The following is a 72,089-nucleotide window of genomic DNA, read 5'->3' on the forward strand; positions in this document are numbered from 1 at the left end:
AAGTCAATGTGCGGGGGTACAGGTTAGTCAAGGTAATTTGTACATGTAGGTAGGGATAAAGTGACTATGCATAGATTATGAACTGTGAGTCATCAAAGACCTACCAAAGAACAAGAGGATGACCTGTATTTTCTCTGCCTGTCAGGATTTGTCACAGCAGATCAGTAACTCTGCCCAGAGGAATAATCTGAAACATTGCATCTGGTATTACAATGTTCAGTTCTTACTAGAAGTAAGGCAAGTGTACTGTAGTATACAGTGTTACTGCATTCCAAGTGTAGAAAACCACATGAGATCAGCCACACAGGAGTCTCCAATAACTGTGGTCACCATCACCACACATGTCAATCTGTCCAATGGTCCTCAACAGCTACAAGTGTACACCATCTGTAAGTTCAATGGCAGATGGATTCAATCAATGTGCAGGTTGCGCAATGACATACCACCCAAAAATCACTGGCTGACTTTGTTTGAATTTATTTGAGCCATATGTGTATCTGAAAACATTTGCATTCTTGAAATAAGTTGAGGTTTTATGTGGTGTACTTTATTGATTTTGTGATAGAAAGGATGTACTGAATGTTGAATGGTGGTCTAAGTGATACATTTCTACCAGTTTCCCTTAAGGTGATTGTTTCTAATGAAACTATTTCTGGTTCAAGATACTGTTGGTGAATTTGTGTGAAAATGTCAACGAATGTTGAAAGCTTAACCTTCTGTAACCAGACCTTGATGCCACAGAGTTAACGAGAAGTTATGCTCCCTCATTAGTCTACCACATTAACCACACATGCCCAATTGGACTAGAAATGGGTGTCAGTGTTGGAAAACTCTGGGTAAGGGGTTGGAAAACTCAAGTTATGAAAACAAAATCAGGACATCTCATACAAGTTATTTGTTTTTGGTGTCACATGTGGTTCCACCGTTTGGACATGTTAATAGTTGCCAACCAGATATATATGTTTTCCTTTACTATAATGACTGGGCTAAAACAGTGTGCTTTAAACAATTAAGAGATGTCTGACATTCAAGCCAACACTTTGATTGCATAAAAAACGGACTTCTCCTTTATGGACAGCAGATCCATGTGAAATGTGGCAAAATAAAATAATATAATTCTCTTTTTTCCTCAAATAAGTAGTTTCAATGGAAAAGTGTTTTCTTGAATCTTATTTTCTTTGGTCTACTGCTGAGATGCCAACCACAGTAGCTTTAATATCGGCAGTTCTCTCTCTTTATGTAACACATCCCATGTTTTCTAATTCTCACAGCTGCTGGATCCAATTAGGTTATGGCTGCTTCTATAAGTGCCAGCTTGTTTCAACAAACATTTCCCAGTTACTGGAACAGAATATGATTGATTTGTAACATTGAAGAAATATGATGGATAGATACTACCAGTACTTTTATCACTACTGTTACACCAATCCCTGTACTACTACAGAAACAGCTTCTATAATAAAAAGACAGACCAACTGCATTTCAAACAGACAGCACTGAAGATTATGTTTCACAAGGGTAAAAGCAGGGCTAAAAGCACACAGGGCATGTCCTCATTTTATCTCCAATCAGTGCACTCTGCCTGCTCCTGCTGAACCGTTTCAAGTGGAGGTTGAGGTGACAATTGATGAGAGGGTGTCAAAGAACCGAGACCTTTAACATAGTCATCCCCATCCAGCAGCCAATCATATCATATACAGAGCCAGTCATCCACAACCGTCAGCCAATCATTGTCCACCAACAGACCCTCTTCTGATCACACCCCACCTTATTGGTTCAACAGTATGCACATCCACTGTACCCACTCAGCTTGAGTAATCTTCTATCTGGACACATTGTCCTACATCTGCACCAAGGGAACAAGTGCAGGCATAGGGACCTTTTATTTTTTGTGCATAGCGCCCTACCTACTTTGCTCAAGTGTTTATTTTAGCTAAGATCAGAGGGAGGAGGGTGCTTACCTGACGGCTTGTCTGACACTGCCAAATACAATACAGAGTAGAGTTATAAACCTTGGCTGTGAAATAAATTATTATAATTGAAATGCAGTAGCTAAGGCATAATTTTCTGGAATTTTCCAAGCTGTTTAAAGGCACAGTCAACTTAGTGTATGTATACTTCTGACCCACTGGAATTGTGATACAGTGAATTATAAGTGAAATAATCTGTCTGTAAACAATTGTTGAAAAAATGACTTGTGTCATGCACAAAGTAGATGTCCTAACCGAGTTGCCAAAACTATAGTTTGTTAACAAGAAATTTATGGAGTGGTTGAAAAACGAGTTTTAATGACTCCAACCTAAGTGTATGTTAACTTCCGAGTTCAACTGTATATTTCACTGGTCATCCCCGAAGCCAACACCCCCTTTGGCCGCCTTTCCTTCCAGTTCTCTGCTGCCAATGACTGGAACGAATTGCAAAAATCACTGAAGTTGGAGACTTATATCTCCCTCACTAACTTTAAGCATCAGCTGTCAGAGCAGGTTACCGATCACTGCAGCTGTACACAGCCCATCTGTAAATAGCCCATCTAACCAACCTCATCACATATTTGTTTTTGTTTTTCTGCTCTTTTGCACACCAGTATTTCTACTTGCACATCCTCATCTGCACATCTATCACTCCAGTGTTAATTGCTAAATTGTAATTACTTCGCCACTCTGGTCTATTTATTGCCTTACCCCCTTACTTCATTTGCACACACTGTGTACAGATTTTTCTATTGTGTTATTGACTGTACGTTTGTTTATCCATTGTGTGTTTATTTGCATACACTGTGTACAGATTTTTCTATTGTGTTATTGACTGTACGTTTGTTTATCCACTCTGTGTTGTTGTTTTTGTCGCACTGCTTTGCTTTATCTTGGCCAGGTCGCAGTTGTAAGTTAGAACTTGTTCTCAAATAGCCTACCTGGTTAAATACATTTTAATAATTATAATAATAAAAAAATTATAACAATTTGTAAACTGTCATGGTCAAAAGATATTGATGCAGTAGCAGCTAAGATGGGGAGAAGTCTGTCTACAATACAGCGACGCTCTGCCTTCTTAACAACACTATCAACAAGGCAGGTCCTACAGGCCCTAGTTTTGTCGCACCTTGACTACTGTTCAGTCGTGTGGTCAGGTGCCACAAAAAAGGACTTAGGAAAATTGCAATTGGCTCAGAACAGGGCAGCACGGCTGGCCCTTGGATGTACACAGAGAGCTAATATTAATAATATGCATGTCAATCTCTCCTGGATGAAAGTGGAGGAGAGATTGACTTCATCACTACTTTTTTTATGAGAGGTATTGACATATTAAATGCACCGAGCTGTCTGTCTAAACAACTGGCACACAGCTCGGACATCCATGCATACCCCACAAGACATGCCACACGAGGTCTCTTCACAGTCCCCAAGTCCAGAACAGACTATTGGAGGCACACAGTACTACATAGGTCCATGACTACATGGACTCTATTCCACATCAAGTAACTGACGCAAGCAGTAAAATTAGATTTAAAAAACAGATTAAAAAAACACCTTATGGAATAGCAGGGACTGTGAAGCAACACAAACATTGGCACAGACACATGAATACACACACACACACACACACATACGATAACATACGCACCATACATACACATGGATTTAGTAATGTAGATATGTGGTAGTGGTGGAGTAGGGGCCTAATGGCACACAGTGTGTTGTGAAATCTGTGAATGTATTGTAATGTTTTAAAATTGTATAAACTGCCTTAATTTTGCTGGACCCCAGGAAGAGTAGCTGCTGCCAAAGCAGCAAAGCAAATGGGGATCCATGCTGCCAAAGCAAATGGGGATCCATGATAAATACAAATACAAGTACAAATGCATCTGACGAGCATCGGAGCTGGTGTAGTACGATTCGATCTTAGTCCTGTATTGGCGCTTTGCCTGTTTGATCGTTCGTCGGAAGGCATAGGGGGATTCCTAATTAACTTCCGGGTTAGAGTCCCGCTCCTTGAAAGCGGCAACTCTAGCCTTTAGCTCAGTGCAGATGTTGCCTGTAATCCATGGCTTCTGGTTGGGGTATGTACGTACAGTCACTGTGGGGACGACGTCATCGATGCACTTATTGATGAAGCCAATGACTGATGTGGTGTACTCCTCAATGTCATCTGAAGAATCCCAGAACATATTCCAGTCTGTGCTAGCAAACAGTCCTGTAGCTTAGCATCTGCTTCATCTGACCACTTTCTTATTGACCGAGTCACTGGTGCTTCCTGCTTTCGTTTTTTTCTTGTAAGCAGGAATCCGGAGGATAGAATTATGGTCAGATTTGCCAAATGGAGGGCGAGGGAGAGCTTTGTACATGTCTCTGTGTGTGGAGTAAAGGTGGTCTAGAGTTTTTTTTCCCCTCTGGTTGCACATTTAACTTGCTGATAGAAATTTGGTAAAACTGATTTAAGTTTCCCTGCATTAAAGTCCCCGGCCACTAGGAGTGTCGCCTCTGGATGAGCGTTTTCCTGTTTGCTCATGGCGGAATACAGCTCATTGAGTGCAGTCTTAGTGCCAGCATCGGTCTGTGGTGGTTTATAGACAGCTAAGAAAAATAGAGAGGAAAACTCTCTAGGTAGATAATGTGGTCTACAGCTTATCATGAGATACTCTACATCAGGTGAGCCAAACCTAGAGACTTCCTACTTTTCTATTCTCATAGTTCCTACAGATTGTAAATTAAAGAGAATCATTTTTGCTAAAAGTATTATTATATTATTGATCAATTGACTGTGACTTTTCAAATCCCGCAGTAGTGCTATCTGCAGAGTTAGCTCCAGGTAAATGCTACATATGGACAGTACCAAAACAAATGATCGAATGAGTCGGTCTCTTTGCAGAAATACCTTTTCAATTGTATACTTTAATATTTTTGTCATCTATCATTTGGTATAAGGAAAAGCTTGGAATAATCATCTTTGTTGGTTTTCCACGCTAGATGGGCTGTTTTTGACATTTGCTCTTTCAACATGTTTACTTCCACATCCTTCCCAGCCAGGTGTCCATCATGCAGTGTACTACTTAGTATGCTAACACAATTCAAATGTCACTTTATGTGAGCCAAAGTGTCCTTAATACTGAAAGGTCCTTCTCAGAATAATCTTACAGAGAAAGCATTTTTAGATACATTGTACATATAACAATATACAACATTGCCATTGCTGTTCATTGAATTGAGACCTATTCAGAATATTTTGATACCTCAATGCCTTTTCAGTGGACAATATGACCTACCCTAGAATCTATACAGTTGCCCCAGATATGCACTGATTATATAAAAGCAGTTGTCATGAAGCAGCTATATGGGTGTACACACCGGACAGGAAACCACATGAATAGCACTCCTTCTCTCACATTCACTTTTCAGTTCCTGCCCTCACTGAAAACATTATTTACCAAGAGGAGAGTTGTTTTAGCAAACAAAGTGATCACTACTGCTGTCCATTCTTTTAGACCACACCCACCACCCTTCCTAAACATATCGTTGTATCTATTGGAAACCAAAAAGGAAAACAGTGCTTTGATTTTTCCTTTTAAGCGCTGTAATCCCAAACAAGTACAAGTATTGTGAAAGTCATTGAACTCATGCCAAAAGCTGCACCTGGAAATTTACCAAATGTCTCCCATTGGAGGGAAGCTTTCGACAAAACCCTATCATTGATTGTTTTCAAATCCACATGTCCATAAACTAAGAAAATGTCTCTCCTTAGAGAGTGGCTCCACGGCAGGAATGTGTGTATGTAAATACTGCTGAAGGTCAAATATGATGTTTATCAGCATGATCTAAACTGGGTATTGATGTGGTAATGTGCGATTAAACTAGAGTTATGGGTTGTTAGGGGTTGGGCTTAAAATGGCCATTAAATGTATATAAATGAATAGAGTATCACTGAAACAACACTCCTATGCTATAGGTGGGGCCTGGGCTTATTGGCTCTTTGTTTTGTACTGGAGTTTTTGGGCTGGTCAAAAGCCGGTAGAAGGTAAACGGGTGTAAGGTAATCAGATCCCTAAACATCTGTAGGTATTTGTCAGGTCTTGCTATGTGTATGTATGTGTTTATGTATGTTAAGCACCCCACCCTGGAAGCATTAGAAATGTACCTCCCAAAACCAACTCCTTTTGCACTGTTCTTGTCAGGATATTTACATTCAGCATAATGGACTTTTTGCCCACCTGATGTTGAGTAACAGATTGGACCTTCGGTAACTAGGCTGAAAAACGTAGACAAATTGTATAACCTATAGATGAAAAGACTGATGGATCATTCTATTTAATGAATAAATCATCAGACCAGCCCTCAGCACACAGGATATAAAGGATTGAATCATGTCACTTACTCTTTTGGCTCTGCTAATGTAAATGTACATACATAATGCATCTTTATCCTTTGTGCAGAGGTCAGTGCAGACTGTGACACGAGCATACGCACACACACACGTGAATCAACTGCAGTCCCGAGATATTCTAAGCCAGCCTCCTTTGATTAGACTTGAGTCTGCCAATGGTGTGTGTGAATGTGTCTGAGTGCGTGTGTGTATTTGAATGTATTTATGTCTTAAAGGGGAGGGGAGGAAACGAGGAGGCGGAGAAAGGGGGCGAAAGAGTGATGAAGCTATTCAATCCCTCACCCCCTTCTTCCACTTAGCTCCCCCCTCTGTCCATCCTGTGCTCCCATCCCTCCGTACCTTAGCAGTGTAAAGCTGGGCTCTCTGACACAAGCTGGCTTAAGCAAAGCAGAATAGTCTACTACACTACACTGTACACCAACAGAAGAGGATACTTTGAATTTGCAGAAGGAACATTATTTCAGTGTCTGCCTGTTTCTCTTTCTCTGTGGATGACAGGTAGCAGCTGCCCTGCTTACAATCAGCGGTGCTCCTACTTAGTATCTCTGAAACTTCCATCGCTGGAGCATCGGGATTCGCAAATTATTGTGTAACTTAGAATAAAGCTGGAGTCACTCTCTCTCTTTCTCTCACTCTGTGAGGACAGAGCTGTAATTAACTCGCATTGAAGGAATCTGTGGGGTGAATAGCTCACTCTTGGAACGTCTCGTCTTGTTCAGAGAGTGTTGTGTTCTAAACGCAGGGAAATGGACAGACTGATCGAACTCATCTGGATCTTGGAGTTTAAAAAGTACTCTCAGGAGATTTTAAAATATTTCAGTACTGCGTAAATAACATTCCATTTATTCAACAACGCACTGCAGGAGATTTCTAGACAATTTATGTTGTTTTACAAATTGTTAAGCTGTGGGCTGATTGTTTATTGCCATTAGAGTTGCTGGATTTCTAGGGCAGATTCTCTCTCTGAAAGTCTGGCAGGTCTCCTTCAGCATACCTGGCAGTCTGGCTGTGTGTGAAGGAGGTAGAATCATCTGGAGGAAACAACTCTACACTACTAACAGACATCGTGTTTCATAGCCTTACTAAAAAAGCCCTGTATCTGCCCTAACACGTGGGCTTTGATAAGTCACTCTGAACACCTGAAGTTAAGACTATGGGGACTCTGGGCATCTTCCTCCACCAGCGGAACCTCTTGGCGTGTGACAATGGTCTTCAGCAGATGCACAGACGCGGCAGCAGCAGCCTGGTAGTCCTGAAGGCTAACGCCGCTACTTTCTGACTGCTTTATTACTGGACTAAAGGGAGAGCTGATACACCTCTCTCCTCTACTCTGCCTCGCCTGAGCGGAAAACGGAGGAGCATTGCCCATATTGATCCCATGCAGTTCTCACCTGGAAGTCAAGCGAAAAGTTAGACACACAGACGAGTCTGGATAAGCCGGGCGAACGGTAAGGACACCTGGTATCCTCTTGTCAGTGTAAACTGGGGGCTTATGTGGGAGGATGGTAATCACTGTTAGTGTCTTAAATGAAACATGAGCGGACCAACAGCACTACGTAAGGTGCTAAGTGTCTGTGTCAAAATCACTGTCCCAGAGGCTATTGCGCTACAGTTAAAAATGTGGTTTGGTAGTGTCATTCTTAGCAGACTATATCATAAACTATTATAGGGTAAATCCCCAAACAACACTGCTGGCTGTATTCTCTGTCCCAGAGAACAATTTGAAAGGGAAACCCTTATAAATACTCAATTAAACCCCAGAAAGATACTTTAACCTTTTACTGGGTCAGGGTCATACAGAGTGATTATTGGTAGTCTTATACAAATCTACTTTGAAACAAAAGTATACACCTCACACACATCTATGGGCTTAAAAAAAGATAAAACCTGTACCATATCAGATATAGAGTTTAAGTGTATTACATCCTAATATTACACTTTATATACATCTCAGAAGACTGAAATATAACAAAACTGTTTGACATTTATTTTTATTTTTAACTTTCCACCCATGATGCCAAAGAGGATGCTTTTGGTCATTGACTACAGGAAAGGGCTATGCCAACATTGTAAAATTCAACATGCAAGGAACTGAAATCTCACTTGAATTAGTAGCTCCTATGGAGAGAGTCTGAGGCATGGGAAGCTAAACCAGTTATCTCTGAGCTGTTCAACTGCCATAACCTGTGTAACAATCCGGCTTATAGCGCAGGCTGCTAACTTTCAGGAAAACCAGTGATTTACCTTAACGACACTCTCCGGTGTTAGAAAGGGTCACAGCCGTCTACTCTGTGTGGACAACATGGTCGGACCAATGACGATGGATGTCATGGGCATCATAAGGATTGGACCAAGGCGCAGCGGGTAAAGTGCTCATCCTCTTAATTTATTTAAAGAAAACACTTCAACAAAATAAACAAACTACGAAAAACAGTTCCATAAGGCTCCCAGGCTATACAGAAAATAACCACCCACAAAACACAAGTGAAACAAACCTCAACTAAATATGGCCTCCAATTAGAGACAACGACAACCAGCTGACTCTAATTGGAGGTCCTACCGAAAACCCAACATAGAAAACATAGAACCTAAACCAAAAACACAGAAACCAAAACACCCCCTGCCACCCCCTGACCAAACTACAATGACAAATAACCCCTTTTACTGGTCAGAACGTGACAGTACCCCCCCCCCCCCCCCCCCCCCCCCAAAGGTGCAGACCCCGAATGCACCTCAAAAACAAAAACTTCACAAAAACAACCCCAAACTTAAAGGGAGGGAAGGGAGGGTGGCCACCGTCAATGACGGTCCCTGTGCTACACCCCCCCTTACCAATCCTCAATCTACGGAGGTGGCTCTGGCTCTGGGCGTAGCTCCCGTTCAGAAGACTCTATGCTGGGGAGCGTCGCTGGAGGCTCCTGGCTGAGGAGCGTCGCTGGAGACCCCGGGCTGAGGAGCGTCGCTGGAGGGTGAAGTCTGAGGAGCGTCGCTGGAGGCTCAGGGCTGAGGAGCGTCACTGGAGGGTGAAGTCTGAGGAGCGTCGCTGGAGGCTCAGGGCTGAGGAGCGTCGCTGGAGGCTCAGGGCTGAGGAGCGTCGCTGGAGGCTCAGGGCTGAGGAGCGTCGCTGGAGGCTCAGGGCTGAGGAGCGTCGCTGGAGGCCTCCTGCGTGGAGCTGGAACCGGTCTCCCCGGACTGGGGAGACTTACAGGAGACTGGGTGCGCAGAGCAGGCACGGGGCACACTAGGCCGTGGAGGTGCACCGGCGGTCTGGAACTCAGGGCTGGCACACCCCGTCCTGGCTGAGTGGTCACTGTAGCCCGGCACGGGCGGAGCGCTGGCACAGGGCGAACTGGGCTGTGCTGGAGAGTGAGGGCTGCCGTGCGTAGAGCAGGCGCAGGGTAAGCTGGACCGAGGAGACGCACTGGTGGCCAGATGAGCTGCGCACTTCTCCCTGGCTGCCGGCCAACTCTCGCCCGGCAACGCTGCAGAGCCCGTACTGGCCGCACCGGACTGTGCGTGCGTATGGGCGACACTGTGCGTATTACTGCGTAGCTCTGTGCTCTCCTCGTCACCCGCTCCCCACGGTAAGCACGGGGAGTTGGCTCAGGACTCCACCCTGACTCTGCCCAAGTCCCTGTGTGCCCCTCCCCCCATAATTTTTGGGGTTGCCTCTCGCACTTGCCTTTGGGCCTATACAGCGTCTCATAATAGCGCCGATCTGCCATTGCTGCCTCCAGTTCCTCCCTCGGTCGCCGGTACTCCCCAGCCTGCCTCCAGGGTCCCTTTCCGTCTAAGATCTCCTCCCATGTCCACGACTCCAAATATTTCTCCTGCTGCTCCTTCTTCCGCTGCTTGGTCCTTTTTTGGTGGGTGGTTCTGTCATGGGCGTCGTAAGGATTGGACCAAGGCGCAACGGGTAAAGTGCTCATCTTCTTAATTTATTTAAAGAAAACACTTAAACAAAATAAACAAACGACGAACACCAGTTCCATAAGGCTCCCAGGCTATACAGAAAATAACCACCCACAAAACACAAGTGAAACAAACACAACTAAATATGGCCTCCAATTAGAGACAACGACAACCAGCTCCCTCTAATTGGAGGTCCTACCAAAAACCCAACATAGAAATAGAAAACTAGATTTAAACATAGAAATAGAAAATTTAGAACCTAAACCAAAAACACACAAAACAAACACCCCCTGCCACGCCCTGAACAAACTACAATGACAAATAACGCCTTTTACTGGTCAGGACGTGACAATGGATCTATGATTGACACATGACTCTAAAGCTGAATGTATTATGACACATTTCGATTTTCATGTGACGTAACGGGGAGGCATGTTTTTAGTTAATGTCTAGGTAGAACCACTTAAATCTGGTCATATTGGAATTACCCAATAACAGGTAAATGGGAAACCACTAGTGCCCCCCATTGTCTCGAACACATGTTGCAACACTATGTTGAGAAAAGAGGATGAGTGTAGGATGTGCGCTAACATATCTGAAATCCACCCATGCCAAACCGACAGGGAATATTCAAGCTCATGCTTACCAGATTACATAAAAGACATTGCCAACATTATATTCTACGTGCGTTTGTCGGCAGTCAACTTTACTTAAAGTTTGGTAGCATCTTGGGTCATTCATGTTTAAGACCTGTGGTTCTTATAGATTTATTGATTTGTTTGTTGGAGACGGAGCAGATATAAGCTTGTTCACTTGCGTCTCTTTAAATGTATCTTCCAGCTGTGATAATTTACAGAGAAAATAAATGCTTTTCCATATTTTCCACTTCCGTAGCGAATGTGGAAGCTCATGCAATAGGTGATCACTCTTTTTGAAACATGACTCTACACTCTTAGAAAAAAAGGTGCTGTCTAGAACATAAAAATCTTTATTCGGCTGTACTCATAGGAGAACCCTTTGAAGAACCCTTTTTGGTTCCAGGTAGAACAATTTTGGTTCCAGGTGGAACTCTTTTGCGTTCCATGAAAAACCCTTTCTGTAGTATTATCTAAAATAAGGAGGCACGACAACAAGGTTCTAGCTTCAGCATGTTTACTAGCCTAGTCCGCGCATGTCAGACATAGGTACGCACACAAACAAGTGACATCCGACTACATCTTCCCCTCTCCGATGAACAAGAATTCAACATGCATAATCACTGAAGCATAACTGAAATGCAGTTTTGAAACAACTATTATTCTCTTTAACATGCTACTTCCCATTCTGAAACACCATGAAAGCATGAAATTACACAGTCTGAACTATGTATTAACTTAGGTTAAAATCTTTATTTTTGCTGGGTATGGTCCACTCAACAGTATGTATTCTATTCACGTAACATAGTCTTTCAGCCACTCTGGTGGCTTCACATCACTTTTTGGGTGAGCTTGTTAACCTGAGCCGGTGAGACAGGCAATGGGGAGCGTAGCCTTCTGTCCATGAAGCAGTGGTGTGACTCTGTAAGGAAACAGAGCCCTATACGGATCCTTGTTCTTTTTCAGCAGTCCCTTGACTGTTTTCACAGCCCTCTCTGCATTGACGTTTCTCTGTGCATGGTAGGGGCTACTGGTCACATGTGTGAAGTCATATTATGCAGAAAAAGCAACCAGGACCTCAGCTACCCCTTGCCTGGAAAAAATTACTTTAATCCAGCTGATTATGGGTGTCACCAGTGGTTATGGGTGTCTTTGCTATTTCAATGTATCTTGAATAGTAATCTAATCCAATAGAACATATCTGCCCTACCTTTTGCCATGGCCGTTTTGGCAGCTCAGTTGCCATCATTGGTTCAGGATGATAAGGTTGACATTTTGCACACACCTCACACTGGGCCACCAGCTTGGCAATCTGAGTACTCAGACCAAGCCACCACACCAACTGTAGAGCCCTCAGTCTGCATTTGGATATCCCCATGTACCCTCATAAACTCTGTTTAGCATTTCCGGTTATAGAGTCTCTGGGATAACTATCCGTTGTCCTTTCATGAGAAGGTCTCCATTACGGTGGAAGTCACTTTGGTGCACCCAATAGGTCTTCAGAAGCTGAGGCAGTTCCTACTGCCTAGGCCGTAGGCCATTCTTTTTTGCACTCCTGTACTCTCTGTCGGCAGATGGGGTCTCACCGTTGCTCCTCTGCAATCTGCTGCAGTTTGGTCTGAGACACAGGTAGGCTGTCTCTTACTCCATTAACAGACACCTGTACCTCACCCTCTAGACATTGCTTCTCCTCTGTTAATGAATGTTTAATTGGGGCCCTGGAGAGTGTGTCTGCTGTGATCAGTGCCTTCCCTGGCACATACACCATCTTGTAGGTGAACCTCAGCAATCTGAAGCGGAAGCGCAGAACTCTGGGAGGCAAGTCGTCCAGTTCTTTTGTCCCTAACAGAGCCAACAGTGGTTTGTGGTCAGTCTCTGCTGGAAGCTGAAGGCCAATTAACTATTGCCTGAGCATTTCACATGCCCATATGATAGCCAACTTCTTCTTCTCCACTTGTGCATGCCTTTGCTCTGTGTCAGTTAAGCTTTGTGAGATGTATGTTATTGGACATGTTGTCCTGCATCTGTGTGAGGAACACCCCTAGCCCAAAGGATGATGCATCTGCTGACACATTTGTCTTAGCATGAGGACGGTACTGGGCCAGCACTCTCTGTGAGGCCAGGTGTCCTCTGATTTTGTCAAATGCCGCCTGTTGCATGTGATCCTATGAACAGTCCTTCTCTTTGGCTAGTCAGTCTCTCAGGGGTTTGGTTGTGTCTGAAACTTACTCACATATGTGGCCATGCCTAAGAAGGTCCTGACTTCAGCCACGTTCTGGGGTCTGGGCATGTCTGTGATGGCGCTGATCTTCTCCGGGTCCGGCTCTATTTCAGCTGCACTGATTTTGTGTTCCAAGAACAAGACGTCTGACTGTGCAAAGGGGCATTTTTCATTGAGTGTCAGGCCAGTCTTTCATCATGTTCTGCTCTGTCCCGTCCGCACACGAGCACATCGTCCACATGGACTATGATGCCCCTCAGCCCATCCAACAGCTGGGACATGCGTCTTTGAAAATGCTCAGGACCGGAAGCGATTCCAAATGGCAGTACCGGCCAAACGGTGTGAGCACCCTACTCTCTGGTGACAGGGGTATCTGCCAGAAGCCTGAGCGGGCATCCAGCTTTGTGAAGACCTGTGAACCATCCAACTAAGCCAGTGACTGCTCCACTGATGGTAAGATGTGTCTCTCTCTGCAGTGCCTCATTCAAGTTAGTAATGTCCCCATTGGCTTTTAGTACCACCACCATCCCTGCACACCAATCAGTGGGACTCTCTATTTTAGACACAGACCCAATTTCTTCCATCCTTCCAAAGGGATAGGCACACGGCAGGGGGTGATAAGGGCATAGGGAACTGCATCCTCCTTCAGGTGGATGCAGTAGTCACCTTCTAGCCTTCCTAGGCCAGAAATCACTTTTGGGAATTTATTTTTGAAAACCTCCCCTGGGTCCTCCAGTTCACTCACTCTCTCAATGAGTTGCAATGTGTCAATTGCTGGCAGCCCCGGCAGCGGTCTGGCCAGAGAGTCAACGACGAATACAGGCTGGATGGCACTTCTCTTTACTCTCCAGTTTACACACAATCTGCCCTACCACTGTTAATATCTTATTACTGGGCCTGTACAGTTTCTTGTTTGTAGGGAGCCATCTCTACTGTAGCTATACAGTCTAGTGGGGATTGATGTCACTACTACACCTGTGCCTAGTTTAAATGACAACATCTCCCCATTGAGTTTAATGTCGGAGTGCAAGCCAGCATCCCCCCAGAAAGATGCTGACCTACTGTAACTGCTGTTCCTCCTCTGAGACTTCATGCATTTGCTTTGATTGACAGACCGATGAAAAGTGTCCTCTCTTGTGACATTTCCTGCATTCCTCATCCTTCGCTAGGCAATCTTCGCTAGGGATTTCCCACATTTGCGACAAATGCTTGAACTGGCTACTGGGCCTGTCTGTGATTGTTTTCTCCACATTGTCTCTGTTCCCCTCGGTTGTTTTAGCATGTATTTCCTCCCTCTCTTCACTCTACATAGAGCTGCCACTGCACAGCATCGCCTGCTGTTTTTTTACTGTCTCACTCTGCCTAACCTGGTTTACAGCTTTGGATAAGGTAAGCTGTGAATCCAACTGTAACTGTTCAGAAAGTGGGATTTCTTTATTCTCACTAAATCAAATCACATTTTATTTGTCACATACACATGGTTCGCAGATGTTATTGCGGGCATAGTGAAATGCTTATGCTTCTAGTTCCGGCAGTGCAGCAGTATCTAACAGGTAATATCTAACACTTCCACAACAAAACCTAATATCTAACAAATTCCACAACAAAACCTAATACACACAATCTAGTAAAGGAATGGGATGAAAATATATAAGTATAAAATATATGGATGAGCAGTGACAGAGCGGCTAAGATGCAATAGATAGCAAAGAATAGATAGTGAAGGATACAGTATACAGTATATACATATGAGATGAGTAATGCGAGATATGTAAACATTCTTAAAACCTCTTGACGTAACCCTAGGATAGGGGGCGCCACAGCGCATTTTGGAAAAAATTCGTGCCCATTTTCAACGGCCTACTAATCAGACTCAGAAGCTAGGATATGCATATAATTAATACCTGTGGATAGAAAACACCCTAAAGTTTCTAAAACTGTTTGAATGGTGTCTGTGAGTATAACAGAACTCATATGGCAGTCAAAACCCCGAGACAGATGGAAACTGGAAGTGGAATTCTGAATTGCGAACTCAACTTCATCACGTTGCCTATTAATCACACCGTGAGATATCGTTTAGTGAGCACTTCCTATTGCTTCCACAAGATGTCGCCAGTCTTTACAAAGTGTTTTGAGCCTTCTACTGTCGAAACTCAGTGAATGAGACGCATTGGAAATTGGTCACAGCGGGAGGGCCATCACCATTATGACGCCCTGTCTACCCCCACCTTTGGAAACGTTTTGAAACACATTGAAATCGTCCCCCTCGAATCTTATTGAATCTCTTGTTGAAACAGGCCCTGAAGATTTATGTTATACAACGTTTGACATGTTTGAACGAACCTAAATGTGAAAAAACAGGATTATTTAGTGGCGCGCACGGAAGAGTAGTTGGATACACCCTTGGACGCGCTAACAACAGCAAGCTAATGGAACATAAAGGATGGACTTTTTCGACCGAAAATACATCTGTTGTGGACCTGGGATACCTGGAAGTGCTTTCTGATGAAGACAACTAAAGGTAAGGGATTATTGACAATATTATACAACATTAGATGTGATATGCGATTGTTCCAAGATGGCGCCGAGCTGTATTTACTAGGTCATTTTCTGAGTATCGCATCCCCTTTTATTGCTAAGTGTGATTACCCAGTAAAGTTATTTTTAAATCTGGTATGACAGGTGCTTTCAAGAGATATTCATCTATAAATCTTAGAATGACAATATTACATTTTAAACATGTTTTCGAATAGTAATTCAGTAAATTGTAGCACTGTTTCATCGGATGCTTTTGACGGGAAAATAGTTAGTCAACGTCAGACGCCGATGTAAAATGCTGTTTTCATATATAAATATGAACTTTATTGAACAAAAGAATGCATGCATTGTGTAACATGATGTCCTAGGTGTGTCATCTGATGAAGTTTGTAAAAGGTTAGTGCTGCATTTAGCTGTTTTTTGGTTATTTGTGATGCTTGTGGTTGGTCGGAAAATGGCTATGTTGCTGCTTTTTACGATGGACTCCTCTAACATAATCTAATGATTTGCTTTTCCTGTAAAACCTTTTTGAAATTTTGTTATGCTAATGGCGATATGATTTTTTGCTGGATTTTGATCCCGCTGACGGGATGAGACGCTGAAGAGGTTTTTAAAGTGGCATTATTAAAGTGACTAGCGTTCCATTTATTAAAGTGGCCAATGAAATCAAGTCTGTAGGTAGGCAGCTGCCTCTCTATGCTAGTGGTGGCTGTTTAACAATCTGATGGCCTTGAGATAGAAGCTGTTTTTCAAACTCTCTGTCCCAGCTTTGATGCACCTATACTGACCTCGCCTTCTGGATGATAACGGGTGAACAGGCAGTGGCTCAGGCGGTTATTGTCCTTGATGATCCTTTTTGCCTTTCTGTGACTTTGGGTGTTGTAGGTGTCCTGGAGGGCAGGTATTTTGCCCCCGGTGATGCGTTGTGCAGACTACACCACCCTCTGGAGAGCCCTGCGGTTGTGGGCGGTGCAGTTGCCATACCAGGCGGTGATACAGCCCGACAGGATGCTCTCAATTGTGCACCTGTAAAAGTTATTGAGGGTTTCCAGTGACAAGCCACATTTTTTCAGCCTCCTGAGGTTGAAGAGGCACTGTTGTGCCTTCTTCACCACACTGTCTGTGTGCATGGACCATTTTAGTTTGTCGGTGATATGTACACCGAAGAACTTAAAACTTTCCACCTTCTCCATTGCTGTCCCGTCAATGTGGATAGGGGTGAACAGGTAGTCCACGATCATCTCTTTTGTTTTGCTGACATTGAGTGAGAGGTTACTTTCCTGACTCCAGACTCCGAGGGCCCTCACCTCCTCCCTGTAGGCCATCACTGTAGTGTCGTCTGATGATTGAGTTAGATGCGTGCATGGCCACACTGTCGTGGGTGTGCAGGGACTACAGGAGAGGGCTGAGAATGCACCCTTGTGGGGTTCCAGTGTTGAGGATCAGTGGAGTGGAGATGTTGTTTCCTACCTTCACCACCTGGGAGCGGAGCGTCAAGAAGTCCAGGACCCAGTTTTACAGGGCGGGGTCGAGACCCAGGGTCTTGAGCTTAATGATGAGTTTGGAGGGTACTATGGTGTTGAATGCTGAGCTGTAGTCAATGAACAGCATTCTTACATAGGTATTCCTGTTGTCCAGATGGGTTAGGGCAGTGTGCAGTTTTATGCCGATTGCATCGTCTGTGGACCTATTGGGGTGGTAAGAAAATTGGAGTGGGTCTAGGGTGACGGGTAGGGTGGAGGTGATATGATCCTTGACTAGTCTCTCAAAGCACTTCATGATGACAGAAGTGAGTGCTACAGGGCAATGTCATTTAGTTCAGTTACCTTAGCTTTCTTGGGAATAGGAACAATGGTTGCCATCTTGAAGCATGTGGGAACAGCAGTCTGGGATAGGGATTGATTGAATATGTCCTTAAACAAACCAGCCAGCTGGTTTGCGCATGCCCTGAGGCTAGGGATGCCGTATGGGCTGGCAGCCTTGCGAGGGTTAACATGTTTAAATGTTTTACTCATGTCGGCCACGGAGAAGGAGAGCCCACAGTCTTTAGTAGCGGGCCATGTCGGTGGAACTGTATTGTCCTCAAAGTGCACAAAGAAGTTGTTTAATTTGTCTGGGAGCAAGACCTCGATGTCCGCAACGGGGCTGGTTTTCTTTTTGTAATCCGTGATTTGCTGTAGACCCTGCCACATATGTGTTGTGTTTCAGCCGTTGAATTGCGACTCCACTTTGTCTCTATACTGACGCTTTGCTTGTTTGATTGCTTTACGAAGGGAAAACTACATTGTTTGAACTACACTGTCGGCCATGTTTCCAGATACCATGCTATGATTTAATGCGGCGGTACGCGCTTTCAGTTTTGTGTGAATGTTGCCATCAATCCATGGTTTATGGTTAGGGAAGGTTTTAATAGTCACAGTGGGTACAACATCTCCTATACACTTCCTTATAAACTCGCTCACTGAGTATGTTGTTGTCTGAGGCTACCCGGAACTTATCCCAGTCCACGTGATCGAAGCAATCTTGAAGCGTGAAATCCAATTGGTCAGACCAGGGTTAGATAGACCTAAGCACGGGCGCTTCGTGTTTTAGTTTCTGCCTATAGGAGGGGAGCAACAAGATGGTGTCATGTTCAGATTTGCCAAAAGGAGGGCGGGGGAGGGCCTTGCAGAAGTTAGAGTGTGTTTCACGCTTGTTTACTGCAATCGATATACTGATAGTATTTAGGTAGCATTGTTCTCAGATTAGCTTTGTTAAAATCCCCAGCTACAATAAATGCAGCCTCAGGATATATGGTTTCCAGTTTGCATAAAGTCCAGTGAAGTTCCTTGATGGCTGTCTTGGTATCCGCTTGCGGGGGGATATACATGGCTGTGACGTTAACCGAGGAGAGTTCTCTTGGGAGATAATACAGTCGGCATTTGATTGTGAGGAACTCTAGGTCAGGTGAACAAAAGGAATTGAGTTTTTGTATATTGTTACAATTACACCATGAGTCGTTAATCCTGAAACGTACACACCCGCCCTTCTTCTTACCTGAGAGATGTTTGTTCCTGTTGGCGCGATGCACGGAAAATCCCGTTGGCTGTACGGACTCCGACAAGATGTCCCCAGCTAGCCATGTCTCTGTGAAACAGAATATGTTACAATCTCGGATATCTCTTTGTAAAGCAACTTTTTCCCTAATTTCGTCGACTTTGCTAACTAGGGACTGGACATTAGCAAGTAATATACTCAGAAGCGGTGGGTGGTGTGCGCACATCCGAAGCCTCACTAGAGGACCGCTCCGGCACCCTCTCCTCCGACAGCGTTGTTTTAGGTCGGCCTCTGGAATCAGTTCAAATGCCTTCGGAGGTGCAGACAAAGGATCCGCTTTGGGAAAGTCATATTCCTGGTCGTAGTGCTGGTTGTGCTGGTAAGTTGTGCTGGTAAGTTGACGTCTCTCTGATTTACAATCCGATCTCGGATCAGTTCTTCCCTGAGTGCGCCAACTGACTATGTTCTGCTAGCTTCTGAACAGCTGTGAGAAATCTGCCGGCGGTTTCACCCTGCTTCCACACACATTAAACCTAGCTCTCTTAAACATAATGTTGTGTCTCCCTACGAAATGCGTTTCATAACAGTCTTTAATTGCACTGTAGTTAAGTTTCTCTTCCTCAGTCAACGATGAAACATTGAATATATCCCCAGCTTCATCACCTATAGAGTAAATCAGTGTATTAATTAACTTGAAATGCCAGATTTGCCATGTTTAAGTCTGAAACTACTCAAAGCGCCTGATCCATTTTGGCCAGTTTTGAATGTCCATACAATCAAAATTCTTGTGGGGCTAATGCGAAATCCGTCAGCACTAGCCACTGGCCTGTTCATGTTCGCGAGAGTGCCCATTGAACTTGGAGTTGACAACCCTGAAAGCCCAACAGTTTCTTCCTCTTGTAAGATGTTGCAAGGAGTAACTTAATCCTCACTCATTAGCTAAGACCAATGATGATCTGCGCTGTTTATCTCCAAAACTGTGCCCTCCTTGCTATGAAACAGTCTGTCAGCATGGATTTATGATTTACGTGGTAAGTCCTTCACGTTTTTGTCATTATTAAAACCACTCTGACAACATGTAGTATTATCTAAATAAGGAGGCACAATAAGGCCCTAGTTTCAGGATGTTTACTAGCCTAGTCTGCGCATGTCATACACAGCGCATTCGGAAAGTATACAGACCCCTTGATTTTTTCCACATTGCTATGTTGCAGCATTATTCTAAAATGTATTAAATTGTTTTTTTCCCTCATCAAATCTACACACAATATCCCATAATGACAAAGCAAATTTATAACAAATCAAAAACTAAAATATCACATTTATCACTTTGTTGAAACACCTTTGACAGCGATTACAGCCTTGAGTCTTCTTGGGTATCATGCTACAAGCTTGGCACACCTGTATTTGGGGAGTTTCTCCCATTCTTCTCTGCAGATCCTCTCAAGCTCTGTCAGGTTGGATGGGGAGCGTCGCTGCACAGCTATTTTCAGGTCTATCCAGAGATGTTCGATCGGGTTCAAGTCCAAGCTCTGGCTGGGCCACTCAATGACATTCAGAGACTGTCCCGAAGCCACTCCTGCGTTGGGGTCTGTATGCTTTCCGAATGCACTGTATAGGTACAGATACCCACAAGGGACATCCTAGAACACTTTCCATAGAAGGTTCTACATGGACCCCAAAAGGGTTCTACCTAAAACCTAAAGGGTTCTCCTATGTGGAGAGACAAAGAACCCTTTTGGAACCCTTTTTTCTAAGAGTGTAGTGGGTCGTTCAATGTCATTTCAGCAAGCCATGAAACCCACCATCTCCCAGCATGACACCCACCGTCTCATATCCAAATCATCTCAAGTAAAATGATTGAGTTATACAATCCATTTTTAGATACTTTAGGATGGTTTGAACATGAAGAGTGATTCACAGGAAAACTATCTGAGATAACATCTATCTCATTCACAACACTGGGCTTTATAGGTTTTTTGTCTTTTGTAGCCTTTTGGTTGCTCCTCATTGCAATTGATCTTTATTTTAAAATTTTGTCATTTCTATCTGCAACTTCTGAATGTCATTTTTGGACTCGAACAGTACCATTTTTGTAACTATTACCACATGCACTATAGGCACCTGCAACGTCCTAAAACTGCTGGATGCCATTTTATCTTAACAGGAACTGAACTGATAAAGTGTTATTGATATAACAATTTCCAACAACGGTATGCAGCAGTAACAGAGGTTTCTTCAAGTTGTTATGTAATGTATACTAGACCACCCAGAGGCTCATTTATTTAGCTGGTGTCCATGCACATAACCCCAACCTGTAATCCCCACATGTTTCAAGCTGACTACCATCATTCCTGTTCCCAAAAACTCCAAGACATCCTGCCACAATGACTACTGGCCTGTAGCACTCACATCTGTAATAATGAAGTGTTTTGAAACTCTGGTCAAGGCACACATCAACTTCATTGACAGCCTTGGCCCACTCCAATTTGCATAACGCATCAACAGATCCGCAGACAACTTCATCTCAGTTGCACTCCACACTGGCCGCTCCCACCAAGAAAAGGGGAATACCAAGAAAAGAGGAATACCTATGTGAGGATGCTGTTCATCAACTACAGCTCAGCGTTCAACACCATAGTGCCCTCCAAGCACGTCACCAAGCTTGGGACCTTCTAACTGAACACCTCCCTCTGCAACGGGATCCTGGACTTCCTCACGGGCCGACCCCAGGTGGTAAGAGTAGGCAACAACACATCCGCCATGCTGACACTCAAAATGGGTTCCCCCCAGGGGTGTGTGCTTAGTCCCCTCCTGTACTCCTTATTCACCCATGACTGTGTGGCCAACTCCATAATTAATTACGTTTCCTGACGACATGACGGTGGTAGGCTTGATCACCAACGGTGGTGAGAAAGCCTATAGGGAGGATGTCAAAGACCTGTCAGTGTGATGCCAGGACAACAACCTCTCCCTTAACGTCAGCAAGACCAAGGAGCTGATTGTGGTCTACAGGAAACAGGGGTGGGTGCACACCCCATCCACATCGACGGGCCACAGTGGAGAGGTTTCGAGAGCTTCGGTGTCCACATCACTGAGGACTTATCATGTTCCTCTCACACCAGCACAGCCATGAAGTAGGCATGGCGATGCCTCTTCTCCCTCAGGAAGCTGAAACAATTTGGCATGGCCCCTCAGATCCTTAGGAACTTTTACAGCTGCACAATCGAGTGCATACTGACTTGTATGACCGTCTGGTATGGCAACTGCATGGGGGCGTTGGGTGTGCCGTGAGAGTTATTTAAGATTCTCTTCAAAAGAGGTAGGGTTTCAGACGTTTTCGAATGATGGACAGGGACTCCGCTGTCCTGACCTTAAGGGGAAGCTTGTTCCACCATTGGGGTGGCAGGACAGAGAAGAGTTTAAATATATTATTATTTATCTTGCTACCAGCCACTTTCTCCTAATCCCTGCCTACATGTACATATATATCTCAATACTCCAGTATCCCTGCACATAGTAAATTTGGTTCTGGCACTGACCCTGTATCTAGCTTCCTCTCTTATTTCTTATTTGTCGTGTTTTTTATTGTATTCTTATTTTGTAATTAGTTATACTTTTTGATATTGAATACTGCACTGCTGGGTAGGACTTGCAAGTTAAGCATTTCACTGTACCTTTTCATGTGAAAAATAAACTTGAACTTGAGTCACCCTACAAGACAGAGTTGACTTCTGGGATGAGAAATACCACCCTTGGGAGCCTACTGGTATTTCCCCTGACCTGCACCACATATAATGGGAGCTGTGGTCAATGCCCTCCATCTAGTCCTCTTTCAACATGCCTCAAAGCTCTAATATTGACAAAATACCTTTACCCCTCTCTCTGGCTGAGACATCATGTGGTGAATGAATTGCATTAATAGTAGGCTACATAATGGAAACCAGCTATCCTTACCCATATCAAAGCTATGATGTGGGGGTTTAAAGATTGGTGTGTGTGTGTCATCCTGAGTCTGATGATCCCAATGGAGGACCCACTCTATAGTTACTGACTTCTTCAGCAGGAACATGGAGTGCTCTCTGAGTCCTGTGAATGAGGCTCATGGTGGTGGTTAACAGATTACCCCCCACTGCCATCCCCACACCTCCAGGCGGTGATTCCCTCCAGCCACGTTGGGTAAATTGCAGCCCACGTGATGGAAATAAACTGGGAGGCATTAGCAGTTCTAATCCAGGCCTGATCTTGGGAGCCATGCTCCACTCTATAGGCTGCTCCCCTGTTGCCCTGCTGTTAGGCCTTGAAGACAACTGACCGTACAATAACATGAACCATTAGGAATTCAGCCCAAGCCTTCTCCTCTTCTTGGGAAGAGAAAATGGAGGTACCGTATCACTTTTCCTGCTGCGATGTAGTGTGTCGAGTTAGAGTTTTTTTGGCTTGAGTTTCGCTGAGTTACAGCGGTGACCTTGCGCACCTTTGATCTAAATGATAGTGCTTTTGTAGAGGCGTCCAGCCATTGACATTACTGTAGCAATTGAACTTTGTGTGTCAAGTGTTGGACTGCACCTGGGGTCCCCTTATGCATGCTTCTCCACCTCCTCCAAACATTTAACCCTGAACGGACCAAAGCTTGTGGACCTCACTGTACATATACACTTGATTCTCTTGTTGCACTTGGAATCTTCCTACTTTTAGAGGTTTTATTATGATATTGCAATTGATTCATGGAATAGACCCTAGTAGTCAGCCCAAACATTGTGCACCATTCACAATGATCCACCTCAACATAATTAATCCCAATTTGTAAAGCACTAAACAGCAGATTGTGTGACAAAAGTTCAATGCTTATGTGTTTTTATCTCTACCAAGAGCATGGCATGTGCACATCAATGTCCTAGAATTCAAATATGGGGTAATCTTTATTCTGAATAGTTTTTTGTGTGAGACCTACTTTTGCTTTCATTTCATTGAATTGCAATACTTTAATGTACTGTATGTCAGGGACTTGCACTGCACATGAGCAGATCATTGTAGAGTTGAGTTGATGATGTAAGGTTGCATGTATGGACAACTCCCATAGTGATTTACTTCCCCTTCGTACACTTGTTTATTAGTTACTGAAAGACTCCACTTCATCACGTCTCCATGTATTTTTACTCAAGTGATTACAGCACGTAAATTACTCCAACGGACACTATATGAGACAGACAAATGGTCTGAATTAGTCTCTATTGTTGTTGAGGCCTGTGAATGTCTATAGAGGAAGAGTGGCCTTGGAACATTGTGGATCTGTACCAAATGTGAATCACCTACTTGACTATAGGAGTAAGAACAATTTGGTTTATTTTAGTTTGTTTGGAATTATTCTATAAATACTCATAAAGTTGTTTGATTTTGTTTCCTTTGGGTTGGGAATAGAAATGTATGAAGCCTGACATTTAAAGTTACAGCTTATTTTCCAAAACTTCCTTTGTGAATTGAATTGTCTCCTTGTGAGGGGACAGGGTGTAGTGTCCTTGGATAAGTGGTCTATGAATAATAACCCTAGTTGTTTTCCTGTCTCACTGTAGTCTACTCATTTGATATACAAAAGGTCGCCATGAGAAAAGAATGCATTCTCCTTGATATCAGTGGAGTAGTTGATGAAGAACTCAGCTAAAAAATACATTATAGAAGAATGAACTTTAAAAAATGAAATACGAGTGAACTTTAAAAAATGAAATACGCGTGGCTGGACTAGCTCTGTTACACACACACGCACACGCACACGCACACACACACACACTTTTTTTCTTGAGAGGATGGTCAGGGGGCCAACATTTGTATAAGATCACATATATCTCTCTATTATGTGTGGGAATACTTTGGAACAGATTTCCAAAATTTAATTTACTTGGAGCTGAGGCTGCACTACTTTTGTGACAAAAAAATGTACCCCGCACTGCAGACGGCTATATCGGTCCGCTAATACAGGCAAGGCCGGCCTGCTCATTAGGCAGGATTAGGCAACCGCCTATAGCGGAGACTGAAGAGGGTAGCATTTTGTGAGAAACTGACCAAGACTTACCTCCAACAACATAAAACATTCACATAATTCTGTGCCAAAAAATGACAATTTCTCTCAACCAGTGGCATATGGGCTTTTTAGGTGAGTGCTGATGCCACCTTGTGATAGCAAGGGCCCACTTTCTCAAAGGTGGGCGCAAAATAATTAGCTTGTCCATTCCCAGCGCACCTCTCCATGGTACTGTTGGAGAGATCCATCGCTGCCACACTCCACCAACTTTCCGTCAAAAAAATGATCTAACATAAATCATGTAGCAGATATAGTATATGGTAGAAAGAGTATGTGGCCTTTTTCTGTAGCCTACAGGCTGGAGATGAAATGTATGACAATGTAATGAGACAGACACTTTATACATCATGCAGGTTTCGCTGATCAAATAGCCTCACCTAAATGGTGCCCAATCAAAAGAAAAATGTGCTGACATCTTAACAGTAACATATCCTTAAAACAGGATAAATCAAAGTAAAATGGACAATATGGAATGGATAATCCTGCTACTCACAACTGCTGTCCAGTAGTTTCACCCCGTGGGCTAAATCTAAAAAAAAAGTACATGTATTTAACAATTATTTTACCATGATCAGTGGTTTCAAGTTTGTATCCATACATTTTTGAGGAGCTGATCATAGCGAAAAATAAAATACTTGTGCATTTCCCGATGTGTAAACACATTGCAAATAGGCTCAGGATAACTCCTGATAAAGTTAGGTTGCTGATAATCAGAGCTTAAATACCTAAAATGGATTAGTCACAGGAATCAAGACTAATAAAGCCAATGCAACAGCCTGTTTTACAAATGTTGAGCCTAACACATGGATGGGCATTCATAAAGTTCCATTGCAGGCCTACAAGGTAGGCTACACCTCAGTAAGCAGTGACGGACTCCAACGTCTTTTGTATGTTGTCTTTTTGGTCCTGTCTGGACTAGTCTTTTTTTGGGGTGCAGTCCAGACCGGCCTTGATTCCTTGGTCCGGTTTAGACCGGCCTTGATTTGGCCCAAACACAGACGTCTATGTTTGGTTCATATTTGGTGCGGTCCAGACCGGCCTTGATTTCAACGTCCACGGACATAGATTTTTGGTCATGTCCGGACCAAATCTGAACCATTAACAGGCGTCTATGTTTGGTTCAGATTTATTTTTGGGGGGGCCAGGAGTAGTAAAGGCCCAGGCACTACTTTTGTAAAATATTGAATAAAATAAATACAAATAATTTGCCCTGCTCTGAAGCACCTCACTCACATTGCTCTCTTAGATATCTAAATTCTTATTAGCCAATGCCGTCACGTGGTCGGGTTCTCAAAGGCATGCAAGCTCCGAAGTAGGCTACTAGTGCAGACAGACAGACACATCTGGGATGCAATGGCGCATGTCTTTCTTATGGAATTGAGGCACATATTGAAGATGTTAGAACTGTCCACATTTACGTTTCATTAGCTATATTACAAAAGTTGACCTATTCTATTGGTCAGTGTAAGGGCATAAGGCGAGACCCAAATGCAGACACAGGAGGCAGATGGTAGAGCTCCAATATTTATTATAACAAAGGGAGTAGGCAAAGGCAGGTCAGGGACAGGCGAGAGTTCATAAACCAGGTCAGAGTCCAAACAGTACCAGGCGATAGGCAGTCTCGAGGTCAGGCCAGGCAGGGGTCAGAAACCAGATCCGAGTCCAAAACAGTACAAGGGGATAGGCAGGCTGGTAGTCAGAACAGGCAGAGTGAAAATTAATCCACAGATAAAAGGGTAAATGTTTTTTTTCTAGGAATGTCTCCTCCTTCAGGCTTCTTCCTCTTCTTTGGACTTTATTTGGCGGTTGGCAACCAACTTTAACCTGTTGAGGACAGACGTTCCGCTAGCGGAACCCCGTTCCGCCTGCGGAACCCCTAGCCAACAGCCAATGGCATCGCACGGCGCGAAATACAAAACCAATTAAAATACCATAATTAAATTTTCTCAAACAATCAACTATTTTACACCATTTTAAAGATAAGACTCTCGTTAATCTAACCACATTGTCCGATTTCAAAAAGGCTTTACAGCGAAAGCAAAACATTAGATTATGTCAGGAGAGTACATAGACACAAATAATCACACAGCCATTTTCCAAGCAAGCATATATGTCACATAAACCCAAACCACAGCTAAATGCAGCATTAACCTTTGATGATCTTCATCAGATTACACTCCTAGGACATTATTTTATACAATACATGCATGTTTTGTTCAAGTAAGTTCATATTTATATCAAAAAACAGCTTTTAACATTAGCATGTGATGTTCAGAACTAGCATACCCACCGAAAACTTTAAATTTACTAACTTACTCATGATAAACGTTGACAAAATACATATCAATTATTTTAAGAATTATAGATACAGAACTCCTTTATGCAATCGCTATGTCCGATTTTAAAATAGCTTTTCGGCGAAAGCACATTTTGCAATATTCTGAGTACATAGCTCGGCCATCACGGCTAGCTATTTTGACATCCGCCAACTTCGGGGTCACCTAAACTCAGAATTACTATTAGAAAAATTGGATTACCTTGGCTGTTCTTCGTCAGAATGCACTCCCAGGACTTCTACTTCAACAACAAATGTTGTTTTGGTCCCAAATAATCCATAGTTATATCCAAATACCTCCGTTTTGTTTGTGCGTTCAGGTCACTATCCGAAGGGTAACGCGCGAGCGCATTTCGTGACAAATAATTTCAAAATATTCCATTACCGTACTTAGAAGCATGTCAAACGCTGTTTAAAATCAATTTTTATGCTATTTTTCTCGTAAAATAGCGATAATATTCCAACCGGGCAACGTTGTATTCATTCAAAGGCTGAAAGAAAAAAATGGAGTAGTCTCATGACCGCGCATCTCCAGTCTCACTGTCGCCAGGCTGACCACTTACAAATTCTGCTGCTGTTCTTTGCCCAGAGACAGCAGACACCCCATTCCACTTTCTGGTAGCTTTAGAGAGCCAATGGAAGCCTTAGAAAGTGTCACGTTACAGCACAGATGCTGTAATGTCTATAGAGATGCAACAGAAGGACAAGAAATTGTCAGACAGGGCACTTCCTGTATGGAATCTTCTCAGGTTTTGGCCTGCCATATGAGTTCTGTTATACTCACAGACACCATTCAAACAGTTTTAGAAACGTTAGAGTGTTTTCTATCCAAATCTACTAATCATATGCATATTCTAGTTTCTGGGCAGGAGTAGTAACCAGATTAAATCGGGTACGTTTTTTATCCGGCCATGAAAATACTGCCCCCTATCCCAATTAAGGTCCATGTCACGGCCGTCGTAGGAATTAGACCAAAATGCAGCGGGTACCTGAATGCTCATTATCTTCTTTATTAAAATAAATGAACACTGAACAAAAAGAACGACGAAAACAGTCTTGTCAGGCACACAGCTAAACAAGAAACAACTACCCACAAAACCCATAGAAAAACACCCCTACTAAATAGGACCTTCAATTAGAGGCAACGAGGAACAGCTGCCTCCAATTGAAGGTCAAAACAATAAACTAAACATAGAAATAGAATGACTAGAAAATAGAACATAGAAATACAAAAGATAGAACACTACCCAAAAACCCCGACAACACAAAACAAACACACCCCTGCCACGTCCTGACCAAACTACAATAACAAATAACCCCTTATACTGGTCAGGACGTGACAGTCCATTACCACTACTGACTGTACTGGAGTGTGGACCTCAGTTCAACTTTCAATCATCGATGTGGGTATATGCTTCTAAAAACCAATGAGGAGTTGGCATATGGGTATATGCTCATAAAAACCAATGATGAGATCAGAGAGGCAGGACTTGCAACGTGTTGAGCGTCACAAATAGAACCAAGTTCTATTTTAACGCCCTGCTACGCAGATGCTCGCGAGCGGTGTGGGTCCAATGATTGAATAACATGTATGTTATGTATGCACAAGTTGATTTTGTTCACCCACACCAGACACGATCAGGAGACACGACATGCAGGTTCAAATATCAAAACAAACTCTGAACCAATTATATTAATTTGGGGACAGGTCAAAATGTAATTAAACATTTATGACAATTAGCTAGCTTGCTTGCTGTTGCTAGCTAATTTGTCCTGGTATATAAACATTGGGTTGTTATTTTACCTGAAATACACAAGGTCCTCTACTCCGACAATTAATCCACAGATAAAATGGTAAACCGAATTCCTTTCTCATCATCCTTCCTCCAGGCTTCTTTTTCTTCTTTGGACTTTATATGGCGGTTGGCAACCACAAAGATGAACTGAGTTTGGACCTCAGTTAATTTTTCAATCACCCACATAGGTATATGCTCCTAAAAACCAAAGAGGAGATGGGAGAGGCAGGACTTGCAATGTGTTGAGCATCACAAATAGAACCAACTTCTGATGTGCGCGAGCAGTGTGGGTGCAATGATTGAATAACATGTATGTGTACATTTATTTTGCAACGCTCGCGCACACGACGTGAGCAGTGTGGTCAGCATGTTAGGCTAAAGCCCAAATCAAACGAAATGGGGTGTAATGCACGTGAACGACCGTGTACATGCTGGATTTAGAATGCATGGTAGTGAATGACATAAAACAGACGGGCTGCAAGCGTCAATGCCGTAAAAAGCATCAGGCACTTCAAATTAGAAAGCAAGTCCATTTTTCTCACGTCTATGCGTAGCAATGCTGAACGGATAAATTGCCAGAAATAGACTGTTTGTGCATTGTTATGTCTGGAATTGTGACATGTATATTTAAACATGTCTATTTAGTGTTGATAAGTTTAGCTGCCAATGCCAATAATACATATTTGAAAACAATAACTTTATGCCTATCTTTGTTGATTTCGAGCAAAGACATAAGAGCCTAGGCAGGCTACAGCTGGGAAACTCGAGGAACTCTTTTTTTTAGTGAATAATGTTATGTAAAAATAAAAACACAAAATTGTTCATACACTGCTAGGGTGTATTAGGTACAACTATCTTCACATTCTTGAGCCAACATAACAGGAGGCAGGTATGGTGGCTCCAGTAGGACGTATAAGGTGAGTCAAAACACACAACAAAAATTCACAAGGGCTACATAGAAAACATAACAAATACAAATGTTTACCATGGATTCTCATGTCAATTTACTTCCCTGGGCTACGTGGGACGCTTGCGTGGCGCGAAATACAAATACCTCAAATGCTGTAACTTCAATTTCTCAAACATATGACTATTTTACACCATTTTAAAGACAAGACTCGTTAATCTAACCACATTGTCCGATTTCAAAAAGGCTTTACAGCGCAAGCAAAACATTAGATTATGTCAGGAGAGTACCCTGCCAAAAATAATCACACAGCCATTTTCAAAGCAAGCATATATGTCACAAAAACCAAAACCACAGCTAAATGCAGCATTAACCTTTGATGATCTTCATCAGATGACACTCCTAGGACATTATGTTATACAATACTTGCATGTTTTGTTCAATCAAGTTCATATTTATATCAAAAAACAGCTTTTTACATTAGCATGTGATGTTCAGAACTAGCATACCCACCGCAAACTTCCGGTGAATTTACTAAATTACTCATGATTAACGTTCACAAAATACATAACAATTATTTTAAGAATTATAGATACAGAACTCCTTTATGTAATCGCGGTGTCAGATTTTAAAATAGCTTTTCGGCGAAAGCACATTTTGCAATATTCTGAGTACATAGCCTGGCCATCACGGCTAGCTAATTTGACACAAACCAAGTTTGGCCCTCACCAAACTCAGATTTACTATAAGAAAAATTGGATTACCTTTGCTGTTCTTCGTCAGAATGCACTCCCAGGACTTCTACTTCAACAACAAATGTTGTTTTGGTTCCAAATAATCCATAGTTATATCCAAATACCTCCGTTTTGTTCGTGCGCTCAAGTCACTATCCAAAGGGTGATGCGCGAGCGCATTTCGTGACAAAAAATTTCAAAATATTCCATTACCGTACTTAGAAGCATGTCAAACGCTGTTTAAAATCAATTTTTATGCTATTTTTCTCGTAAAATAGCGATAATATTCCAACCGGGCGACGTTGTATTCATTCAAAGGCTGAAAGAAAGAAATTGAGAATTCTCATGACCGCGCATCTCCAGCCAATGGAAGCCTTAGAAAATGTCATGTTACAGTAGAGATGCTGTATTTTCGATAGAGATGCAACAGAAGGATAACAAATTGTCAGACAGGGCACTTCCTGTATGGAATCTTCTCAGGTTTTGGCCTGCCATATGAGTTCTGTTATACTCACAGACACCATTCAAACAGTTTTAGAAACTTTAGAGTGTTTTCTATCCAAATATAATAATTATATGCATATTCTCGTATCTGGGCAAGAGTAGTAACCAGTTTAAATCGGGTACGTTTTTTATCCGGCCGTGCAAATACTGCCGCCTAGCCCCAACAGGTTTTAAGTTGGCATACAATAGTCAGTGTACGTGAATTGACACTCTCCACTCTCGTACACAAGAGCGGTTGACAGTGTCTTTTCCCGTGTGATTTGGGCTTAAGGCCACTTTGACATGTAGTCTTATTATTTGTGTACATACTTTGAAGAATCTAAAAGTATCTGGATTTATACCCTTTCTCCCACTGAGACCTGTAGGTCATGCCCAATATGGAGATAATGACTCTATTGTGCCATTATATCAGAGGATATGACTAGTTTAGCATGGGTACCAGTCTTTTTTAGCTAACATTCCACTCCTTGCCACTCCTTGTTATTGCCAAAGTCAAGGCAATGGCAAATTGACATTTGTCAATGACAAGGAGTGGCAAGTGGAATGTTAGCTAAAGAGACTGGTGTCGTGTCTTTGGCATCATTAAAACGGAAGACATGTTTATCAAATAACTCTCTGTAATTATTATTACGCGATTAAACTGATTAATCGTGTAACTGTAATTAACTAGGAGGTCGGGGCACCAAGGAAAATATTCAGATTACAAAATTATAATTTTCCTAATATAACTTTCAGATATCATAATATCTGATCTCTGAGTCTTCTGATTTAATGACGTATTCTTTACCTCGTCAGTCTCATTCCAAACGTCGTAAATTGTTGGTTATCTGCACGAACCCAGTCTTCACTATGAGTCATCCATACATCAATTGTCTTAAAATCATTTATTTACTAACTAAATAATTCACAGAAATGCATAACAAACAGATATGGTTACAAGGAAATGATAGGAGAATGTGCCCTAGTGGGCTAAACCGGCATGGCGGCTTGTTACACAAATAAAGGGGGTTGGGCTTGAATGAAAGAGCGGGAAGACTGAGTAACAAAGAAAACAGCTATGCCATTGTAAATACTGTATCGTATGCATTCTAAATTACCGGCCATTTGGAAAAGGAAAATGCAATAAATATTTACTCTGAGCTGCGCTTCGGTAGGTTGGTCGTAGATGCTGGCCGTGTTGGCCAACAGAGATCTTCCTGTCCCCGGAAGAATGTCACTGGTGGTAAAATGGATACGTTGTAGTATCTTCGTTGTGCGTTAGACTGGATACGTCGTCCGTCCTTTCTTAGCCCACGTCTACAGCGGCCACTGCTAACTCAACGGCTAGGAAGTATCACTTCTGTAGTGAATAAGGGTTCAAAGTTCATACCATTCGCAACCAAAGCTCACGCTGAGGTTGGCTTAGTTCTGTACTTGACATGTGTGTCCTTTTAACGCAGAGGCTGCAGACCTCACGTACCCGGAACAGACTGGTTACATTTTGTCACTGACTTATATAGTGGCGAGGGGAGAAGGGTGTGTTTCATCGTTTATAACCCCTGTCTCTACACAGGGGCGGGCCACTGATTGGTCAGGGCTCTTTCCTTATGAAAACCCAATTCTCTCATTTGGAAGCTAAAATTACATTTAAACTCCTAACAAACAGTTTCAATATCAAACATTTAAATTGCACAACAATTCCATGTGAATCTGATAACTAGAATATGTAGACTTTCCCAGGTACAGTTTATGTCGTCCTGTCATCAGTCATAATGTCTCAGATGACAACCGAACTGACATCCATACTCATTAAGTACCTGGTATATTTCCAGCTGGTTCTATTACCGAAATATGGTTCCTTTCCCCCCACTTGTTTGATGTTCCCAGACTCTCTATATTTAACAAAGGCTATTCAAAAGTCCTTCAGTAGGGTCAGAGAGAGAGGGGAAGGGAGAAAGGTATTTATGGGGGGGTGATAAACCTTACCCACAGGCCAACGTCATGACACTGGTACTCTGGCTATGATGTCTAGCTAGCTTTACCAAACCATTTCCTGTGTGTCAGTGCTGTACAAAGACACAAAACTATGAGCAACTTCAAAAGAAAGCTGTGGCTATAATGTAATGTAATAACAAAATAATACCATCGCAATGAATCATGTTTCCGCTAGAAATTGACATGCCTACCGCTCAAATAGGGAGGTCAGACCATGGCATTGTGAATCAGCATAATAGGCCTACAATATAGTAGTGTGGTATGAATGAAAATGAATAGGAACACTTTGTTGTTTGAATGCCTGTTTTCTATGAGCACACACCTTTCCCTATGTGCCAATTACAGTGCATGCAGCATTGCCAAGTGCTGTACATATTAGAGAGTAATCCTTTAGAGCGTGCTGTGTAAGTCCTCAGGAGATGATCTATGGGACTGTTAGTATCTGACTCTACCAAAAAACACTCCACAACAGGATGCTTCTATTTACAAGACAGTAAACCATGAAATCAAATCAAATCAAATTGTATTTGTCACATACACATGGTTAGCAGATGTTAATGCGAGTGTAGCGAAATGCTTGTGCTTCTAGTTCCGACCATGCAGTAATATCTAACAAGTAATATAACACGACAATTTCACAACAACTACCTTATACACACAAGTGTAAAGGAATGAATAAGAATATGTACATAAAAATATATGAGTGAGTGATGGCCGAATGGCATAGGCAAGATGCAGTAGATGGTATAGAGTACAGTATATACATATGAGATGAGTAATGTAGGGTATGTAAACATTATACACTGCTCAAAAAAATAAAGGGAACACTTAAACAACACATCCTAGATCTGAATGAAATAAATAATCTTATTAAATACTTTTTCTTTACATAGTTGAATGTGCTGACAACAAAATCACACAAAAATAATCAATCGAAATCCAATTTATCAACCCATGGAGGTCTGGATTTGGAGTCACACTCAAAATTAAAGTGGAAAACCACACTACAGGCTGATCCAACTTTGATGTAATGTCCTTAAAACAAGTCAAAATGAGGCTCAGTAGTGTGTGTGGCCTCCACGTGCCTGTATGACCTCCCTACAACGCCTGGGCATGCTCCTGATGAGGTGGTGGATGGTCTCCTGAGGGATCTCCTCCCAGACCTGGACTAAAGCATCCACCAACTCCTGGACAGTCTGTGGTGCAACGTGGCGTTGGTGGATGGAGCGAGACATGATGTCCCAGATGTGCTCAATTGGATTCAGGTCTGGGAAACGGGCGGGCCAGTCCATAGCATCAATGCCTTCCTCTTGCAGGAACTGCTGACACACTCCAGCCACATGAGGTCTAGCATTGTCTTGCATTAGGAGGAACCCAGGGCCAACCGAACCAGTATATGGTCTCACAAGGGGTCTGAGGATCTCATCTCGGTACCTAATGGCAGTCAGGCTACCTCTGGCGAGCACATGGAGGGCTGTGCGGCCCCCCAAAGAAATGCCACCCCACACCATGACTGACCCACCGCCAAACCGGTCATGCTGGAGGATGTTGCAGGCAGCAGAACATTCTCCACGGCGTCTCCAGACTCTGTCATGTCTGTCACGTGCTCAGTGTGAACCTGCTTTCATCTGTGAAGAGCACCGGGCGCCAGTGGCGAATTTGTCAATCTTGGTGTTCTCTGGCAAATGCCAAACGTCCTGCACGGTGTTGGGCTGTAAGCACAACCCCCACCTGTGGACGTCGGGCCCTCATACCACCCTCATGGAGTCTGTTTCTGACCGTTTTAGCAGACACATGTACATTTGTGGCCTGCTGGAGGTCATTTTGCAGGGCTCTGGCAGTGCTCCTCCTGCTCCTCCTTGCACAAAGGCGGAGGTAGCGGTCCTGCTGCTGGGTTGTTGCCCTCCTACGGCCTCCTCCATGTCTCCTGATGTACTGGCCTGTCTCCTGGTAGCGCCTCCATGCTCTGGACACTACACTGACAGACACAGCAAACCTTATTGCCACAGCTCGCATTGATGTGCCATCCTGGATGAGCTGCACTACCTGATCCACTTGTGTGGTTTAGACTCCGTTTCATGCTACCACTAGAGTGAAAGCACCGCCAGCATTCAAAAGTGACCAAAACATCAGCCAGGAAGCATAGGAACTGAGAAGTGGTCTGTGGTCACCACCTGCTGAACCACTCCTTTATTGGGGGTGTCTTGCTTATTGCCTATAATTTCCACCTATTGTCTATTCCATTTGCACAACAGCATGTGAAATCTCTTGTCAATCAGTGTTGCTTCCTAAGTAGACAGTTTGATTTCACAGAAGTGTGACTTGACTTGGAGTTACATTGTGTTGTTTAAGTGTTCCCTTTATTTTTTTGAGCAGTATATAAAGTGGCATTGTTTAAAGTGGCTAGTGATACATTTGTTACATCAATTTTTCCATTATTAAAGTGGCTAGAGTTGAATCAGTATGTTGGCAGCAGCCACTCAATGTTAGTGATGGCTGTTTAACAGTCTGATGGCCTTGAGATAGAAGCTGTTTTTCAGTCTCTCGGTCCCCGCTTTGATGCACCTGTACTGACCTCGCCTTCTGGATGATAGCGGGGTGAACAGGCAGTGGTTCGGGTGGTTGTTGTCCTTGATGATCTTTTTGGCCTTCCTGTGACATCGGGTGGTGTAGGCGTCCTGAAGGGCAGGTAGTTTGCCCCCGGTGATGTGTTGTGCAGACCTCACTACCCTCTGGAGAGCCTTATGGTTGTGGGTGGAGCAGTTGCCGTATCAGGCGGTGATACAGCCGACAGGATGCTCTCGATTGTGCATCTGTAAAGGTTTGTGAGTGTTTTTGGTGACAAGCTGAAGTTCTTCAGCCTCCTGAGGTTGAAGAGGCGCTGCTGTGCCTTCTTCACCATGCTGTCTGTGTGGGTGGACCATTTCAGTTTGTCCGTGATGTGTACGCCGAGGAACGTAAAACTTTCCACCCTCTCCACTACTGTCCCGTCGATATGGATAGGGGGCTGCTCCCTCTGCTGTTTCCTGAAGTCCACGATCATCTCCTTTGTTTTGTTGACATTGAGTGTGAGGTTATTTTCCTGACACCACACTCCGAGGGCCCTCACCTCCTCCCTGTAGGCCGTCTCGTTGTTGTTGGTAATCAAGCCTACCACTTTAGTGTCATCTGCAAACTTGATGATTAAGTTGGAGGCGTGCATGGCCACACAGTCATGGGTGAACAGGGACTACAGGAGAGGGCTGAGAACGCAACCTTGTGGGGCCCCAGTGTTGAGGATCAGCGGGGTGGAGATATTGTTACCTACCCTCACCACCTGGGGGTGACCAGTCAGGAAGTCCAGGACCCAGTTGCACAGGGCAGGGTCCAGACCCAGGGTCTCGAGTTTAATGACGAGTTTGGAGGGTACTATGGTGTTAAATGCTGAGCTGTAGTCAATGAACAGCATTCTTACATAGGTATTCCTCTTGTCCAGATGGGTTAGGGCAGTGTGCAGTGTGATTGCGTCGTCTGTGGACCTATTGGGGCGGTAAGCAAATTGGAGTGGGTCTAGGGTGGAGGTGATATGGTCCTTAACTATTCTCTCAAAGCCCTTCATGATGACGGAAGTGAGTGCTACGGGGCGATAGTCATTTAGCTCAGTTACCTTAGCTTTCTTGGGAACAGGAACAATGGTGGCCCTCTTGAAGCATGTGGGAACAGCAGACTGGGATAAGGATTGATTGAATATGTCCATAAACACACCAGCCAGCTGGTCTGCGCATGCTCTGAGGACGCGGCTGGGGATGCCGTCTGGGCCTGCAGCCTTGTGAGGGTTAACACATTTAAATGTTTTACTCACGTTGGCTGCAGTGAAGGAGAGCCCACAGGTTTTGGTAGCGGGCCGTGCCAGTGGCACTGTATTGTCCTCAAAGCGAGCAAAGAAGTTGTTTAGTTTGTCTGGGAGCAAGACATCGTGGTCCGCGACGGGGCTGGTTTTTCTTTTGTAGTCCGTGATTGCCACATACCTCTTGTGTCTGAGCCGTTGAATTGTGACTCTACTTTGTCTCTATACTGACGCTTAGCTTGTTTGATTGCCTTGTGGAGGGAATAGCTAAACTGTTTGTATTCGGTCATGTCTCCAGTCACCTTGCCCTGATTAAAAGCAGTGGTTTGTGCTTTCAGTTTTGCGCGAATGCTGCCATCAATCCACGGTTTCTGGTTGGGGAATGTTTTAAAGTGACTTTAGTGACTATTAGTGACTTTTCAAAGACGTTTGTCGATGCCAGTGGGTAGTGTCTCTGAGTATTGCCAGGAAAACTATAACGCAATCTTTTCACTTGAAACCACTTTTTTCCCTCCTAGTCGGCCACTCCACAGAGAGGGACAGAAACACAGGTTCTGATGAAGGCCTACAGAGGCCAGCACACTCACCCCCATTCTGGCAAAGCACTTTGACAGAGCTGATCTGGATATGTCCTCAGCCACTGTCAGTTTACCATTTCCTGATCTGGAGAAATGTTTTGCACCCCACCATCTTCCCCGCCCCGCACAAACAAAAACAGATTTCAAACATGGGAGGGATCTGAATCAACTGATACTGTTAATGGTAAAGTGTGGGAATGAACGTGGAAAGCAAAATGTGGTACAACAACATATGTATTTGCATGAAAAAACAATTACAAACACCGGTGCGTGAGCAGACAAACATAAAGTAGTGAAAAGGTCAAGGGTCTTTGGTGTCTGGAACATCACTGTAACAGGATTGTTCTGTTTAGCTTCATGCCTAATGTCCACAAGAGGAGGCTGGTGGGAAGAGATATAGGAAGACGGGCTCATTGTAATGGCTGGAATGGAATAAATGGAACGGTACCAAACACATAAAAAATATGGAAAACACATGTTTGACTCAGTTCCATCTATTCTATTCCAGCCATTACAATGAGCCCATCCTTTTACGGCTCCTCCCACCAGCCTCCTCTGCTGTCCACACTGACAATTAGCTAGAGTCCAAGTTCAGGTATGAAAATTAGTGCTGAGATTCATGGCCATGTGATTAGCAGTAGGCCTATGGTGAAATATCTGCCTTGCTGATCAGTAGTGGTGTTTTCAAATGCTTTCTGTTGTGCACATATTGGCTTATGTTATTTGGCTAAAGCTGAACAGGTTATAATTCAAGACAGACACATCACAGTATGGTGGAATGCAACACAACACCAAACACTTAAAGGCCCAATGCAGCCGTTTTTATCTCAATATCAAATCATTAATTGGTAACAATTAAGTATGTTACTGTGATTGTTTTCAATTAATGCTGCAATATGTAACTTTTTGGGAAACCTGACCAAATTCGCATAGAAATGTGAGTTATAGATATGTAATTCTCAATGAAAGTAAGTCTCAAAAGCGGTAGATCTGTTCTATGTGCGTTAATTCTATGCGTCCCGCTTTTAAGTTTAGTTTTTGCGTCTTTTACTTTTGGTTCTAGCTACAAACTTCTGAAAATGCAATAGTTTTGATCCACAGTAGGCTGCTGAGGGGAGAATGGCTCATAACAATGGAGCAAATGGAATGGCATCAAATACCTTGAAACCATGTATTTTTACACAATTCCGCTCCAGTCATTACTACGAGCCTGTTATCCCCAATTAAGGTGGCACCCACCTCCTGTGGGTGAGACAATATTGATTACACACAGAGGCATCACTGAGAGATCCCACAACAATGGGAGCCTAAATCAAACTGTGAAGCCGATAAAACACTATTGGGTAGATAAGTAATAAAACAGAATCTCTTGCTGCATAGTTCAGTTTAAACCATTACCATGTAGCCAATCCCGCGAGCAAAGCAAACTAGAAGATCGTGGAAAATTATTATCGCTCAGATCTTTCAAGGAACAATTGCGTAATTTTCTTCTTTCTCCGTGGTTTCAAGATGACAGATTTAGGGGTTTCTTGTGACGCTCAACGCTGCACGATGAGTATCTTCTGTAAACTAAAGCATGGCAGGATTACGTGAGAACCACTGTAAATTCAAAGCTGTCTCTTCAAATACAGACATACCTGACAAGTCTCTGTACTGCGAATGGGAGACTACAACTGGAACGAGATCAATCTTGTGGTGGAATGAGAGACCTCTGAGGGCTACCATGCTAGTAATCGACTTTTCATCTGGGGCTTGACACTATGCCAGAGGAGAATCCCATCCATGCTCACAATAGGCAAGCTCTGTGAGGGAGTTTACACAAGCTGTACGCTGACTGCTATTCTCTGCTCACTTTTGATATACTGAAACATAAAAACAATAAATAAATGCGTTCAGGGACTTCATGCATGGGTTGCTGGAATTGAAAAACACAGGTGTGTTGACATGGAGTATCTGGGCAAAGCCACACTTAGCACATCTGACAATCCGCACCTGTGAAACAGCCATTGTAGAATGGCCTGAGCAGAGGGACAAAGTATTTTGTTGATGGCAAAAACACTTGTGATAACATTTTGAGAATGAGATCTGTTGAAATGGAGGCCACCGTGCAAACAAGAGGCCATTCCCACTGTACTGTACATGCGTGATACTATGGAACTAAGCCAGCTGTATTTGCCATTTATTGCATGAAGTATTTGTCCTGTCACTCCTGTGCTTTCATCATTGTGGGTGTTCCAGTAAAAACATTCCTCCCTAACCTCTTCCCTTGTGTTTCCTTGTCTTTCAGAGTGTCAATGCTCATTCTAAGATGAAGTTATGGAAGTGTGCCACCATCGCCTTGACTCTTTGTGGTACAGCACTGTCCTTCTTCCTCACTAGAATCATGGTTCCCACGCCGCCGCATCACCTCCCCTCCTGGGACTCGTCTTCGCCGCGGACATCAGACTCCTCCTCCACCTCCTCCTCCAACTCTTTTTCCTCCCTGATCGGACCTCATCGCAAAGCGCGGTCGACAGACGGCATCAGCAACATTTTGACAGAATGTAAGCAAAACCATCATCTTCAGTCACCAACCATTCTGGTCCAGATGTTCTGATTGGCCCTTGCTAAACCTCTGATGTGATTGTATATTTCAATGGTCTCTAAAGAAAACGTTGTGGTGGAGAGCAGTCAAGGGAATGTACACTTTTTCATGTGCACTTTTTCATGTGTTAAAATGTGTCAACAGTAAATTGGATAATTATCAACCAGTCTTTGTTTGAGGGCCATTATTAGTTTACCTGTACAGATAAAGCTACCTTCCCAGACGGAGCATAGCAGCCAACTACAGCTTACACCCAGGCAGGGTAATCAAATCAAATGATGTGACATCCAGGGAGCAGATTACTCCATTAAGGTTTGGAGCTTCATCTCATCGTCCCAGGAGAATTTGCAATATGAGTGTGATAAAACGCCTGTAACCTCCTGATATGGTTTTAGAGGCTATGCAATATTCATAAGAAAATGTGACATAAAAGATTCAGAGATGTAAAATGTCAGTGATGGTCTCGGAGTATGTCCGTTAGAATGGGAATAAGAAGATTTTCAGAGAAAGTCCCACTAAGTGGGTCAGTGGAGGCTAGAAATGTGACATCTCTCGCCATGTGTCCTTCTCTCAGTCCATATCAAATCTGCAGGATAAAGTTAAATCTAGACTTGGTTTCCTCTATCATAATCGCTCCTCTTTCACCCCAGCTGACAAACTAACCCTGATTCAGATGACCATCCTACCCATGCTAGATTACGGAGACGTAAAAAAAAAAGAAAAAAAGATGTTTAGAAATGAAATGTATGCATTCACTACTGTAAGTCGCTCTGGATAAGAGCGTCTGCTAAATGACTAAAATGTAAAATGTAAATGTAATTTATAGATCGGCAGGTAAGGGTGCTCTCGAGCGACTAGATGTTCTTTACCATTTCGGCCATCAGATTTGCCACCAATGCTCCTTATAGGACACATCACTGCACTCTATACTCCTCTGTAAACGGATCATTTCTGTATACCCGTCGCAAGACCCACTGATTGATAGTTATTTATAAAACCCTCTTAGGCCTCACTCCCACCTATCTGAGATATCTACTGCAGCCCTCATCCTTCACTTACAACCCCCGTTCTCCCAGTCACATTCTGTTAAAGGTCCCCAAAGCACACACATCCCTGGGTTGCTCATCTTTTCAGTTCGCTGCTGCTAGCAACTGGAACAAGCTGCAACAAACACTCAAACTGGACAGTTTTCCCTTTGTGCTGTTGTCTGTGCCCAATAATGTTTGTACCATGTTTTGTGCTGCTTCCATGTTGTTGTCATGTTGTGTTGCTACTAGAGTTGCAAAGGGTTGGAAACTTTCCCGTAAATTTCCAGAATTTTTCCGGAAATATTCCATAGGAAGTTAAGCCTGGGAATTTTGGGAATATTGCTTAAATTCATCAAAAAAGTTAGCTTGTAACAGTGAACCTGGGCAATTCTAGGTCTTGTGGCATATTTTGGTTAAACTATCCTCAATTCAATGGAATTGCAACCCTCTGCATGCACAGTGCATTCTTCCATCACATGTACAGCTGATTCTCAAGATCTTGCACACGATGCTCCTGAGCCCACACTACTACACTGTCTGAGCCAAGGACTGCATGCTTTCTGGTAAGTTTTGATTACAATACTGGGTGGGGTGAATATATTTTATATGACATACATCCTTTTGTTGTTAACTAATAAATAGTAGCCTACAGCAAAGTGTGTCTAACTTGTTAACAATTTCTGCTAGTTCGTTTTTGCTACCATGTGGGTTTTAGCTTGCTTGAGCCTGCTACCTGAGGAGTTATAATTCACCTGTTTCCATACATGTTTCATTTTAAAACATTTATCTTACAAAGGAGTTGTTTAATCTGGCTGCTTAACTATTTATCTGTACATAGAATTGTATTTGGGTATTTTTTACAATTTTTTTTCTAATCTTTACAGGAAAATGCCACGGGCACTACCTGATGTGTGGAGACATTTCACTGCAGCTAATGTAGAAGGAAAAGCGGTGTACATTTGCAAATACTGTGCCAAATCATATGTGAAGAATGCAACAAAGATGCAGAAAGAATCATCTGGCCAAGTGCACAAGCAACCTCTGACAAAAGTCCCTCTACATCTATTCGAGGTGAAAATGATGAGTCAGACACCTTATCAATAGCAACAGCTCATGGTCTTCCTGGAATCAGAAGTTTTCTTGACTCAATGGAGGAATGTCGTCAGAGAAATGCTGATGAATGTCTTGCTCGAGCTGTGTATGAAACTGGTTCACCTCTGATGCTCACAGGCCATGTGTATTGGAAGATATTTTCTGAATGTTCTTCACCCAGCATACACCCCTCCAACCAGACATGCTTTATTTACTAATTTGCTGGATGCAGAGTTCAACAGAGGTTTTCTTTCTATTGTGTTATTGGACTGTACGTTTATTCCATGTGTAACTCTGTGTTGTTGTTTGTGTCGCACTGCTTTGCTTTATCTTGGCCAGGTCGCAGTTGTAAATGAGAACTTGTTCTCAACTGGCCTTCCTGGTTAAATAAAGGTGAAAAAAATAGAGTTCAAGTGAAGGTCAAGCAAATCATAGAGAAAGCAGACTGTATTGCAATCATCTCTGATGGGTGGTCGAATGTTCTTGGGCAAGGAATAACTAACTACATCATCTCCATGACCATGGACCACAGAAGGTATTTGCACTGGTGACAGACAATGCTGCGAACATGAAGGCTGCTTGGTCTAAAGTGGAGTCCTACCCTCACATCACACCCATTGGCTCCGCAAGGACATCATGGCACTGAAAACAATGGTTGCTTGTACACTCTACAAGAGAGCCAATGAAATGGTTAGGTATGTGAAGGGTCATCAAGTTATAGCAGCAATCTACCTCACCAATCAAAGTGAGAAGAATAAAAGCACCACATTGAAGCTGCCCAGCAACACCCGTTGGGGTGATGTTGTCATCATGTTTGACAGTCTCCTGGAGGGGAAGGAGTCTCTCCAAGAAATGGACATATCACAGTCTGCCGATATGGACAGCCCCATCAAGAGGATCCTCCTGGATGATGTATTTTGGGAGAGAGTGGTAAGCAGCCTGAAACTCCTGAAATCTATAGCAGTAGCCATTGCACGCATTGAGGGAGTCAATGCCATCCTGTCTGATGTTCAGTCTCTGCTTGCAGATGTAAGAGAAGAAATCAGTACTGCCCTGCCCACTTCACTGTTGCTCCAAGCAGAGGAAACTGCAGTTCTGAAATACATCAAAAAGCGTGAAGACTTCTGCCTGGAGCACATACACGCCGCAGCATACATGTTGGACCCCAAGTATGCTGGCAAGAGCTTCCTGTCTGGTGCAGAGATCAACAAGGCCTATGGTGTCATCACTACCGTGTCTCTCCATCTTGGCCTGGATGAGGGCAAGGTTATTGGCAGTCTGGCGAAGTACACTTCCAATCAAGGGCTTCGGGATGGAGATGCAATATGGCAGTCGTGCCAACATATCTCATCAGCCACCTGGTGGAAGGGACTTTGTGGATCTGAAGCTCTTTCCCCTGTTGCCTCCATCATCCTCCAAATCACACCAACATAAACCGCCTCAGAGCGCAACTGGTCCTTGTTTGGGAACACACACCAAAGCACACAACATGCTGACCAATACAAGGGTTGAAAAATTGGTGGCCGTCCGGACAAATTTGAGGCTTTTTGAACCTGACGGTTGGAAAGTGACAATGAAGATGAGGCTTCAGAGTCTGATGTTCAAGAGGTGGACATTGAGGAGGTCCAGGGAGAAGACATGGAAGCATGAGAGGAAGACAACCAAAGCTTTAGTTTCTGGAATATCATTTTACAGATGTATGTTGAAAACGGTTTTGGGAGATGCGATGGGTCATTGGGGATCACTCAATATTCTCTTTCTTTTGTTGTTCAATGAAATCATCCCATGTGAAGAGTCAACTCATTGAATTAAAGTTCAATTCGTAACTAAATAGTTTTTAAAAATTTATATTGGAAGGATTAAATCATTTGCAATTATATCTACATATGATAAGGTTAAAGGTTTATGTTTCTGTCTCCATATTATATGGTAAATACAGTTGAAGTTGGACGTTTACATATGTAACAGTGTAGGTTCCGTCCCTCTCTTCGCCCCAACCTGGACTCAAACCAGGGACCCTTGCACACATCAACAACTGACACCCCACAAAGCATCGTTACCCATCGCGCCACAAAAGCCACGGCCCTTGCAACGCAAGGGGAAACCCTACTTCAAGTCTCAGAGCGAGTGACGTCACTGATTGAAACGCTATTAGCGCGCACCACCGCTAACTAACTAGCCATTTCACATCGGTTACAAATACACTTAGGTTGGAGTCATTAAAAGTAATTTTTCAACCACTCCACAAATTTCTTGTTAACAAACTATAGTTTTGGCATGTCGGTTAGGACATCTACTTTGTGCATGACACAAGTCAGTTTTCCAACAGTTGTTTACAGACAGATTATTTCACTTATAATTCACTGTATCACAATTCCAGTGGGTCAGAAGTTTACATACACTTAAGTTGACTGTGCCTTTAAACAGCTTGGAAAATTCCAGAAAATGATGTCATGGCTTTATAAGCTTCTGATAGGCTAATTGACATAATTTGAGTCTATTGGAGGTGTACCTGTGGATGTATTTCAAGGCCTACCTTCAAACTCAGTGCCTCTTTGCTTAACATCATGGGAAAATCAAAAGAAATCATCCAAGACCTCAAAATAAATTGTAGACCTCCACAAGTCTGGTTCATCCTTAGGAGCAATTTCCAAACGCCTGAAGGTACCACGTTCATCTGTACAAACAATAGTACGCAAGTATAAACACCATGGGACCACGCAGCCATCATACCACTCAGGAAGGAGACGCGTTCTGTCTCCTAGAGACTAACGTATTTGGTGCGAAAAGTGCAAATCAATCCCAGAACAACAAAGGACCTTGTGAAGATGGTGGAGGAAACGGGTACAAAAGTATCTATATCCACAGTAAAACGAGTCCTATATCGACATAACCAGAAAGGCCGCTCAGCAAGGAAGAAGCCACTGCTCCAAAACTGCCATAAAAAAGCCAGACTACGGTTTGCAACTGCACATGGGGACAAAGATCGTACTTTTTGGAGAAATGTCCTCTGGTCTGATGAAACAAAAATAGAACTGTTTGGATATAATGACCATCATTATGTTTGGAGGAAAAAGGGGGAGGCTTGCAAGCCGAAGAACACCATCCCAACCGTGAAGCACGGGGGTGGCAGCATCATGTTGTGGGGGTGCTTTGCTGCAGGAGGGACTGGTGCACTTCACAAAATAGATGGCATCATGAGGAAGGACAATTATGTCGATATATTGAAGCAACATCTCAAGACATCAGTCAGGAAGTTAAAGCTTGGTCTTCGAAATGGACAATGACTCCAAGCATACTTCCAAAGTTGTGGCAAAATGACTTAAGGACAGCAAAGTCAAGGTATTGGAGTGGCCATCACAAAGTCCTGACCTCAATCCCATAGAAAATTTGTGGGCAGAACTGAAAAGTCTGTGCGAGCATGGAGGCCTACAAACCTGACTCAGTTACACCAGCTCTGTCAGGAGGAATGGGCCAAAATTCACCCAACTTATTGTGGGAAGCTTGTGGAAGGCTACCTGAAACGTTTTACCCAAGTTATTAAACAATTTAAAGGCAATGCTACCAAATACTATTTGAGTGTATGTAAACTTCTGACCCACTGGGAATGTGATGAAAGAAGTAAAAGCTGAAATAAATCATTCTCTCTACTATTATTCTAACATTTCACATTCTTAAAATAAAGTGGTGATCCTAACTGACCTGAGACAGGGAGATTTTACTAGGATTAAATGTCAGGAATTGTGAAAAACTGAGTTTAAATGTATTTGGCTAAGGTGTATGTAAACTTCCGACTTCAACTGTATACCCAATGCAAAAAACATCTATATTTAAATGGTATTTATATTAATTTGCATATATTTCCTTTCATTCCCATATATTCCCGTTAATTCACATATATTCCCGTTAATTCCCACGGAAAGTTTCCACCTCTGAATATTCCCCAAAATGTGCAACCCTAGTTGCTACCATGCTATGTTGTCATGTGTTGCTGCCATGCTATGTTGTTGTCTTAGGTCTCTCTTTATGTGGTGTTGTGTTGTCTCTCTTGTCATGATATGTGTTTGGTCCTATATTTTTATTTAATTTATTTTTATTTTTAATCCCAGGCCCCCGTCCCTGCAGGCCTTTTACCTTTTGGTAGGCCGTCATTGTAAATAAGAATTTGTTCTTAACTGACATGCCTAGTTAAATAAAATAAATACAAATAAATAAGAGCCACCTGGCCTTGTGTTAAGACACTGTCCTTACACACTGTCCCTTTGGCTTTGGACTGGGCATTACTGAGGGTTCTTGTTATCTCTCATCCGCTGATGGGCATTCTATTTTCAAACTACCACAAAGTAGGTTGCAAAACTGAGCGGAATTTCTCCAAAGTCATTTTTACTAGACCGAAATTTCTATCCGGTGTCCTTTTTCTGGCCCGGACTCAGAGTATGACTCTCAGACCATTATTCAGACCATCCAGTAGAGATGTTCTATGCGAGGTCAAGAGTAAGATCAGCTAGCCTAATCACCTAGCCTAATCACTTAATCTTTCATGCTACTGCCAGGACATGGGGAGATCTTCACACAAAACAAACGACTGAATCGCAAACCATTTGGGGAAAAAAATCACTTTGGGAAGGCCTTTTTCAGTTTAATTTGTGAATGCAAAGAACAACAAAGTGTTGTTGCTTGAAGACCACCATTGATTAAAGTGTCAGTCAGTGCGGCAAGCTAAAGCAGGGCTATTACAGTGTCTGAGTTTGTAGGGTTTAGTGTTTAACAAGCTCCCTGGTGTTTCAAAAGCCTTTTAAGTAAAGGTTGTGTCCTGGAGGGGATAGAATGAACTGTTAACTACAGCTCTATCTATCTTTAGAACAGCCCGGTGACCATAAGGGGCATAGTAGCACAGAATTGTCAGACAGATGAGCATCATTTTTTATTATCTTGTGAAGTAAATACCTGAAAACATAATTAAAGGGGTAAACTGCGATTGCTTCATCAATTTTTAGACTTTTAAATGAATTATATATACCCATTGATTCTTGAAGAATATAACTTATAAATGCCTCATCAGCTTAGTTCAATTGTCGTTTCCCATCATAACCCCAAATATACAAATATTTTACTCCATCGTTTGTAAATAATGAAATTTTAAACAAACACTGTATAGCCTCAAAACATGGTTAAATCTAATCTTGATCTCATGGGTGGTCAGTCCTTCCATCCATAGTTATGTCTATTTGAGAATGGTTACATTTCTCCTGCCCCATCCCTCAGCTCTTAACCAAAATAGAGGAGAGGTGACCGTTTTTTGTTTAAACTGTAGATGCTCCTTTAATTGATATGCATATGCCTCTGTTTGTATGACCATGTGTATGGAATCCCTTTCAATTAATAAAAAGGTGTTATTTGTCTATACCGTTGATGCTGTCAACACATAAACATGATGTGATCTCTACAGGCCCATTGAACACAAAAGTAAATCAATTCTCAGGGTTCTATAAAGTTTTACCTCATGTTCTGACAGAATTGTTTTGGTATTTGGTAATCCCTATGGCATGAGGTTCTGGATCAGATGTTGAAATCCATTGGGCATGGGAAAGAAGTTAATTGACTCCTAATGGAGCATGTTGAGAGCTTCAAGTTCCTTGGTGTCCTCATCACCAACAAACTAACATGGTCCAAGCAGACCAAAACAGTTGTGAAGAGGGCACGACAAAACCTATTCCCCCTCAGGAGACTGAAAATATTTGGCATGGGTCCCCAGATCCTCAAAAGGTTCTACAGCTGCACCATCGAGAGCATCCTGACTGGTTGCATCACCGCCTGGTATGGCAACTGCTCGGCCTCCAACCGCAAGGCACTATAGACGGTAGTGCGTACAGCCCAGTACATCACTGGGGCCAAGCTTACTGCCATCTAGGACCTCTATACCAGGCGTTGTCAGAGGAAGGCCCTAAAAATTGTCAAAGTCTCCAGCCACCCAAGTCATAGACTGTTCTCTCTGCTATTGTACAGCAAGCGGTACCGGAGCGCCAAGTCTAGGTCCAAGAGGCTTCTAAACAGCTTCTACCCCCAAGCCATAAGACACCTGAACATCTAATCAAAAGGCTACCTAGACTACTTGAGCAAAAGGACTAAACGGGCTAAGAAAGCATCGAAGCCATGTTCCCTGCGGGAGGTGGAAGTGACTGCCAGTGAGCTGGGTCTGGGCTAAGTCATAGACTGTTCTCTCTGCTATTGTACAGCAAGCGGTACCGGAGCGCCAAGTCTAGGTCCAAGAGGCTTCTAAACAGCTTCTACCCCCAAGCCATAAGACACCTGAACATCTAATCAAAAGGCTACCTAGACTACTTGCATTGCCCCCCCCCCCCCCTCTCTTTTACGCCGCTGCTACTCTCTGTTATTATCTATGCATAGTCACTTTAGTAACTCTACCCACATGTACATATTACCTCAATTACCTCGACTAACCGGTGGTGTCCCCGCACAATGACTCTGTACCTGTACCCCCTGTATATAGTCTTGCTATTGTCATTTTACTGCTGCTCTTTAACTACTTGTTACTTTTATTTCTTATTCTTATTCATATTTTTTAAACTGCATTGTTGGTTTGGGGCTTATAAGTAAGCATTTCATTGTAAGGTCTACACCTGTTGTATTCGGCGTATGTGACTAATACAATTTGATTTGATTTAATGTGTAAATGTGCTGATGTTTAACATGTTGAACTATATTTGCAAAGTTGCTCTACCTCATTTACACAAAGACTCAGCCACAGGTGTACCAGACAAATTGCCATGGTCTGAAAGGAGACATTCTATTCCTATAGAAAAACTTGAAAACTTGTACCAACAACCGTATGGATCTTTTATCTTTTTATTTTTCAAACTGACATAATGGTTGAGACTGTGGTTTCACAGACATTCAGAGCTCTTCATTGTACCACAAGCCATGCTATAGCTACAACAGATGTATTGTACGGTTCTTGTGGTTGTATATTCCTTTGGCATAACACCATCTCTTCATCTCTTCTCTGCAGTCATGCACATGTTCCAGAGCTTTACAGATGGGGAGCTGAAGAAGGTGATCGGGACTCTGGTGGAGAAGAAGGCACAGCAGGAGGCCAGGCAGGAGGCTAGGCAGAGCAAAAGGACTAAACGGGCTAAGAAAGCATCGAAGCCATGTTCCCTGCGGGAGGTGGAAGTTACTGCCAGTGAGCTGGGTCTGGGCTACTACAGCGACGAAACGCTGCTCTTCAGGTACTGCAGCGGGAACTGTAATGCTAGCCGCCGCAACTACGACCTCATACTGGAAAAATGGATGAGGAAAGGCATCTCAAAGAGGGAGAGGAGACCCTGTTGCCGGCCCAAGGAGTACGATGACATTTCCTTCTTGGACAACAGTAACAGATACCAGACGCTCCACGAGTTTTCTGCTCTAGCGTGCGGTTGTGTATAACACCTCGATGGTGGCCATTTTGACTTTCCAGATATTGTATCGAACATGGGAAACGCAACAACTACTGCTACTACAAAAAAAAAAGAAAAAAAAGAAAAGAGTACACAAGAATTGATCCCTACAGTATGATGCCAGGGAATACGGACATTTCAAACTACCATCTATTCTACCATCTGTTCATTCATTTTGTTTGTTTAGCTTTCTTTGCCTTTCATGGGATATTTCTCTGTTGGTTTATACATTGTATGTCCTAGGATTATACATTTGTCATCATGGGGCAATCACAGTTAAAGCAACAATTTGTTGCTTGATTGTGGACTATGTAGCAATGCCTCCACTACCAATACAGAAGACCAGCTAAGGTATAACTAGTGCATTGTACACTGCAAGTCTGTTCTTATACTACACTTGTAAGTGCCTGGTTTATTTTTTCAGGAATTAGTGTGTAGAAGTGTGTACATGGAAAATAGTAGAATAATATAGGGAATGCCAAGGACGACATGTACAGTATACAAAAGGATGAAACCAACATGAAGCTACTACAGTGTGCTTCTCCACATCTTCTTGATCTGCACCATTGACAACGCATGAGGTATCACTAAGGCAAGTCCAATGGAGCAGCAACAGCAGTACTAGGAAAGACTAGAGGCTTGGAGAAACATGTATAGCAGGCTTCACCCATTATATTATGTGTATAGGCACTCCTTCATATCACAGGTAATGAACTGAATCATGAAATGTCCAGCCTTCATCAGTAACTATGAAAATCTACCTCATTTATGTTGAACGATAATGGACAACACCCGATATAAAAACACACGTACATGTTCTTCAACAGTTTCCTCTGTATTCATCACTAGGACCAGACTAAAAGGAGATATTTTAGTAATAAATAATGGCCTAAATTGGCATATGAAGCTGTAGGGTAAAACAAAATAAAAGAACTAGCCCACAGCCACATGCCTGTTACATGCATGCTAAATAGAGACTGTATGGGCGATTTAGGCTTAATGCCAACAGCTTGTTAATCAAATGGAATGGCTATAGCTGTATAAATAGGCCAGTTCCCAGAAAGAACAATCCAGCAGCAAAAACAATGTGCTATCAAAAATCCCTATCCTTCTACAGCAAGATCACAATGAGCTCATGAAATATAACTTAAATGGTAATACAGCAATGCAGTCTTGTTTGATCATCTAGACAGATTGGTGCATTAAATGGGTGACTGCTGCATTGTAAATGTGACTGAGAGGGATTGTGCTTCAGTTTTACCATGAATTAACCTCTGCAAATCCATACCATTTGCGCAAATCCCGCAATAGACTACCTTAATCCACTTACCTCCTTTATAACTGACTTGGCCAAAAGCACTGAGAAAGAGAGAGAAATACAAGCCACCATGCAGCATGCTATTTTTTTGTCACTAGAACACTGGAGATGTAAAGGACTAGCCATTGGTTTTAACCACACATGTAATATAAATGTTACCAGAACAGGTTTGAGCAGCAATACGTGTTAATACGTGTTTTATCAAACAGAGTTATTTTCTGAAAACAAAATGGAAATCATTCATTAGATTAATTGTGGCCAAATATATTTATAATAAAATTAAAATAACACACCTTAGAAAAGTTCAAGAGCAATACAAAAAATTTTTACTCGAATGACATGAGTCCAGAAAAAATCTTTCAATCTTGAAAACTGTAAACAAATAATTATAGACTGAGTGCTATATCGAAATTATAGATTTTACCTAAGCATCTACAGTGTAGTGTGAGGTACAGTTAGGTTTAAATGGAATAGTCTGAAACCAGTGGGAGTACCTCTTCAAGAGCCACTGAACACCCTGATTGGCAAGTGTGTTTTTCTGTTGCTCAACGAGATTTCAGTCTGTGTTTTCTTGCTGTTCAGTGGTGAATCGCTGTTTTCTGACCGATTCTGCATTTGTTTAATGATGTTTGTCCCCCATGAGAAACTGTAGACAGGAACGCCTATTTTACTTCCTTCCTTATCTAAGATAACTCAAGAAATCTGTAATTAATTTTGACGTTTTTGTCTAGGATATTTTAGTTGTGCAATTTAACTAAGTGTGTTTGGTGCAGTTTTTCTCAAGTTAAAAAAATTTGTGACGTGTTGTCTTATGCAAACAAAGTCGGAGCTGCTGGGCAGGTCTGTCTCACTGTCTATGCTATTGGATAGAGAGCAATCACCGCAGCTGTTCACCCCATGTTAGTGAGCAAATAGACATAATCAAATCAAAATCCAACCTTCATTTACCCGTTTTAGACGAGACTGACTTCATTACCAAAATTATCCTATTTACACTTTGTAGTCAATTTTGACTGTAGAATAACTGTTTCTGACTCATATCGATGCAACATAGGCCATTTTCAAAGGGATTCGTTGCTTTTGAAAGGCAGTCGCTCTTTAAGTTAAGACCAATCAAATAATTAGAGCAGACAGGTAATTAAAGGCCTATGCTGGCGTTAAACCAAGAAAACAGGCCTCCCCAGCTAGGGACCAAAATAGCCTCAAGTCTAAATGTGCTTAAAAACCAAAGGATTCCACACTCTCTGAACAATCAGTACACAGACAATCGCTATGCAGGTTAGCTGTAGCTGCTGCTAGTGAGAGGATAATTATGCCTAGAGCTCTTCAAGCTTGAGGTGACATGATGCTATATAGTAAGAACCATTACTAAGTTTGTGCACTAAAAGGAACTGGCTTTTGATGCCACCTTGCATGTATAGAAATGAGCATATCTCTGGCATGTTACAAATGCTCCACGTTGTTGAGGACATCTCAATCAAATAATGAATTTTTTAAGGACTAATAAGATATGCAATTTAGTTTTGCCTGTTCAAATGGTTGACAATTTAAGAGAAAAGAGCAACTAGAAAACAAATTGCTGTCTTAATGTTGATGATATGTATTTGTCATTATATATTTTCATAACCCCTATATTTGCCATCACAATTTACTAAGACTACGCAGTGTTAAAATATTTATGGGTTGAAATTCCCTCAGGATTCCTTTGTTTCCTCTCTTGGCCTACCTAGAATGCTCTCTCAAAATAAGAAGAGAATGTTTTGGAAATGACAAACAACAACCTACAGCTCTGGCATTGTTGGACTATGCTGACCAACTGCAGTAAAGTTGATGCAATGCATCTGTATTATAGATAATATATATTTATTGGAGCTTAAGTTATGGTTTATTTATTTAGATAGCATCATCGAAAAAGAGGAACATGTTTATTTATTGAACTATTGGTGCCAAAGTGGAGTGTATGATATTCTAAATATTCTCACTGTTGAATAAACTTAATCTGCTTAAAAATATAACATTGTATGTTCTTCTCTTCGAAAAACTCCCATGTACAATGGCACACACATCCCTTAAAGTGATGTTACAGACATTTTGTATAATTTCATCCAGTAGTTTTGAAAGTAGCGCTTATGAGCCAAAACGGGTCCCCGAAAATTGAGCACAATTCTGTAAAAAGTAATCAATTTTGTATGATATGTTACATCCTACAATTGTTGTTTTTTTATTTAAGAAAAGAAAAAAGCAGTCATACAATATCCTACAAATGTGTAAGTGCTTAAGATCCTGTTCAATCTCTTTAAGGAGTCAATTTTCAGACCTCTCTTCAATGTGATTGCAGTGAAGGAAATGACATAACAGTTGCCAATGACCATCATGAATCTTCTAATACTTCTGTATAATTTATTTATTTTTATTTTATATAACTTTTATTTAACAAGGCAAGTCAGTTAAGAACAAATTCTTATTTACAATGACGGCCTACCAAAAGGCAAAAGACCTCCTGCAGGGACGGGGGCTGGGATTAAAAAAAAATAATACATAAATAAATAACATATAAATATAGGACAAAACACACATCACGACATGAGAGACAACACAACACTACATAAAGAGAGACCTAAGACAACAACATAGCAAGGCAGCAACACATGACAACACAGCATGGTAGCAACACAACATGACAACAACATGGTAGCAACACAACATGGACGCAGCACAAAACATGCACAAACATTATTGGGCACAGACAACAGCACAAAGGGCAAGAAGGTAGAGACAACAATACATCATGCAAAGCAGCCACAACTGTCAGTAAGAGTGTCCATGATTGAGTCTTTGAATAAAGAGATTGAGACAAAACTGTCCAGTTTGAGTGTTTGTTGCAGCTCGTTCCAGTCGCTAGCTGCAGCGAACTGAAAACACGAGCGACCCAGGGATGTGTGTGCTTTGGGGACTTTAACAGAATGTGACTGGCAGAATGGTTGTTGTATGTGGAGGATGAGGGCTGCAGTAGATATCTCAGATCGGGGGGAGTGAGGCCTAAGAGGGTTTTATAAACAAGCATCAACCCGTCTTGCGACGGGTATACAGAGATGACCAGTTTACAGAGGAGTATAGAGTGCAGTGATGTGTCCTATATGGAGCATTTTGGCAAATCTGATGGCCGAAATGGTAAAGAACATGTAGCCGCTCGAAAGCACCCTTACCTGCTAATCTATAAATTATGTCTCCGTAATTTAGCACGGGTAGGATGGTCATCTGAATCAGGGTTAGTTTGGCAGCTGGGGTGAAAGAGGAGCAATTTCGATAGAGGAAACCAAGTCTAGATTTAACTTTAGCCTGCAGCTTTGATATGTGCTGAGAGAAGGACAGTGTACTGTCTAGCCATACTCCGAAGTACTTGTATGAGGTGACTACCTCAAGCTCTAAACCCTCAGAGGTAGTAATCAAACCTGTGGGGAGAGGGGAATTCTTCTTACCAAACCACATGACCTTTGTTTTGGAGGTGTTCAGAACAAGGTTAAGGGTAGAGAAAGCTTGTTGGACACAAAGAAAGCTTTGTTGTAGAGCATTTAACACAAACTCTGGGGAGGGGCCAGCTGAGTATAAGACTGTATCATCTGCATATTAATGGATGAGAGAGCTTCCTACTGCCTGAGCTATGTTGTTGATGTAAATTGAGAAGAGCGTGGGGCCTAGGTTGAGCTTTGGGGTACTCCCTTGGTGACAGGCAGTGGCTGAGACAGCAGATTTTCTGACTTTATACACTGCACTCTTTGAGAGGGGTAGTTAGCGAACCAGGCCAAAGACCCCTCAGAGACACCAATATTCCTTAGCTGGACCACAAGAATGGAATGGTCTACTGTATCAAAAGCTTTGGCCAAGTCAATAAAAATAGCAGCACAACATTGCTAGAATTAAGGGCAATGGTGACATCATTGAGGACCTTTAAGGTTACAGTGACACATCCATAACCTTAGCGCAAACCAGATTGCATACCAGAGAGAATACTATAGACATTAAGAAAGCCAGTAAGTTGATCATTGCCAAGTTTTTCCAACACTTTTGATAAACAGGTCAAAATAGAAATAGGCCTATAACAGTTAGGATCAGCTTGATCTCCCCCTTTAAATAAAGGACGAACCGTGGCTGCATGCCAAGCAATGGGAACCTCCCCAGAAAGGAGAGACAGGTTAAAAAGGTCAGAGATAGGCTTGGCGATGATAGGGGCAGCAACCTTAAGAAGAAAGGGTCTAACCATCTGACCCAGATGTTTTTTTGGAGTCAAGTTTCAGGAGCTCCTCTAGCACCTTGGAGTCAGTGACTGTCTTCAGGGAGAAACTTTGTAGCGGGGCAGGGAAAAAAGAGGGAGACGCATGGGTGATAGCATTAAAGGGGGTGGGAGATGCATTAAAAGGGGTGGGAGATGAGGAAATGTTGGATGGGCAAGGGGGCATGGCTGAGTCAAATAGGAATCCTGACTTAATGAAGTGGTGATTACAGAGCTCAGCCACGTGCTTCTTGTCAGTAACAACCACATCATCAACTTTAAGGGACATGGGCAGCTGTGAGGAGAAGGGTTTATTCTCCAGGTCTTTAACCGTTTTCCAGAACTTCTTGAGGTTAGACCCACAGAGAGAGAACTGCTCCTTAAAGTAACTAACTTTGGCCTTCCCGGATAGCCTGAATGCACTTATTTCTCATTTTCCTGAACGATAGCCAGTCAGCCTGAGTATGCGTGTGCCAAGCCTTTCGCCAAATGCAATTCTTGAGGTGGAGTAACTCTGCAAGATCACGGTCGAACCAGGGCTGAACCTGTTTTAATTCTCATTTTCTTTATGGGGGAGTGTTTAACAATACCACTGAAAATATAAAAAAAGAAGGTCCAAGCGTCTTCGACAGAGGGGATCAAGCTGATTCTATACCATTTTACAGAGGCCAGTTCATGAAGGAAGGCTTGCTCATTAAAGTTTTTTAGCAAGTGTCTATGACAAATCAGGACAGGTAATTTCACTGAGCAGCCATTACGAACACAGGCTGTAAAACAGTGATCACTAAGGTCATTACAGAAAACACCAGACTGATATCTATCAGGATTATTTGTGAGGATAACATCAAGAAGAGTAGCCTTTTCTGGCTGTTTGGAGTTCTACCTTGTGGGATTGGTAATAATCTGAGAAAGATGTAGGGAGTCCCATTGCGTTAGGACTTGGTCAGGTAGTTTAAGCATGTCCCAGTTTAGGTCACAAAGCAGGACAAATTCAGACTTGGTGTAAGGGGCCAGGAGAGAGATTAGGGCAGGTAGGGTACAGGCCGGTCCTGATGGAGGACGATAGCACCCAGCAACAGTCAACAAAGAGCTATTTGAAGGTTTAATGCTTAAAACCAGCAAATCAAATTGTTTGGGGACAGACTTGGTGGAGACAACTGAGTACTGAAGGTGTTCCTTGGTAAAGATTGCCACTCCCCCACCTTTGGAAGATCTGTCTTGCCGAAAAAGGTTATAACCAGAAAGGTTAGCATCAGTATTCAAAACATTCTTCCTTAACCATTTTTTTTTACATTTTAGCAGATGCTCTTATCCAGAGCGACTTACAGTAGTGAATACATACATTTAATTTCATGCATTTTTTTTTTGTACTGGCCCCCTGTGGGAATCGAACCCACAACCCTGGCGTTGCACACACCATGCTGGCGTTGCAAACACCATGCTCTACCAACTGAGCCACAGGGAGGCCACGTCTCAGTAATTACCAACACATCTGGATTGGAGCTCTGAACCCACACTTCCAATTGATCCGTTTTAGGTAATAAGCTTCTAGTGTTAACATGCAGAAACCCAGGCTTTTACAGGAGCAGAAAACAGTGAAACAGAATTGGGGCTTAGCAACAGTAGATGGGCCAGGGTGTAAATGCACATTTCCAGATATCATCAACAATAATACAATCAAGGCACGGCATAGTACAGGGAGATCTCTGCAGTGCTGATTTATGACATCTGAATGTGCATCAGATGGCAACAAGATCATATTGTACAGCAATTTCATCAGGTAACATGAACAGATCTAATTGTCTGCATTTCAAGTTAAATTATACTAAATGTTATTTGTAGTAGAGGAAAGCTACAGACCTTGCCTCAGACTATCAAATTAAGAGGTCACGATGAGAGCCTTAACCTCAGTCCAGAATCATACATGCCATGGCACAATGCAATGAAAACATTACCTCATTTGGCATGAAAGACTTGTATTCTTGCAGCTTTGGAATAACCGTTCTGCCCCTTGCAATATGTTAATACTACCGGAGATGAAATAAACAAAGGAAATCCATGGGCATGAAAAAAACAAACTCCTCATTATCAAAAATGAAATAACAACCACAACTAGAGTCTGGGGAGGATATTTGATATTATTTGATATTAAGCTCCACCACAATTGTAGGGTTTTGCTAATTGCTGTATTTCCTTCCATCATTATGTCAAGGCATTCCCAAAGGAAAAAACAGTATATTTTAATACATTAGAAGTATACTAATGTATACTTAAATATACAAAAAATGCTAATAATATACTTCAAATACGAGATGTACTTTCTAGTATATCTTAACGTGTACTATAAATATACTATCATTACACTTCAATACACTTATTAAAGGTGTACTAAAAAAATTCATCGTTTTTTCAGTCTTTTAGTATACTAAAAATGTACTATCATCAACCTTCAATACACTTGTTAAAAGTGTACTTTAAATTAATAGTTGTTCAGTCGTTAAGTGTACCATATGTCCACTGTCATTAAACTTAAACACACTCATAAAAACTGTCCATCAATTTCAAAAGCTACACTTGGAGTGATTTTAAAGTTGAATAAATTATATTTTTTCTGAAACTCTGTGAGTGATCAAGTACACTATAAGTATCCAGTGCCTTGCAAAAGTATTCTAACCCCTTGGATTTCTTCACATTTTATTATTACAAAGTGGGGCAAAATTTGATTTAATTGTACATTTTTTCTACAATTTACTCAAAATACTATAATGTCTCTAGTATACAACATTTTGTTTAACTTTTGTTGTATTAATACAATTACATAACAAAAATATAGTCATTGCATAATTTTTCAGCCCTTTTGGTTAGGCAACCCTAAATTAGAAGTACAATTTGGCTTAACAAATCACATAATATGTTAAATGCTGACTGTGTGAAATAGTTGGGGTTGGCATGATTTTAAATGGCTAACCATTCCTCTGTTCCACATGCATACAACATCTGTAAGGTCCCTCAGTTAAGGATGAATTTCAAGCACTGATTCAACTACAAAGACCAGGGAGTATTTCAAAAAGCCACAAAAAGAAGGGCATTGAATGGTGGTTGGGTAACAATATCAAATAAGATATTGAATATCTCTTTAAGTATGGTCAAGTTAATATTTATGCTGTGGATTATGTATACACTACCTTCTGAACTGAGCTGCAGGAAAGGAATGAAACTGCTCAGGGATGTTACCATGAGGCCATTGGTGACAATGGCTGTGATGGAAGAAAACTGAGGATGGATCAATAACATTGTAGTGACTTAAATTACAGAGTGAAAAGAAGAATACAAATATATAGAATCAAAATATTCCAAAACATGCATCTTGTATGCAACAATGCACTAAAGTAATTCTGCAACAAAAAAACACTGCAAAGGAATACACTTTTTGACCTAAATTCAAAGCTTTATGCTTCGGACAAATCCAACACAGCACATCACAGATTAACTGCCTCCTTATTTTCAAACATGGTGGTGGCTGCATCAGGGTATGGGAATGCTTAACATCAGCAAATATTGGGGAGTTTTTCAGGATAAAAAGAAACGGGATGGAGCTAAGCACAGGCAAAATTCTGGGAGAGGAATCCACCTTTCAGCAGGACAATAACCTACAACACAAGGCCAAAGCTACACTCGTATCTTACCAAGAAGACAGTGAATGTTCTTGAATGGCCAAGTTACAGTTTTGACTTAAATTTGCTTGAAAATCTATGGCAAGACTTGAAAATTGCTGTCTAGCCATGATACCCAAAATCTTGACAGCTTGATGAATTGTGAAAAGAATAATGGGCTAATATTGCACAATTCAGGTATGTAAAGCTCTTAAAGACTTACCCAAGAAGACTCAAATCTAATTTTTATTTGTCACGTGCGCCGAATACAACAGCATTACAGTGAAATGCTTACAAGCCCTTTACCAACAACGCAGTTAAGAAAAATAAGTGTTAAGAAAGTATTTACTAAACTAAACAGAAGTAAAAAAGAAATAGAAAAATAATAATTAACTAAAGATCAACAATAATATAACAGTAGCGAGGCTATATACAGGGGGTACCGGTACAGAGTCAACGTGCGGGGGCACAGGTTAGTCGAGGTAGTGGTAATCGCTGCCTCCCTGAGTCAACATGTATTACGCAATGACTATGTGTTAGTTATTTAAGTTCTATCAATCCTCCCCCCAAAAAAGTCTTACACTTTAACATTACAGAGTATTTTCTGTAGATTCTTGAACAAAAATTGCAATTAAATTCATTTTAATCCCACTTTGTAACAATAAAATGTGAAGAATACTTTTGCAACACACCGTAGTTTTAGTGCCAATAATGAGTTCCTGTTCAAAAGTGTTCAGAGACAGTTGACAATGATAACGATTGTTTATTCCACATAAGGAAACATGCAGAGCTGAAGAACGTGCTTCCTGAGAGTATACTTTTTCATATCTCAAGAAAACATACTTAAGTATACTTTCAAAAACTATATTTAACTTAAATGTCCACAAATTATATTTAAAGTATACATTCAAAAACATGTGTGCCAAAAATGTCAATATTACCCAGCATCCTTTTCTGATTTCTAATATATTGTTCCTCATATTTAGCTTATTGAAATGTTTTGATGTTCATTTTTAATCCGAATAATGTACTTATTAAATATGACATATTATTGAATGTTAATTTATCACCGTAATGTGAACAATTTAAGTGTGAAATGCCACTGGTGCACAGTTGCCAAACACAATCATTGTAAATTGCTCCCCCAACCACAACTGTCACACCCTGATCAGTTTCACCTGTCCTCGTTATTGTCTCCACCCCTCCAGGTGTTGCTTATTTTCCCCAGTGTATTTATCCCTGTATTTCGTGTCTCTCTGTGCCAGTTCGGCTTGTATGTTTCCAAGTCAACCAGCATTTTTCCTGTTCTCCTGCATTTTGCATTCTCCTTTTTCTAGACCTCCCGGTTTTGACCCTTGCCTGTTTCTGGACTTTGTACCCACCTGCCTGACCATTCTGCCTGCCTTGACCACGAGCCTGTCTGCCACTTTGTACCTCCTGGACTCTGATCTGGTTTTGACCTTTTTGCCTGTCCACGACCATTCTCCTGCCTACACCTTTGGATTAATAAACATTGTAAGACTCCAACCATCTGCCTCCTGTGTCTGCATTTGGGTCTCGCCTTGTGCCTTGATAACAACTGCTTTGTAAATAGTATGTTAACATTGGCTGAGAAGATGCCTTGGTCAATCAAGTTTATTTGTAAAAGTATACTTAACACATTATAAATACACTTTATTTGTAAGGAAATAACAGGAATTCTAAATCAAATACCATTTTAGTATTATTCAAATTTGAGAGAAATATACATAAAATGTATTTACGGTGTATTCAAAGTATATTTGTTTTCCTCTTTATCTAATATACTAAGAATACACTTAAGTACAAAAAACGGTCACAATTTAGATAATTTAAAATATATTTACTATACTTAAATGCTAATGAAATACAAATAACATTTATATTAAATGTATTTAAACATTTTCGAATTTAGATCATTTTTGGTATATTTATCGCAGACCTACTTAAATATATTTATGAAGTATGATTTAAGTGTATTTAAATATTTGTATTTTTCAACTGGGCTTGTTTGAACATTTAATTGGAAAGTGGTGAACACTAATTGGGAAGGGTGACATTAGTCATTCATTGTGCCTGCTGTCCAACCTATTTGTAGAGTTATACACCAGTGACGGTCAGTGCTGTTTAAGATGAGGGAGGATGATTATTATAATTTTTTTATGAGCATGGCCTTATTTCTATTACAGCATATTGGATGACAGTCATTCATATTCCATTCACCCAGCTCAAAGTAACATCGATAAGTATAGGCTACTACATGATACTCGAATTTTCACTTTACCCATCATGAGGTTACTACAGCCAAGCCTATGAATGAAAGTTTACAACGTAGGTGCACAGGTCATGAGAAATTTCAGTAATCAAGGTGACAGACATTGACACATCTCGCGCGGTGAACGCTCCGCGGTCGGCCCTCTCCTTTTTCAGGCGGCGTTCGGAGGTCGACGTCACCGGTCTTCTAGCCATCGCCTCTCCACCTTTCATTTTCCGTTTTGTCTTGTTTTCCCGCACACCTGGTTCACATTCCCTCATCAGATTAAATGTATATTACCCTCTGTTTCCCCCATGTCTGTGTGTGGAATTGTTCTTTGTGTAGGGTGTTACGCTACAGGCTGGCTTGCGCTAGGTTTGTTTCAAACCTAGGTTTGTTTGTTTTGTTTAATCCGGTTCATGTTACCGTGGTTGTGCATTGTGCTGCCTCACCTGTGCCTTTGAGCCAGGGTGTATATTAAAGTTCTCCTGTTATCACCCATCTCTGCTCTCCTGCGCCTGACTTCCCGGCAACCAGTCACTCACCCCGTTACAGAGAGTTTCTATTGGACACATTCAAGTATGTTTATACCCGTTTTGTTTTCAACAGAATTGGCAGAATGAATACGCCCCTGATCATACGTAAACACAGTTCGCTTTCATACCAGCCACATACAAACAGCATGGTCCCTTTGATCATTGTATAATTCCATATCGCCTCTACCCGCTCTCCTCCTCTCACCTTTTACCTTTACTTGGGGACTTCAGCTGTCTGTGACCAGGCAAAAAAACCTTTGAAGCCAAAACTTCATATAACCGCTTACCGCTACACACAGTCTACATCATTGTCACCATATTAGTTAAAGTCATAATTAACATAGTTACTAGAACTAACGGGTTAGTAAACCCTCTACAATTATGCAGTGCAGAGTGCAGTCAACAAGCAGTTTATCAGTTACACCAGCGGGCCCCAGTCGCAAAAATGTATAAAGCCAAAAGCTTACCTTGACTAGGAAAAGTTCCAGTGTTGGATAGTCATAGCCAGCAAGCTAACATAGCATCCTTCTCTGTTTGAGCCAGGTCATTGAGTAGGCTAAACTAGCTAGCTGCATTGGCTAGCTAAGTAAGTGAAAGTGAAACACAAATACAAATAAATATAGATAGCTCTCTCACTTGCTTCTCCTTCATTTTTGAAGAAATTAATTTAGTTAAAACATGTTCAACTATTGTCTTTCTCTCTCTTTGAGTCAACTACTCACCACATTTTATGCACTGCAGTGCTAGCTAGCTGTAGCTTATGAGTTCAGTACTAGATTAATTCTCTGATCCTATGATTGAGTAGACAACATGTCAGTTCATGCTGCAAGAGCTCGGTTAGGTTGGAGGAGGCCTCTGGAAGTTGTCATAATTACTGTGTAAGCCTATGGAAGGGGGTGAGAACCACGAGCCTCCTAGGTTTTTGTATTGAAGTCAATGTACCCAGAGGAGGACGGAAACTAGCTGTCCTCCAGCTACACCATGGTGCTACCCTGCAGAGTGCTGTTGAAGCTACTGTAGACCTTCATTGCAAAACAGTGTGTTTGAATAAATTATTTGGTGACCCGTTTCAGAAAACTAGGCTTATGTCGCGGGTCACTACTTCACACGAGAGTCATTTGAACATAATGTTTTTTTATTTATCAAAATGCATTTTTTGAAGGATTACTTTATCCTATCCCAGGTATTCCTTAAAGAGGTGGGGTTTCAGGTGTCTCCGGAAGGTGGTGATTGACTCCGCTGTCCTGGCGTCGTGAGGGAGCTTGTTCCACCATTGGGGTGCCAGAGCAGCGAACAGTTTTGACTGGGCTGAGCGGGAACTGTGCTTCCGCAGAGGTAGGGAGGCGAGCATGCCAGAGGTGGATGAACGCAGTGCCCTTCTTTGGGTGTAGGGCCTGATCAGAGCCTGAAGGTACGGAGGTGCCATTCCCCTCACAGCTCCGTAGGCAAGCACCATGGTCTTGTAGCAGATGCGAGCTTCAACTGGAAGCCAGTGGAGTGTGCGGAGGAGCGGGGTGACGTGAGAGAACTTGGGAAGGTTGAACACCAGACGGGCTGCGGCGTTCTGGATGAGTTGTAGGGGTTTAATGGCACAGGCAGGGAGCCCCGCCAGCAGCGAGTTGCAGTAATCCAGACGGGAGATGGCAAGTGCCTGGATTAGGACCTGCGCCGCTTCCTGTGTAAGGCAGGGTCGTACTCTGCGAATGTTGTAGAGCATGAACCTACAGGATCGGGTCACCGCCTTGATGTTAGCGGAGAACGACAGGGTGTTGTCCAGGGTCACGCCAAGGCTCTTAGCACTCTGGGAGGAGGACACAATGGAGTTGTCAACCGTGATGGCGAGATCATGGAACAGGCAGTCCTTCCCCGGGAGGAAGAGCAGCTCCGTCTTGCCGAGGTTCAGCTTGAGGTGGTGATCCGTGATCCACACTGATATGTCTGCCAGACATGCAGAGATGCGATTCGCCACCTGGTTATCAGAAGGGGGAAAGGAGAAGATTAATTGTGTGTCGTCTGCGTAGCAATGATAGGAGAGACCATGTGAGGATATGACAGAGCCAAGTGACTTGGTGTATAGCGAGAATAGGAGAGGGCCTAGAACTGAGCCCTGGGGGACACCGGTGGTGAGAGCACGTGGTGCGGAGATGGATTCTCCCCACGCCACCTGGTAGGAGCGACCTGTCAGGTAGGATGCAATCCAAGAGTGAGCCGCGCCGGAGATGCCCAACTCAGAGAGGGTGGAGAGGAGGATCTGATGGTTCACAGTATCAAAGGTAGCAGATAGGTCTAGAAGGATGAGAGCAGAGGAGAGAGAGTTAGCTTTAGCAGTGCGGAGAGCCTCCGTGACACAGAGAAGAGCAGTCTCAGTTGAATGACCAGTCTTGAAACCTGACTGATTTGGATCAAGAAGGTCACGCTGAGAGAGATAGCAAGAGAGCTGGCCAAGGACGGCACGCTCAAGAGTTTTGGAGAGAAAAGAAAGAAGGGATACTGGTCTGTAGTTGTTGACATCGGAGGGATCAAGTGTAGGTTTTTTTGAGAAGGGGTGCAACTCTCGCTCTCTTGAAGACGGAAGGGACGTAGCCAGCGGTCAAGGATGAGTTGATGAGCGAGGTGAGGTAGGGGAGAAGGTCTCCGGAAATGGTCTGGAGAAGAGAGGAGGGTATAGGGTCAAGCGGGCAGGTTGTTGGATCGGCCGGCCGTCACAAGTCGCAAGATTTCATCTGGAGAGAGAGGGGAGAAAGAGGTCAAAGCATAGGGTAGGGCAATGTGAGCAGGACCAGCGGTGTCGTTTGACTTAACAAACGAGGATCGGATGTCGTCAACCTTCTTTTCAAAATGGTTGACGAAGTCATCCGCAGAGAGGGAGGAGGGGGGGGGGGAGGGGGAGGAGGATTCAGGAGGGAGGAGAAGGTGGCAAAGAGCTTCCTAGGGTTAGAGGCAGATGCTTGGAATTTAGAGGTGGTAGAAAGTGGCTTTAGCAGCAGAAACAGAGGAAGAATTACGTTAAAATAGTTTCTGTATGTCGTGTTATGTCGTTTCTACTGTAGCTCACTGTATGTATGGAGCATAATATATTTGTGTATATTCCTTATAACCGCGGACACGCGAGGTAACGTTACTCATTTACTAAACCTTTATGGTGTTATATTCAATCGTGCTTATGTAGCTAGCTACATTCTTCTATTAGCTCTGTACAACAATGCTAATTGCGTCAGAGAAGTATTAGCTTGTGTTGTATTATGAAGCTACCCTGGCCTTATGACTCCCAAATGGTGCAGCGGTCTAAGACACTGCATCTCAGTGCTAGAGTTGTCCCTACAGACCCCCTGGTTCAAATCCAGGCTGCGTTTCTGTCAAAGTGCCTTATTACGTTATAATAGTTTCTGTATGTGAACATACTGTATGTGTTTAAAAAAATACCTTGTTCAGTAATCAGCTTACCTGTTAGTTGGCGGTGAGCTATGTGGCCATTGAGGGCACTAGTATCGATCAGATGGAAAAATATATTCTTATACCACTTGGTCGTTTTCCGAGTGCATTCCACAAAGCTGTTTATTATGTCCGCCTTATCCACTGCCCCCATTTTGAGGTTATAGTCAAGCACACAGTCTGGTTTGATTTTTCTCTCTCCCATCAGGTGGTCCACCTTCCCTGTGGCGGAGATGGTTGCTGTATAGACAGTGGAGAGAACATGGACGTCTCGTTTGTCATGCCACTTTACTGGCAGCTGTTGACCGTTCTCCTTGAACTCCCCCTTCCCTCTCTGCATCTTCCTGCATCCGAATGCTGGCATCCCCTTCCTGTTCGACCTGACTATGCCACAGGCCCCTGTGATGTTGGAGAGCAGATGCTGGAAGAGTGTGGAACTGCTGTAACAATTGTCCACATACAAAGTGTGTCCCTTGCTGAGATGAGGAGCCAGCATGGTCATCACCACGGACCCGGACACCCCAAGCCCCTCATAATGTTGGATGTCAGTGGTGGACTCTGTGTAAACTATAATGTCCTGGACAAATCCTGTCTTCACGTCGCACATGACAAAGAACTTGATCCCAAACCTGTGCCTTTTGGAGGGAATATATTGACGGAACGCCAGCCTACCTTTCCATAACATCAGGGACTCATCAATGCATAGGTCCTTGTATGGCACAAAGACCCAACCAAATGCTGATGTCAGGCTGATAAGAACATTTCTTATTTTGTATAACAGGTCATTTAGGATGGCAGTAGCATTGTTGACGAAATGTAGGCATTGCAGCAGAACTAGGAAGCGGTCTTGGGAAAAGAAGGGAGTTGCAAACATAGGATCTGTGCTCCAGTATTCTCTTAGGGAGTTCTTCTTTACTACCCCATGAGAAGGACTGTCACCAGGAAGGTATACATTTCACTAATTGTGGTTGTCACCCATTTAGAGAGTTTCCCCCTCACTCCTGGCTCTCTCTTCTGCTGTAGCTCCAAGACATAGCGATTGGTCTCCTCTACCATGTCTCCCACCAGATCCTCTGTCAGAAACAACTTGAAGCACTCTGCCTCAGATGGAAATGGCAAGGGGCATTGCACTCCAGACTGGGACTCATCAAAGCAAACAGCAGGGCCAGGAGGGGTGAAATGTCTGGCAACCTTCCAGCTACCACAGAACTCCTGTACTACATCCACTGTCGGTCGGCCTCCATCACCACCAGCATCTTCAAAGGGACCTGGGACTTTGTCAGTGGACAAGGAGTCCTCAAATTCAATGGCTGCAAGGTTGGGGGGCCGCTCCTCACTGTCAGAATCTGATTCCTGACTTTCATACTCATTGACTCATTGTCAGAATTTTAATGATCTCCAGAATTTCCGCATTTGTGAGTTGTCTCCTTTTGGAAGACATTGCTAATGCTACAGCTTATCTCACTAACTAAGTACATACACATAGATAAACAACAACACTGAATGGCTCAGAGTGGGAGTGAGAGGTTACGTGATTGCCGGCACGAGCCACTTATATCAATAAATCACTATCAGAAAATGTTTTGTGTGGTAATAATTTATATATTTACTGTTTTATTCACATTTTCAAGTACTATTGACAAATCATGCATTCCGATTTTTGCATAGATTGTAATGGGCACAAATTATGCGTGTAAAATATTTTTTTTAAGGTTGTACTGATTATGATGAGCTAAGCTAATTCCAGCTATGTGTGGAGCCATGTTTGTTGCCATACAATGCATTCTGGGTGTCACGTAATCGTCTGTCGGACCAAAGATGCTATAACAAAATGAGGTGACTAAGGGTTCACTCAACTTCCGGAAGTGAATGGTGGGATGTGAACGATGGTAGACGACACACCCCCCTCACCCTCCGATCCAACAGGTCCCAGACGTGCTCAATGGGATTGAGATCCGGGCTCTTCACTGGCCATGGAAGAACACTGACATTCCTGCCTTGCAGAAAATCACGCACAGAACGAGCAGTATGGCTGGTGGCATTGTCATGCTGGGTCATGTCAGGATGAGCCTGCAGGAAGGGTACCACAATGAGGGAGGAGGATGTCTTCCCTATAACGCATAGCATTGAGATTGCCTGCAATGACAACAAGCTCAGTCCGATGATGCTGTGACACACCGCCCCAGCCCATGACGGACCCTCCACTTCCAAATCGATCCCGCTCCAGAGTACAGACCTCGGTGTAACGCTCATTCCTTCGACGATAAACGCGAATCCGACCATCACCCCTGGTGAGACAAAACCGCGACTCATCAGTGAAGAGCACTTTTTGGCAGTCCTGCCTGGTCCAGCGACGGTGGGTTTGTGCCCATAGGCGACGTTGTTTCTGGTGATGTCTGGTGAGGACCTGCCTTACAACAGGCCTACAAGCCCTCAGTCCAGCCTCTCTCAGCCTATTGCGGACAGTCTGAGCACTGATGGAGGGATTGTGCGTTCCTGGTGTAACTCGGGAAGTTGTTGTTGCCATCCTGTACCTGTCCCGCAGGTGTGATGTTCGAATGTGCCGATCCTGTGCAGGTGTTGTTACACGTGGTCTGCCACTACGAGGACGATCAGCTGTCCGTCCTGTCTCCCTGTAGCGCTGTCTTAAGCGTCTCACAGTACAGACATTGCGATTTATTGCCCTGGCCACATCTGCAGTCCTCATGCCTCCTTGCAGCATGCCTAAGGCACGTTCATGCAGATGATCGTATGCTACACGAACCACTGTAGAATGATCACACCCGTGTGTTGGTACGTGTGAAAAGGTTAATAACAAACTTGTATGCCATCTGTAAAGATGAATCAAATTGTTAAATTACGAGCCTAGTTGGTTTAGCCACAGAAAAAGCCAGCAACCTTCCCGCTAAGCATGATTGGCTGAGATAATGAGAGGGCTGGACATGCCGAGAAATGAGTTTGGATTGGTCTGCCATATAACACACTTCTGTCTATCTGAGTTGGTTAGTATGTGTAGGTAATCCTGTCTAACGCTACATTTTTTAAAAATATTTTGCTTAGTAGAACTGCATAAGTGTTGCTCTCCACTTTCTGGATGACCGTGTTTTGAAATCAGTGTAATTAGAGTAGGATAGCTAATGAGATGGAGAAAACACCTGTCTCTGGAATACAGTACATCTTCAAACTAAGGGCAACCATGGCATCTGTGACAGGGAGAAGTGTCTAACCATGATGTATATGGGTAAGATAGTCGAGCAACCTACATGTTCAGATATTACACATTTCTAATTTTGACATAAAGTATTTTCATTTCAAATTAAAGTGTACTGCTTTCTGTGCTTGGCCCTCCTATGTTGAACATAATAAACGGCTCTCTATCCACCGGATGTGTACCAAACTCACTAAAAGTGGCAGTAATAAAGCCTCTCTTGAAAAAGCCAAATCTTGACCCAGAAATTATAAAAAACTATCGGCCGATATCAAATCTTCCATTCCTCTCAAAAATTTTAGAAAAAGCTGTTGCGCAGCAACTCACTGCCTTCCTGAAGACAAACAATGTATACGAAATGCTTCAGTCTGGTTTTAGACCCCATCATAGCACTGAGACTGCACTTGTGAAGGTGGTAAATTACCTTTTAATGACGTCAGACCGAGGTTCTGCGTCTGTCCTCGTGCTCCTAGATCTTAGTGCTGCTTTTGATACCATCGATCACCAAATTATTTTGGAGAGATTGGAAACCCAAATTGGTCTACATGGACAAGTTCTGGCCTGGTTTAGGTCTTATCTGTCGGAAAGATATCAGTTTGTCTCTGTGAATGGTTTGTCCTCTGACAAATCAACTGTAAATTTCGGTGTTCCTCAAGGTTCCGTTTTAGGACCACTATTGTTTTCACTATATATTTTACCTCTTGGGGATGTCATTCGAAAACATAATGTTAAATTTCACAGCTATGCGGATGACACACAGCTGTACATTTCAATGAAACATGGTGAAGCCCCAAAATTGCCCTCGCTAGAAGCCTGTGTCTCAGACATAAGGAAGTGGATGGCTGCAAACTTTCTACTCTTAAACTCGGACAAAACAGAAATGCTTGTTCTAGGTCCCAAGAAACAAAGAGATCTTCTGTTGAATCTGACAATTAATCTGGATGGTTGTACAGTCGTCTCAAATAAAACTGTGAAGGACCTCGGCGTTACTCTGGACCCTGATCTCTCTTTTGAAGAACATATCAAGACTGTTTCAAGGACAGCTTTTTTCCATCTACGTAACATTGCAAAAATCAGAAACTTTCTGTCCAAAAATGACGCAGAAAAATTAATCCATGCCTTTGTTACTTCTAGGTTGGACTACTGCAATGATCTACTTTCCGGCTACCCGGATAAAGCACTAAATAAACTTCAGTTAGTGCTAAATACGGCTGCTAGAATCCTGACTAGAACCAAAACATTTGATCATATTACTCCAATGCTAGCCTCCCTACACTGGCTTCCTGTTAAGGCAAGGGCTGATTTCAAGGTTTTACTGCTAACCTACAAAGCATTACATGGGCTTGCTCCTACCCATCTTTCCGATTTGGTCCTGCCGTACATACCTACACGTACGCTACGGTCACAAGACGCGGGCCTCCTAATTGTTCCTAGAATTTCTAAGCAAACAGCTGGAGGCAGGGCTTTCTCCTATAGAGCTCAATTTTTATGGAATAGTCTGCCTACCCATGTGAGAGACGCAGACTCAGTCTCAACCTTTAAGTCTTTACTGAAGACATATCTCTTCAGTAGGTCCTATGATTAAGTGTAGTCTGGCCCAGGGGTGTGAAGGTGAACGGAAAGGCTGGAGCAACGAACCGCCCTTGCCGTCTCTGCCTGGCCGGTTTCCCCTCTTTCCACTGGGATTCTCTGCCTCTACCCCTATTACGGGGGCTGAGTCACTGGCTTACTGGTGTTCTTCCATGCCGTCCCTGGGAGGGGTGCGTCACTTGAGTGGGTTGAGTCACTGACGTGGTCTTCCTGTCTGGGTTGGCGCCCCCCCCCTTGGGCTGTGCCGTGGCGGAGATCTTTGTGGGCTATACTCGGCCTTGTCCCGGGATGGTATGTTGGTGGTTGGAGATATCCCTCCAGTGGTGTGGAGGCTGTGCTTTGGCAAAGTGGGTGGGGTTATATCCTACCTGTTTGGCCCTGTCCGGGGGTTTCATCGGATGGGGCCACAGTGTCTCCTGACCCCTCCTGTCTCAGCCCCAGTATTTATGCTGCAGTAGTTTGTGTCGGGGGGCTAGGGTCAGTCTGTCACATCTGGAGTATTTCTCTTGTCTTTTCCGGTGTCCTGTGTGAATGTAAATATGCTCTCTCTAATTCTCTCTTTCTGTTTCTTTCTTTCTCTCTCTCGGAGGACCTGAGCCCTAGGACCATGCCTCAGGACTACCTGGCTTGATGACTCCTTGCTGTCCCCAGTTCACCTGGCCGTGCTGCTGCTCCAGTTCCAACTGTTCTGCCTGCAGCTATGGAACCCTGACCTGTTCACCGGACGTGCTACCTGTCCCAGACCTGTTGTCCCAGACCTGCTGGAACCCTGACCTATTCACCGGACGTGCTACCTGTCCCAGACCTGCAGTTTTCAACTCTCTAGAGACAGCAGGAGCGGTAGAGATACTCTCAAAGATCGGCTATGAAAAAGCCAACTGACACTTACTCTTGTGTTACTGACTTGTTGCACCCTCGACAACTACTATGATTATTATTATTTGACAATGCTGGTCATTTATGAACATTTGAACATCTAGGCCATGTGCTGTTATAATCTCCACCCGGCACAGCCAGAAGAGGACTGGCCACCCCTCATAGCCTGGTTCCTCTCTAGGTTTCTTCCTAGGTTTTGGCCTTTCTAGGGAGTTTTTCCTAGCCACCGTGCTTCTACACCTGCATTGCTTGCTGTTTGGGGTTTTAGGCTGGGTTTCTGTACAGCACTTTGTGATATCAGCTGATGTAAGAAGGGCTATATAAATAAATTTGATTTGATTTGATACTGTTCGCTAGGTAACATTAGGTGTATGATCTTATTATTCATATCTCAGAGCCATTTACTTTGCTTGTTATAGGCTAATGTTAGCTAGCTAACATTGAACCTGGTTGCTTAGCTACCTGCAGATTCATGCAGGGTGGTAAGGTCATGAGTTGTGATTATGGTTAATTGTTTAGCAAGTAGCTAGCTACATGTCTTAACTTACATCTAGGCGTTCCGCTAGCGGAACCCCTAGCCAACAGCCAATGGGATCGCATGGTCCAAAATTCAAAAACCTCAAAAGTCCTATAATTTCAATTTTTCAAACATACGACTATTTTACACCATTTGAAAGATAAACCTCTCCTGAATCCAACCACGTTGTCCGATTTCAAAAAGACTTTACAGCGAAAGCAAACCATTAGATTATGTTAGGAGAGTACATAGACCAAAAATAACCACACAGCCATTTTCCAAGCAAGCATATATGTCAATAAAACCCAAAACACAGCTAAATGAAGCACTAACCTTTGATGATCTTCATCAGATGACACTCCTAGGACATTATGTTATACAATACATGTATGTTTTGTTCAATCAAGTTCATATTTATATCCAAAAACAGCTTTTTACATTGGCGCGTGATGTTCAGAAAATGTATTCCCACCAAAAACTTCCGGTGAATTTACAAAAATACTCATCATAAACGTTGACAAAATACATAACAATTATTTTAAGAATTATAGATACAGAACTCCTTTATGCAATCGCTGTGTCAGATTTTAAAATAGCTTTTCGGCGAAAGCACATTTTTCAATATTCTGAGTACATAGGTTGCCATCACGGCAAGCTAATCAGACACCCGCCAAGTTCAGGGCAACCTAAACTCAGAATTAGTATTAGAAATATTGTATTACCTTTGCTGATCTTCGTCAGAATGCACTCCCAGGACTGCTACTTCCACAAGAAAAGTTGTTTTTGTTCGAAATAATCCATAG

The 72,089-nt window shown here is 42.7% G+C and overlaps 1 protein-coding gene across 1 annotated transcript; it reads left to right on the forward strand.

The window, feature by feature from the left end:
• Nucleotides 1–6,698: 6,698 nt before the first annotated feature.
• LOC106573557 (uncharacterized) lies at nucleotides 6,699–52,982 on the forward strand. The gene is made up of 3 exons (XM_014148700.3): nucleotides 6,699–7,823; nucleotides 39,738–39,993; nucleotides 49,185–52,982. The coding sequence occupies exons 2-3, from the start codon at nucleotides 39,759–39,761 to the stop codon at nucleotides 49,601–49,603; spliced, it is 654 nt and encodes a 217-aa protein (XP_014004175.1). The 5' UTR covers nucleotides 6,699–7,823; nucleotides 39,738–39,758; the 3' UTR covers nucleotides 49,604–52,982.
• The last annotated feature ends 19,107 nt before the right edge of the window (nucleotides 52,983–72,089 follow it).

Source organism: Salmo salar, chromosome 16 (genome assembly GCF_965601325.2).
Source record: "Salmo salar chromosome 16, fSalSal1, whole genome shotgun sequence".
Classification (NCBI taxonomy): domain Eukaryota; kingdom Metazoa; phylum Chordata; class Actinopteri; order Salmoniformes; family Salmonidae; genus Salmo; species Salmo salar.

Coding starts and splice junctions, on each gene's coding strand:
- LOC106573557 (XM_014148700.3), top strand. CDS start 39,759: ATGAAGTTATGGAAGTGTGCCACCATCGCCTTGACTCTTTGTGGTACA. Junction 39,994..49,184: donor CAGCAACATTTTGACAGAAT/GTAAGCAAAACC, acceptor TCTTCTCTGCAG/TCATGCACATGTTCCAGAGC.